General features: G+C 40.2%; 1 protein-coding gene across 1 annotated transcript; it reads left to right on the plus strand.

Annotated features, from left to right (window-relative positions):
• Positions 1 to 9,942: 9,942 nt before the first annotated feature.
• LOC124552449 (putative GTP-binding protein 6) lies at positions 9,943 to 48,432 on the plus strand. Its single transcript, XM_047126727.1, has 6 exons — positions 9,943 to 10,692; positions 17,897 to 18,058; positions 22,168 to 22,329; positions 35,133 to 35,228; positions 44,561 to 44,794; positions 47,344 to 48,432. Exons 1-6 carry the CDS (start codon positions 9,967 to 9,969, stop codon positions 47,644 to 47,646), a joined length of 1,683 nt encoding a protein of 560 aa, XP_046982683.1. The 5' UTR covers positions 9,943 to 9,966; the 3' UTR covers positions 47,647 to 48,432.
• Positions 48,433 to 72,089: the final 23,657 nt, after the last annotated feature.

Consider the following 72,089-nt stretch of genomic DNA (forward strand, 5'->3'; position numbering starts at 1 on the left):
ATTGATGTAGCTGATTCCGTGTATATAGAGTGTATAGGGACCTCAAGATGGCATAATGAGATGACAAAACTGTCTGTAAATAAAATAAATTCTGAAAACATATGGCTGTTTGGTGGTTTTTCTTTGGTAAATAAACAAGTAAACTATTGTGTTAACACAATTTGCAACCAGAGTCAAATTTACTCTCCTGCTAACTCAAAGCTGGGCTAAAAACACATAGTGCACGTTACTACAAAGGTGTTGACTGGATGAATCTGAGCAGCAGATCTCGCGGAGATGTCATGTAAGAACTCACCTGAGATTGAAGATTTTGGAGTGGGTTGGCCTTAGAGTGACTGGTGTATGAACATTTTAGTTTTTTGGAAACAACATAATGGTTTGAAAAACAACTAGGTTAAAGTTTACTAATTTGACTGAGTTGTATGTTCGAGTAATAATTTGATTTACAAAATAAACAGTTAGTAATGTACAAAAGGTTGCAGAATTATGAAGTAGTGTTGCAAAAACTCTAAAAACTTTTTATATAAAACAAACGTTATTAATGTGTTGCTTGCTTATTCTCCATTTCTACATATTTATCTCTCAACATAATCACTCAGGTGACAAACACACACAAACAAGAGATCAGTTTGTTGATACTATCACTGTAGAACGTTTGACTTTGTGGCGGAGCTACAACCGCACCTGTGCTTGCACTGCTTCATTACTATCAAAGTGAAGTCCTCCAAAGTGTTCTTTAATTTTTGGAAACAGATGAAAATCAGATGGTACCAAGTCAGAACTTTACAGAGGTATTGCCCTTCCAAAGGAGGTGATACTCCACGTATCAACGGTTAGAAATTTAATTACAACGTGCTGTTTCTCATGCACTGACATAGTGACGTTACACACAACCGTGTTACATGCTGCAATTCAGAGTTCTTTAGTGGCAGGGGACTGCAACTTGCGTCAGTGAAGTGGGAAAGTCAGCTGAGTAATACACATGACATGTAACGCCTCAACCACTAGCGAGAACAGAATAAAAAATTTAGAAGCATTGATTTTCAGCAGACTCCCATATTTTGTGTGTGTACATTGTGATTTCCCCCTTTACAAGTATGACAGCCATATTTAGACTTAACTCATTTATGTTAATTTTGGCAAATTCTTAATTAATGACTTGATTGATTAATGAGGGGTGTCATTGGATCCAGAAAAACTAAAGCTACATATGTATAGTGTCAAACTTGGGAATATAACAGAAATAATGGCATGCAAGGCAACAGTAGTTTAGGGTGTTCCCATCTTCAACATCAGTTATCTTTTAAGTTAATTATTTTCAGGAAAATTATAATAGGTTGCTGTAAAGTCTGGAGTCCTACCTGTCTACCAGTAGGTGGAGAAGCTTACGGGCACTCAATGCTGAGGTTATCAGTGCACTAGAAGGTGCCAGTAAGTCTAATACGTTTGATTAGCTCAGTTACATTTTATTCTTACACATCATTATGAGAAGCTCCATTCTAAATAGCTTTAACAGTGTTGTTAATCTTTCCACCAAAAATCTCAGCCCTATCTAAATGCCTCTCCATCAGCCCCACTCCTAAATTTAACCATGCTGGCCTTGTCAAAAACCTGCTCTCCTTCTCTCAATAGCTCTAGTGGGAACACTTCACCACCAATACCTCCAACCAATGCCAAACTAATCCTAACAGTGAACCTTACTTCTTCCAGTTCATACCACCACCCAATGATGATACTCCCCCACCTAGTTACCCCATAGTCACCTCCAACTTGACCTTACCATCCTTTCCCCAGGTCCTTCCCTAAGAGCACTAACCTTTCAGCTGAAGAAAAGATACCCATATGCAACCTGAAAACAGATCATGACATAACCATCCTCCCTGCAGCAAAGGCTCCACCACTAGTGTTAAGTTACAGTGACAACCTGACAGTAGTCCTCTGCCAACTGTCTGACTCCTCCACCTTTTACATCTGCCATATTGATCCCATCCCAGAAGTCCAACATAACCAACAATCCATACTGAAATCCATAGGTCCCCCAGGTCCATGTCCCTCCTAACCCCACACAACGAGCTTCTATGTCCTCCCCAAAATCCAGGAACTCAATAACCCTGGATGCCCCATTGTAGTTGGTTATTGTGTCTCCATTGATGAATTTCACCCCTCATTGACCAACACGTCCAACCAACTGCCCAAAATCCAGCTTCCCACATCAAAGATATCAACTATTTCCTTCACTGACTCTCCACCATCTTCATCGTTTTATCTTCTGGATCCCTGTATGTCAAGTCAGGTCACTATCACTGTCCTCACCCATCCTGCCCATCCCTGTTCCCATTCCAGCACTAACAGCTGTCATTCCACCACCACACCCAGTCTTTTCATTTCTCTCCTTTTCCACCACTCCACCCTCCCCACCTCTCCCCTGCCCTCTGTCTAACCTGCAGCACTTCACTGTCCACCACCCCACCATACTGTCTCTCTCCGTCCCTGCCCCAGCCTCTTCCTTATCCCCGCCCAGTCGACACTCCCATCACACACTGGTGCTGCTGCTCGCAGTGTGCTTTCAGTTGCCTGAGACTGCAGCCGTGTGTGTGAGTTGCGTTTGCTTGCGTGTGTGTGTGTGTGTGTGTGTGTGTGTGTGTGTTGACTATTGTTGACAAAGGCCAATGGCTGAAAGCTTTAATTGCGAGAACCTTTTTGTTATGCCTACCTGAGACTCAGCATCTCCACTATATGGTGAGTAGCAGCTTTCCTTCTCATAATATTGAATCATAACAATTGAAAACATCTTCATCTACAAGACTGAAAAAAGCTTGACAAGTGGTTCTTCAGTTTCTCCCGGCGTATTTGTTGCTCGAACAGTCCACGGGTATACTGCGGTTCATAGTGTCCAACGGGCACAATATTTCGGCGATCAGACATGTCACCATCGTCAGGTGCGCTGATGAACTGAGCTCCTGAGGGCGGGCGGCTGATTTAAATCCCCTCCCCCCGCGGGCCGCTCTCTTAGCCGTCCGCGTCTGCACGCCGGCAGTCGCAAAGACGTGGGTGTCGGAATCTGTCGTAACGTCAATGTGCTTGCTACGTCTGCCCTGGTCACCAGTTCTTACTTCTTGCTGAGAGTCTTCTTAATTACATTCAATGCCGGGTCCGAAGCCTTGCTGAGATTGTAGCCGCAAACTCGGTTGGTAAGATCTTCCCTGGTACGAATTTCGATACCCTCCCTTATAACGCTGGCCCAATATTTAGAGGTCTGAGCTAGGATCTTGGTATGCTCATAATCCATCTCGTGTTTCTCGGACAAACAGTGCTCTGCCACCGCCGACTTATTTGGATATTTCAATCGAATGTGCCTTTGATGTTCTCGGCAACGATCTTCGATGGTGTGTACTGTTCGTCCGATATAAGTCATCCCACACTCACAGGGAATTTGGTATATGCCGGCCTTCCTCAAACCGAGGTCATCTTTCACACTTCCCAGTAATGCCCGTGTTTTATTGGGCAGGCAAAAGACAGTTTTAACTCAGAGTTTCTTTAGTATACGGCCGATTTTCCCCAATAGTGCACCATTGTATGGAATAAAGGCAGTGGCTACCTCTTCTTCCGTGGCTTCGTCTGTCTCCACAGGTTGTGCTGTGGTGGTTGGACGGAGAGCGCGTCTAATCTGCCATTCCGAGTACTCGTTTTTTCAGAACACGGTTTTGAGGCATTCCAATGCCTGGGGCAGATTCTCTGCGTCTGAGATGCTGCACCCTGTGTGCTAGTGTTACTCCATTCCTCTGAGAAGGGTGGTGGCAGCTGTCTGTATGCAGGTACAGGTCAGTGTGCATTTTCTTCCTGTACACACCGTGGCTCAGGGTACCATCAGCTCTTCTCTTGACCATGACGTCCAGGAATGGTAATCTTCCTTCTGCTTCGGTCTCCATTGTGAATTTGACGTTTATATGTATGGAGTTTAGGTGTGTGAGGAAATCCAGGAACTTGTCCCTACCATGAGGCCAGATGATAAATGTGTCATCGACATAACAGAAGAAACAAGTAGGTTTCCAATTGGATGACGCCAAGGCTTCCTCCTCGAAGTACTCCATGTACAAATTCGAGACAATCAGTGACAGTGGGCTGCCCATTGCGACTCCATCCGTTTGCTCATAGTATTTCCCATTAAACAGAAAATACGTTGAGGTCAAGACATGCCTAAAGAGTTCGGTGGTCTTCTCGTCAAATTTCTGACCAATAAGCTCGACTGACTCTCGTAGAGGCACCCTGGTGAATAGTGAAACCACGTCAAAGCTCACTAGGATATCAGTGTCTTGCAGTCTGAAGTTGTCAAGACGTTTCACGAGATCCACGGAATTATGGATATAGTGAGGGTATTTACCTACATAGGGGCTAAGTAATTCAGCCAGATATTTTGCCAGCAAGTAAGCAGGTGAGTGCTCTTGCATTCCTGAAGAGATGTCGTACTGAGCAGCTTGTGCCGAACTTTGCTAAGGTCACGCATCACATCGATTCTGCAGCAGCCAAGAGAATTAAGAGATGGGCCAGCCTTGCCTTGGTACGCGAGAGGGTGCACTTTACTCGCTGCATCCTTGAATACAACTCCCAGGAACTATTTAAACTTCATCTTAAACGGGCCAATCAATTTAATTCGTGGACCTGGGACTGGGTGGATGGTGTGACCTGGACGACAGCCGATTCTGCACATAAAAAGGCTACTGGACGTCAGATCTCAAAATTCTCACTTCTCTCAGATAAACCATCACTGGAGGCAGCATGCAAGACGATCATCAATCTCACTGACATGGAGCTGTCTCATGAGGCGGTTTCGGTTCTGCAAAAGGGACTCAACTTTGCTCCCACCCCTAGGTTCACGCCGGTCGCGGACATCGTCAGTGCAGTGGAACAGGTTGCAGCGCGATTACCGCCTGAAGCAGCAGAAGAAGTGCGTCGGGAAACCTTCCGGGCTCTGACCAGAACTAAACCTATGAAGACTAACATTACCAGTAGAGAGAGGGCAGCCATTCAGGACCTAAGAGAGTGCTCTGAGATTGTTATCTTACCTGCTGACAAAGGCAATGCCACTGTTGTTTTTTGCCGTAAGGACTACATTGAGAAGATGCAGCACCTGCTAGATAACGACTCCTGTAGGAAGATCAACGCTGACCCCACGAAGAAGGTGGAGAACAAGACCAGGACTCTGCTCAAGGATGCGGAACTACCAGAGGGGGACGCCAAGAAATTATCACCTCAAGGACCTGTACCACCAAGACTCTGTGGACTGCCTAAGGTCCACAAAGAGGGGGTACCTATGCACCCGATTGTCAGCAACATTAGGGCACCTACTTATTTGCTTGCAACATATCTGGCTGAATTACTTAGCCCCTATGTAGGTAAATGCTCTCACCATATCCATAATTCCATGGATTTTGTCCCAGAGTTACATATATGGACTATACATAAAAAAATTGTTATTGTCATACTTAGATTAAGGAATCTACAGTTTGTGACACAGTATTCATATCTTACATTCAAATATTTACAGTTTGTGACACAGTCTAAGAACTGAGATTACGTATATTTTTAGATAGATGGTCTTCCATCATATGAGTGTACTAAATCTAGAAACTCATCTATTGAATATACAGGATTGTTTAGGAGCCATAATTTTAATTTCGTTTTTAGTTTTGTAATGGGCAATTTGGAGATATTTTGATGGAAGCAATTCAATAGTTTTATGCCTGCATAGTGAGGGCTTTTCTCATAAAGTGTTGTTCTATGGGAGATGATGTGGGGTCTCTCTCTACCTCTAGTGTTGTGATTGTGTATTTCTTTATTAAGTGTTTTGTTACTGTTTACTGCCATAATGATTATCTTCAGCACATACAGGTTATGAACAGTTAGTATTTTAAATTCTTTACACAAATTTCTGCAGGACTCCCTGGCACATTTCTTTTCCATAATTCTAAGTGCCTTCTGTTGTAAGATAAGTACACTTTTCATATTACCTTTACTGCTGGATCCCCATACCTCTATCCCATGGCTTAGATGGGATTCAAGTAGTGCAACATATATTTGCCTTAGAGTGGTGATGTTACAAAAAGGTGTCAGTTTTCTTAGGACATATATGTAGTACATAGCTTTTTGCAAATATCATTCACATGATCAGACCAATTTAACTCCGCATCAAGTGTCAGGCCAAGAAATTTGGTCGAGTATTGTTTTTTAATGTATTCATCACCCATTAAGATTTGGTTTTCATGAGTTTTTTGCCTCCCAAGATCAAATTCAATATAGACAGATTTATTTGTGTTTAATTTTAGTGTGTTTTCATTAAAATATTGCAGAATTAAGCCTGCTGCAGTATTGGATTCCACTTCGAGCTGCGAATAGCTTGGATTGCAGCATATTAATGTGGTATCATCTGCATATAAGATAGTTGTTGCATGGTTTGTTATGGACTGAATATCATTAACATAAATAACAAAAAGAAGTGGTCCTAATATTGACCCCTGTGGAATACCAAAATTTATGTCAGTGGTGTTTGATTTGTATGCTCCCTCTGTAGTGCTAATAGACACAAACTGCTTCCTATTTGTCAAGTAAGACCTCATCAGATTATGGGCTGTGCCTCGAATGCCATAGTTCCACAGTTTGTCCAGCAATACGGTCGTATCAACACAGTCAAATGCTTTTTGTAAGTCCAGAAAGATGACACATACATGTTCTTTATTATCTATTGCTTGAGTGACACCTTCGATTAAGTTGGATGCTGCTGTAATGGTGGACGACCCCTTGACAAACCCATACTGCCCCTTAGAAATCACTTTTTTGCATACCAGTAAGTTCCAGATTCTTATGTATATTACTTTCTCAAAGATTTTGGATATTATTGGAAGAACAGAAATGGGTCGACAGTTTTCTACTAGATTCCTGTTTCCTTTTTTAAAAATAGGCACAACTCGGGCAATTTTCAACTCATCTGGAAATAGACCATCTTCCATATGAGAGTTGATAACTGTTGATAAAGGTGATGCAATTTTATGTATACATTTCTTAAGAGTGTCCAGACTAAGACCATCATATCTTGCTGCATGGGAATTCTTTAAGCTACTCACTATGTTAATTATTTCTTCTTTACTTGTTGGCATCAAAAATATACTTCCTGACACTCGCGTTCCTCTGAATTTGTATTTATGATTTTTAAGCTGATTGTTTATGCTGGAGCCAACAGAAGCAAAGTAATTGTTAAATAGATCTGCTATCTTATTCTGATCAGTTTCTATTGTGCCGTTTATCAGCAAGTTATTTTCAGTTGTATGTTTCCCAGATTTACCTATTTCTCTATTTTTAGCGACCATGATGTTTTGGAGATTTATTTGAGTTCTGAATGACACTTTCAAAATGTTTCTGTTTTTCCGAAATTAGGAGGTCTACATAGTATTTCTGATACGTTTTGAACTCTTCTTTTAATTTTTTATTGCTCAAGTCATTTAACATAGCATACTCATACCATCTTAGTTTTTCTCTAGCCCCAGTGACTGAACTCGATATCCAGTTTCGGGTTACAGCATGTGACTGAATTCTCTTTTTTATTAATGGGCAGGCTTGGTTAAGAATGTAGGATAGTTCACCTGAGAATTTGCCATAACTATTGAGTGTCGTTATATTATTTAAATGAGTTATATTTTGGTCTGTATTCATCCTAATATATCTATAGCAACTGTGTATGTGCACACTTAGTTCTACTGCATGGTGGTCTGACAAAGCACTTATAATAACACAAGATGTAAGATCGTAAAGACGAATACCAGTGATTATGTTATCTATTGCAGACTGGCATGTTTCAGTCTCCCTGGTTGCAGTGTTTATCAAGTATCATTATATTCAAGCAGAGTATTCTTGAATAGTCTAGTGTGTAACTTATCTGCTAGTACATTTATATTGAAATCTCCTATAATTACTATCTTGTTCAGGTGTGATATAAAAACATTCTCTATCATGTCACAAAACTTTGTTAAGAAAACTTCGAAGTTTCCACCTGGCAGTATATATAAACATATAACATAAATTCCATCATTTGGTATCTTTATATGTGCTGCACATAATTCAATTGTTCCTTCTAATGAATATTTACTTACATTTACAGAATTAAAATCAAATGTGCTTTTTACATACATTGACACACCCCCACCTCTGATAGTAGATCTGCAGAACTTATTAGCCAGTACCATGTTCAGAGGTTTAAAAAGTTCTAATTTGGCATCAGATAGCCAAGTATTGGAGCAAGTCACAACAAAGATTTTCCATCAATGTTTGGGCCGGCATTTTTGGCGACTGTCTGGTAGGGCCTCACGTTCTTCGACCAAGGCTCAACAGCCAAAGTTATCGTAAATTTGCAGAGAAAGTTCGACGTGATTGGTTAGCAGATGTGCCTTTAGGTGTGCGACAGAACACGTATTACACTCCATGCACGATGGCGCACCTCGTTTCAGTGTTAATGTCCGTTGGCTTCTAAATAACAGATTCTGTGACAGATTAGATTAGATTAGATTATTTTTTCTGTGAAGTTAATATTCTTGTCAAATTGCTAACATTTCCCCAAAAGACAATACCGTATCTCACTATTGCCTCAAAGCAATATATGGTACACTGCCTTTTTCATGTCTGTGGCAGTGACACTGGCCAAGATTGACATAGCAAATGCCAGGATGTTCCGTTCATATTTTAAATAGTCTATATGGGCGGAGATGGACCAACTGCCTGGCCTCCACGCTCTTCGGACCTAAACCCACTGGATTTTATTTGTGGGGGCATTTGAAAGTTCTTGTGGATGGAACCTCAGTACAAGATGCACATTGTCTCCGTACCCGTATTATGGAAGGCAGTGAAGTGTGAAACCATACGCAGTACTCCAGGGATACGTCAGCGCATTCTAGATTCAGTACGATGTCGGGTCGATGCATGCTTCAATGCCCACGGAGAGCAATTGAACATCTCCTGTGAGAAAAAGTTGTACGTTGTATGCTGGTGCGCTCTGTTCGTGTGTGTTTCCCATTATTATTGAGTTGGAGGAAATGAGTTGTAACATGGAAACAAAGCATTTCCACACCCATTTTCATATTACACATTTCTTCGACAATGTGTAAGGAATGTATCGTGCAATTTATGCCGCACATTTTTGTTACAACGTGTGTAGTGTTATTCATCAAAATTAAAAGGGAAATTTTTTGTAAATATGGTTACTCGTTTGGCCTAGCGACACACAATTAGAATTGGGAAAAACAGTACGGGATCTGTTTTTACCCGTCTGTTTTGACGCAGTGCGGAAGTCGCTGGTTTGTAAATTACCCTCTGTTTTGCAAGGCGTCGGTGTTAGATCTCTGACGTTGTTACCAACGTTGGCAAAGTGACGATGCATTTATAGTTATGTTTAAAGGTTCATTTTCATTCTCATTGACTTTTTCAAGTGACTTAAGGAGAGTTAAATTGTAGTGGCTTAATTAATTTGATCTTGGAGCTGCGTGTAAGTTTATATATTTATCAGTCAAAATATCAGCGTTGCACTGTTGGCGGCTATGGTTCAGTATGTCAACTTGTATCTGTGAGTTACTTGTGGAGTGTGTACCATCATAATGAACGATATCAAGAAATTGAAAGAGCAGCAGAAGGAAAAACATCCGGGTTTCTCGTCCTATATGGACTGTATGTCACGAGCGCTGCTAACAGGGCTGGCTGGATTTGCATTGACATTCTCGGCTTCGTATATCGGCCAGACGCTTCTACAGAAACGTTTGCCCTATAGCAGAAACGCTGTCATACTTGTATCCAGCGTACTGGCTACCGGCGTCTCCTATAAAGTCACGAGTGATAGGACCAAAGCTTGCCAGGCGGCCTGGATGGCCGCCGAAGATAAACACACGTATCTGAAAGCTGCAGAACTGTAAATCGTTTCTGAAACATTGGATGAAGATCAAAAGAAAAATGGCAGTGTCTTGGGTGCAGCGAACACTGGGTGCAGCCTCAGGTTGTGGTAGTCGCCTTCTTGTCGATAATTTCAGCTTAAGGTTGCTCACTAGAAACGTTTATCACTCGAATAGTGCCTTATGTTATTTTAACAAACATAATGAAGCTTTACGGTGTGTGGATGATAAATGTAGTAAGGCCTTTTGCGTATCGAGGTTTGCGATTTTCGGAGGTGTCGCATTACCGTCGTGTAATAGATTTGCTGGGATGCATTTTTCTTCAAAGAATAGATTGGGTGACAGACTCACATTCGATTCAGATTTCGAGGATGATGCCAGGGAAGAAGAATATCAGGAATTATATAATAGGTTTATGCGCACAGCAGAAATGGGGCACCAGCTACTTGTTATTCAACCATATATTAAATGGGGTCCATCGAAGAAATTAATTACGACTCCAGAACTGCAGTTGGAAGAGGCTGTAGCACTGGTCAGAACCCTACGCAGATGGACAGTTGTGGACACAGAGATTATTTCGTTGAAAAATTTCGATAAGAAAACCTTTTTTGGAAAAGGCAATTTGGAGAGGCTGCAACAACGAATTCGGAAGGATAAGAAGGTAACAGGTGTCTTCATCAGTACAAACATATTGAAAGGCATTCAGCACAAAGAACTTGAAGACCACTTCGGCGTTCCAGTTTTTGATAGGTACACAGTTGTTATCCAGGTTAGTATGAGAATGCACTTGGGCATATATTACCAATCAGATTTCAAGAAACAGGGTCTGAAAGTATCTTTACATCATTGCTGTGTTTTGAACAGCGTTACATGGATATTTCCTAACTGAACATTAAATAACTCTTTAGTCTCAATGCTTTCCCTGTGGTGTCTTGAAATTTTAAAATTCTGTTACATGTGTAATGATGTTAGGCAGAACCTTCTAATGCCATTAACCAGTTACTCCATTATGAGAGAGAGATTTGAAAGTGATGGATTTATCCAATCTGTCAATAACTAGGCCTCTACTATACAGTTACATATGTAGGAACTTTATCTGTATCACTTTATATTGTTTTTAAGAAACCATTTTTGCTTATCCTGTACAATTTAACAAAAAGGAGTTACGAAGTTTTCATTGCCTACCATAAATATATGAGACATTGTCAAATCTGTAATGCCAAACGATTTTATTGTACAGCGTGTGTTGCAGAAACACTATACAACCTAAAGTCAGTTATATGATGTAAACAATTTAAGAATTTGCAAACAATATATTTGTCCTGACGGGGGAAAGTACTGTAGCTTGGCATTGATGTAAAATTCTTTTCTGAAGTAGCCTCAAAAAGTTTATTTTATTTTATTTTGATGTTGGTACTTTTCTATGTTGAGCATGTTTTGCTGTGTATGACGTCTGTGGTTTCATTACAGGAATTTGAGTGTATGTATTATTTTTCTTCATTTTTTTTGTTTCATCGTGCTTTGGGGTACTTTAGATCAATCAATTTTTAAATGTTACATGCCTTTCTATGAGCGCAGTATATTATTTCATTCATCCTGATCTTGCTTTTCTTTCTTCTTTGGAGATTTGGACTGTTGTTTGGTTTTAATTTTGACTGGGAACCCTCTTTCTTGTTTTTAATTGTTTTAAATCGTATATTTTCTGTGATTTGGAGTTAAGTGCTTCTCTTTTTCCTTAAACTGATTTGTTGGTTTTTTCATGTGGAAATAGCTTTTATTGTTAACCTGTTTGAGTTCATTCTGATGATGTGTCTTTAAAAAAAGAATTTTTTTTTTCATCATTAGGTCTGAGAGTTTTTCTGTAGGCCTTCATTTTTTAAGTGAATTAGTTTGTTGTTGTGGATTTTTCTTGGTATCTTATTTTCTTTGATCTCTGGCCTTTCAATTCTACCAATTGGGCCATGGTTGGTGATGGAGAATGTTTTGGCTGCATACAGGGCCTCTGGTTTTGTTCAAAATTAATGTACTGGCATCCTGGACTTTCATTTATCAGTACTTGTAGTGAGTAGTGATTTACTGATTTCGTAACATACGGGTCCTAGTCACTTTATTTTGGTACAGAAGAAATGAGAAAAATCTTGTCAGGTTATTGTCCACCAAAATTAGAGTGGACTTTAGGCCTAAAGTTGGTTTTCCTTGCTTCTGTTACAGTTTGTGATAATATTGAAACATACCAGGAAAGGACTTAAAGGATGTGAAAGAAGTCAACATTATGTATTACTATGTAGATGCAGTTGTGCACTTCTTTTGCAGGCTAATACTGCCTAGCTGTCAAGATTTAGGTTCTCCTTGGTTCTCTAAATCGCGTAATGCAAATATGAGGGTGATTCCTTTCCAAAGGACAATAGCAATTTGTGTCCCTAATCTGCGTTGGTGATCCATCTCTTATGACCATTACTAAGGCAACAACCAATTTCATTTCCAGCCCTGAGCTTGCTCTCCATCCCTGTTGTTGTTGTGGTCTTCAGTTCTGAGACTGGTTTGATGCAGCTCTCCATGCTACTCTATCCTGTGCAAGCTTCTTCATCTCCCATTACCTACTGCAACCTACATCCTTCTGAATCTGCTTGGTGTATTCATCTCTTGGTCTCCCTCTACGATTTTTACGCTCCACGCTGCCCTCCAATACTAAATTGGTGATCCCTTGATGCCTCAGAACATGTCCTACCAATCGATCCCTTCTTCCAGTCAAGTTGTGCCACAGACTTCTATTCTCCCCAATCGTATTCAATACCTCCTCATTAGTTATGTGATCTACCCATCTAATCTTCAGCATTCTTCTGTAGCACCACATTTCGAAAGCTTCTATTCTCTTCTTGTCCAAACTATTTATTGTCCATGTTTCACTTCCATACATGGCTACACTCCATACGTCCAAACTATTTATTGTCCATGTTTCACTTCCATACATGGCTACACTCCATACAAATACTTTCAGAAATAACTTCCTGACACTTAAATTGATACTCGATGTTAACAAATTTATCTTTTTCAGAAACGCTTTCCTTGCCATTGCCAGTCTACATTTTATATCCTCTCTACTTTGACCATCATCAGTTATTTTGCTCCCCAAATACCAAAACTCCTTTACTACTTTAAGTGTCTCAGTTCCTAATCTAATACCCTCAGCATCTCCCGACTTAATTCGACTACATTCCATTATCCTCGTTTTGCTTCTGATGACGTTCATCTTATATCCTCCTTTCAAGACGCTATCCATTCCGTTCAACTGCTCTTCCAAGTCCTTTGCTGTCTCTGACAGAATTACAATGTCATCGGCGAACCTCAAGGTTTTTGTTTCTTCTCTATGGATTTTAATACCTACTCCGAATTTTAATTTTGTTTCCTTCACTGCTTGCTCAATATACGGATTGAATAACATCGGGGAGAGGCTACAACCCTGTCTCACTCCCTTGCCAACCACTGGTTCCCTTTCATGCCCCTCAACTCTTATAACTGCCGTTTGGTTTCCGTACAAATTGTAAATAGCCTTTCGTTCCCTGTATTTTACCCCTGCCACCTTCAGAATCTGAAAGAGATTATTCCAGTCAGCATTGTCAAAAGCTTTCTCTATGTCTACAAATGCTAGAAACGTAGGTTTGCCTTTCCTTAATCTAGCTTCCAAGATAAGTTGTAGGGTCAGTATTGCCTCACGTGTTCCAATATTTCTACGGAATCCAAACTGATCTTCACCGAAGTCGGCTTCTACTAGTTTTTCCATTCGTCTGTAAAGAATTCGTGTTAGTATTTTGCAGCTGTGACTTATTAAACTGATAGTTCGGTAATTTTCACATCTGTCGACACCTGCTTTCTTTGGGATTGGAATTATTATATTCTTCTTGAAGTCTGAGGGTATTTCGCCTGTCTCATACATCTTGCTCACCAGATGGTCGAGTGTTGTTAGGACTCGCTCTCCCAAGGCTTTCAGTAGTTCTAATGGGATGTTATCTACTCCCGGGGCCTTGTTTCGGCTCAGGTCTTTCAGTGCTCTGTCAAACTCTTCACGCAGTATCATATCTCCCATTTCATCTTCATCCTCTTCCATTTCCATAATATTGTCCTCAAATACATCACCCTTGTATAGACCCTCTATATACTCCTTCAACTTTACTGCTTTCCTTTCTTTGCTTAGAACTGGGTTTCCAGCTGAGCTCTTGATATTCATACAAGTGGTTCTCTTTTCTCCAAAGGTCTCTTTAATTTTCCTGTAGGCAGTATCTACCTTACCCCTAGTGAGATAAGACTCTACATCCTTACATTTGTCCTCTAGCCATCCCTGCTTAGCCATTTTGCACTTCCTGTCAATCTCATTTTTGAGACGTCTGTATTCCTTTTTGCCTGCTTCATTTGCTGCATTTTTATATTTTCTCCTTTCATCAATTAAATTCAATATTTCTTCTGTTACCTAAGGATTTCTACTAACCCTCATCTTTTTACCTTCTTGATCCTCTGCTGCCTTCACTACTTCATCCCTCAAAGCTACCCATTATTCTTCTGCTGTATTTCTTTCTCGCATTCCTGTCAATTGTTGCCTTATGCTCTCCCTGAAACTCTGTACAACCTCTGGTTTAGCCAGGTTATCCAGGTCCCATCTCCTTAAATTCCCACCTTTTTGCAGTTTCTTCAGTTTTAATCTACAGTTCATAACCAATAGATTGTGGTCAGAGTCCACATCTGCCCCTGGAAATGTCTTACAATTTAAAACCTGATTCCTAAATCTCTGTCTTACCATTATATAATCTATCTGAAACCTGTCAGTATCTCAGGGATTCTTCCATGTATACAACCTTCTTTTATGATTCTTGAACCAAGTGTTGGCTATGATTAAGTTGTGCTCTGTGCAAAATTCTACCAGGCGGCTTCCTCTTTCATTTCTTACCCCCAATCCATATTCACCTACTACATTTCCTTCTCTCCCTTTTCCTACTGCCGAATTCCAGTCACCCGTGACTATTAAATTTTCGTCTCCCTTCACTATCTGAATAATTTCTTTTATTTCATCATACATTTCTTCAATTTCTTTGTCATCTGCAGAGCTAGTTGGCATATAAACTTGTACTACTGTAGTAGGTGTGGGCTTCGTGTCTATCTTGGCCACAATAATGCATTCACTATGGTGTTTGTAGTAGCTTACCCGCATTCCTATTTTTTTATTCATTATTAAACCTACTCCTGCATTACCCCTATTTGACTTTGTATTTATAACCCTGTATTCGCCTGACCAAAAGTCTTGTTCCTCCTGCCAACGAACTTCACTAATTCCCACTATATCTAACTTTAACCTATCCATTTCCCTTTTTAAATTTTCCAACCTACCTGCCCGATTAAGGGATCTGACATTCCACGCTCCAATCCGTAGATTGCCAGTTTTCTTTCTCCTGATAACGACATCCTCTTGAGTAGTCCCCCGCCCGGAGATCCGAATGGGGGACTATTTTACCTCCGGAATATTTTACCCAAGAGGATGCCATCATCATTTTTTCGCAGTATCAGCACAGCAAGGCCGTTTTGGTTAGTGTTACAAGGCCAGATCAGTCAATCATCCAGACTGTTGCCCCTGCAACTACTGAAAAGGCTGCTGCCCCTCTTCATGAACCACACGTTTGTCTGGCCTCTCAACAGATACCCCTCCGTTGTGGTTGCACCTAAGGTACGGCTATCTGTATCGCTGAGGCACGCAAGCCTCCCCACCAATGGCAGGGTCCATAGTTCCATCCCTAATGACCTCATTGTCGACGAGACATTAATCTCTAATATGGGTTTTTCATGGTGAATAAATCTGCTTCAGTGTTACTTTCTTTTATTGTTAGCCCTATATGAGTCCTATCTCAGTTAATGCCATTCACATATTAATATGGTTTTAGCATTATTAATATGGGATGACATTTGGGAGAAAATGTGGGGCTGCAGCAATGTTGTTAGCTTTGGTTTCTTTGGATGTCCCTCATGACCTCAGCCTTAGTTCTGGCAGTGGCCACTCTGAGGTGTGTACTGAGGTGTCTTACTGCGTGGCAGTCTGTTCCCCAGTCATGCTGGATGTACACAATGTTTTGCAGGCTGGGCAATCATATGGTTAGCCAATTTTGAGATCCACAAATTGGCATTCAATGGCATTTATGCCTTCATTTTACTGTCTTCAGCCTATGCCACATGTCTGGTCATCCACAGTTGGTTCCTAAGTTACATTAGGCTGGCAGTCAGTATTTATTTGCTGATATATACAGTTTGTTTTTAGGCCCAATTTACCTGATGTGGTACTGGTTGACTCAGAGAACTTTTTCACGCTTTACCCACCTGGGATCTCACATGCTATTTTATAAATTTCCTAGATTTTTTATATGACTGGTACAATTTTCCGCACACGATAAAGATATGACATGATATTCACATTTGTATTTATCCTCTTAATGTGAATTAATTATCTATGGTATTCCTCTTAGTTTCCCTTATTTTTTTCAGTACCTGAACATGGTATTTCCATCTTGATATCCGGGTCATGTGAATGATTTTACTCAAATAAAGGAATTGTCAGCTACAACTGGAGCAAATTTATTCAGCATGAAAAATTTTAGCAACGATTATGGATCTTCCCCAAAGAGTGTCTCTAATCTTTCTTCCTTGTTGTTGCCTTCCACAGAGATGTCCCATTATGATTAACATTGGTCAACAAGGAAACCAGTAGATTTTGATATCAAGTAAAGAGGTAATAATGATGAAACTTCCTGGCAGATTAAAACTGTGTGCCAGACCGAGACTCGAACTCAGGACCTTTGCCTTTCGCCGGCAAGTGCTCTACCAACTGAGCTACCCAAGCATGACTCACGCCCTGTCCTCACAGCTTTACTTCTGCCAGTACCTCGTCTCCTACCTTCCAAACTTAACACAGTTTTAATCTGTCAGGAAGTTTCATATCAGCACACACTCCACTGCAGAGTGAAAATCTCATTCTGGAGGTAATAATGATGTTGATTGGGCAGTCTACGGGTGTGCTGCAGATTAATAATATTCAGTGAGCACAATATTTTGGTGATCAGGCATATTACCACCATCAGGTGCTCTGGTGAACAGACTTCCTGGGGCCAAGTGGCTGACATGTATCCCCTGCTTCCCCCAACTGCAACCCTCTTCCCGGGGGGCCGCACTGGATGTTGTGTCTGCCCAATAAAACATTTGCATTATTGGGCAGTGTAAAAGATTATTTTGGTTAATGGAAGGCTGGGGTGTACCAGATTTCATGCAACTGTGGCACCACATAGTGGACAAACAATGCGACCATCGAAGATCACTGCTGAGAACACCAGCAACACATTTGACTAATATGTCGTAACAAGTCGGTGGTTGCAGGCAGTGGGACAACATTGTTAGAAGGGCCAAGAAAATGTGCATCAAAGACAGTCTTATTGACCAGGAATGCAGCTATAGGCCCAGAAATAGTTGGGGATCAGCATGAGCTCTGTTAAAGAGAAGACAGCAAACAGTGACAAAGTGCACAGATTGCTTACATCCATACTCCCACAGGCAAGGTATCCTGTCGGGTGTCTCTGGTGCATCACCTCTTTGGCCTCTGACACACATTTTTGGGTCCGTACATTATGTGGAGCAGACCATGAAGATAGGGGGTATACATTGGATATGTGCCCACAGGAGGTCAGTTTGCAAATGCAGCTGATGATGGTGACGTGCCTAATTGTCAAAGTGTTAGGCATGCTGGAGATTGTGGACTGACAGTATACTCGTGGACTGTTTGATCAACTAATACACAGAGAGAAACTGCAGAACAAAATAATATTGTTGCTACCTGATACCTCTTATGAAGAGTAGTAAAGTAATAACTTCATATAAAATTGCCCTTATTAGCTGCAACATATTTTATAGAGGCTGTACATAATACTGTAATTTTGAAAATGTTTCAGATATTCCGTGAACACGCTCGTACGAAGGAGGCAAAGCTGCAGGTTGCAATGGCGGAGGTCCCGTACCTGTGGTCACGCCTGAGAGGCATCCACGAGACGGCTGCCTCTCGGCCCCAAGGGGCGTCAGCATCTGTTGGTGGACCAGGCGAAACTTACCTAGAAGTAAGCAAAGTGGCCACAATAATAGTTCGTGCATGCTCTTTGTAGGTTAAGTAGCAAACCCATCAATGCTTCACAACTGCTAAATATTTCTGGGAATTGGATATATACCCTAAACTCTTTCCCTTCCCCCTCCCCTGTCCCTCCCACTCTCACCTACCTCCTTGTCCCCCTCTCTTTGTCCCTCTCATCCTCCTCGCCCTCTCTGTGCCTCACATCATTTCCCCTCTCTGTCTATCTCATCCCCACTGCTCTCAGTCCACTTATCCCTCTCCCTGAGATTAAGGGTTGTTCATTGTTATTGCAAACAAAATTGTGATTGGGAACTGAAGTCACTTAAAATTAATGGTAAATTGATTGAGATTATTGGTGTACAAGGTTTGAGAGAGACTTCTCCAGCTGATTCCTCCATGAGGATAGTAAGAGAGTGATCCAAGTTTTTTAAAAAATATAAAGAAATGTTTATTTGCAATAAATTGCACATAATTTTGAAGCTTGACAATTTTTTCTGTTTGTCCGCATAATCACCATTTTGATTGATGCGTTCCTGTAGCAGTTCCTGTAGCAGTTTCTGTATGCCCATGTCATACCAGCCTGCCGTCTTGCTGTTGAAGTAGCATTGCACCTCATATTTCACCTCCTCATCGTCACTGAAGTGGCTTCCAGCCACGTATTCTTTCCACTTGGGAAACAAATGGTAGTCACTGGATGCTAAGTCCAGACTCCAGGGTGGATGCCTGATGATGATCGGTCCAAGCTGTTGCAGAAGCCCACAGTTTCACGGGTGATGTGGGGGGAGCATTGTCATCTGATAATACCTGTCTGAATTTATTGTTGTCCTAGGAACCAATAAGCTGACCAACAATAATGCCTTTTGATACCAAAACAGAGTTGCCACGACTTGACCTGCAACCATTCACGAGACTGTTGTTTGGTCTCAAGTGTGAAGGTGAAAGCCCAGGTTTCATAACCCGTGACTATTGAATCGAAAGCGTTGTCTCAGAGTTGAAGAAATTGGTGGGAAGTTTCAACACGTTGTCGTGTGTGGTCTTCTGTCAGCATTCTTGGGACCCATCGTGCACACATCTTCTGAAATTTCAGAACTTCAGTCAAAGTCCAGGGAGAGGTACATTGAGAAACCTCAAGAACAAAATTGTGGAGCTAGCTCGTTGATAGTGATGCACTGATCTCGGAGCACGATTTGTTCAACTCTTGCGATTGTCTCTTCGTGAATTGGCAGTCTCCTGCATCTTCCCTTGTCATGAATTTCAGTACAACCATGTGCAAACTCCCTACACCACTTGTGGACATTGTTGACATACATACACAACTCTCTGTACACTTCCGTAAACTGTTGATCAGTTTAACGCCTTTTGCACTCAAAAACCACATAACTGCATGAACTTCCCACTTGTTGGTAGTAGCTGACAGGAGCTCTTTTGCAGCTACCTGCCAAGCCGAGACTGAAAGCTCCAGCGGATGTGCAGTGGTTTCTGTCAAGAGTCGAGATGCACCAGAATAAACCAAAGACTTGGTGTGTCATCACGAGTAAAGTCATGTGGTTTGGAATCAGTTGTTAAAGACAGGCTTCACAAGCTGTGTCCACCAATTATGTTAGCTGTGTTCCCATTGAAAACTTAACTCGTGGCTCATTGTGCCTCAGCCAGTAGTTCAGAATTGGTCAAAATGCAAATGTCATCGCAGCTACCAAAGTTTGTAACTAATGTTCCTCTACATGTTATGCTTTCCTTTTTAACATGTAACAACACAGTCTTTAACCTGACTAGTGAATAGATTAGCTAACGTCAATAAAGCCAACTTAACAGCATCTGATTTTCTATTAGGTCTTATGCTAGACCTGTGGGGATAATGTTGCCAGAGACTTTGGTCATTTGTGTGTGTGTGTGTGTGTGTGTGTGTGTGTGTGTATACACACATTGTCTATTTTTGACAAAGACCTTGTTGGCCAAAAGCTAACTTTTCTGACAGTCTTTTTGTTGTCCCTTTCTATGGCTCAGCTTCTGTGCTACATGGTGATACACCTTCATATGCGCAATAGCAATGGTCACAAAACTTTATTGCCCAAGAGCCCATGCTGACATTGTGGCCGAGTGGTTCTAGCGCTTCAGTCTGGAACTGCGCGATCGCTTCTGCAGTTCCATTTCCATCTAGTTTATTTTCGAGGCTAATAATATGTTTGTAGACAGGCATGTGGTGGCGGTGTTGATGATACAGACGTCGACGAGGCATAGTGCTTCAATGCTGTTGCAGATAGAGCTCACAGCAGAATGGTTCCGCAGGTGTGCACTGCCCGCTTATATAGAAGACGAGTGACCTTGATGATGTAACGTGCTGATAACGGACTTAGATTTTGCAGGCACCAGCAGGAGTGGTTTATCCCGGACGCGCACTGTAGTCTTACTAGAAGCGTGCGTCTGCTGGTGCGCCGGCCTGGCGCCAAGCCAAGTCGGGCGGGTTGCATCACTGACTCGCTAGGTACTCGGCGGGTAGTGCGTCACTATGTTCTCGAATTTTTATCCATTTGTTGCATCTTTGAGCCCATGGTTCTAAGTGTACATTTAGCGGTTGATGACATCAGCAGTCTGAGATTAAGGCAGCAAAGTTAAAGTTCTTATACATTGAGCTATAGGACAAGCAATGTTTACAATGCTATAAAATAATAGTAAATACTATTTGCAATGCAAAAAAGTTGTTCATCTTCAAAAAACACTAAAAAAAAGGGACACGCCAATCTTAGTTTTTAAAAATTTGGAAATTTATTTTTCGTCAAAATGGCTTATCCCGGACTCGCGCCTACTAGTCTTACAATACAAAAATTTTCATTGGGTGATATTTTTTTGAGACTCTTCAGGGTGGACTGTTTGCATTGTCATGTCATTCAAATTGTTTAAAAGTGAATCACTGTCATCATTAAACTCAGGGTCACTCTCATTTTCAGTTAGACATTGCTCTAAAACCTCTTCAGTCTCTTCCTTAGAATAAACTGTGCGTGAAGAACTAGCCATTTTTCGCCTATGAACTTGAATGCCATAATTACAACTTTTCTCTCAACACCACTGCTACTGTTCAACACCACATGGCATTGCTATGCAGCATTGGTGCCTAGTAAAGTCATATTTGAGAATGGAGCATGTGAGAGCTATGAAAAATCATGTCAAATGAGGCTCGGCATCAGAGTCGACTGCCACTTTCCATTGGAGTGGAAAAGGTTCACATCTCCAGTTGGAATTGTCTCTGAACCCGGGTATGCTTGCCATTGGCCATGGTACCAATATCTACAGTGTTATAAAATAAACAGTTAACTAGGGCTCTCAAATACAAGGGCTAGCCAGAAAGTAACAGACATTTTGAGGCACTTTTCATACTTTGGCACAAGCTTTTCAATACCATCTTTATAGAAATCTGCCATCTGTAAAAATTGCAACCACTGGTTTATACCAGCAAGCGGGTTGACATCAGTATCAAAGTGTTGTGTAGTGAGCCCTGTCTTTAGTGGTGGGAAGAGGTGGTAGTCACTCATTGTATAGTGTATGATCAAACACCTCCCATCCAAAACCGCATAGGAGCTCCTGGATACAAATGGCCGTGGGTGCATGGGCATTGTCATGGAAAAAAAAAAAAAAAAAAACTTTTACGATAACTTTTTTTCTGCGATGCTTGTTTTGTATCACCTGCCTTAACTTTGTCAGTGTTTGACAAATTTCAATTGGTTTGCAGTTTTTTGCCAACAGAAACCTAATCACAGAACACACCTCACAAGTGGTGGGATTGTCTATTGCGGTATAATATTAATACATCAAACAAAACAAAGTAGCAGAAACACCACTGGTTGCATACTGAGTGTAGGCACGTTATAGCACCAAAATGGTGGCTGTTGCTCCGTCCACTGCCACACTAGACCAAAATGTCTATTACTTTCTAGATAGCTCTCGCACATAATTCATCATGCATGTTTTTAAAGAAATCATATTGCTATAGGTGGAATGTTGCTTCTGAAATGGAAGCATTCCAAAATGTTACATGTTACAGACAAGCAAAATTTTCAAAACGTGTATGGAGAATTAGTGAACACTTTGTACTGGTTGTTACAGCTGAGACGGCGGATCCTGTCTGGTCGGGAACGTAAGCTTCAGCGCGCCCTGGAGAGCCTCCGCTCGCAGAGGCAGCTGCTGCGCAGCAACCGGCAGAAGCACGGCATACCCGTGGTCGCCGTTGTGGGCTACACGAATGCTGGCAAAACATCTCTCATAAAGGTAGGCTAGCTGCAGGTTACACATTCATGACATCTGGTATTACATCTCATTTAATTCTCAGTTTTGCACCGTACTCCACATGGAGAATTTTTTGCCTTGCTCTTCTTGCCATTCACAAAACTTGTAGAGACAGATTTTTGCAAACGGTTACTGTACTCCACCCATGTGCCAAAAGGTTACATTGTCACCGCCAAATTTTTCTCTAAACCTAGTTTGCGTTCCCTGATTTTTTAATTGGATCCTGTACTATCACTTATTGTGAACATTTTCTACCAACATACCGTATACCTTCAAGGCTGATTCTTTTCGTGAGAGTGTTAATTCTTTCTGGGAAATCGTCGTACTGTTGACCTTAGCTGGTAACGTCTCTTGTCAGCTGACCATGGTCATTATTGCTACAGTCAAATTATTTTATTTACCTGTTCGATCATCTTACTTATTTTTTATGTCAAAACCATATGTTTCATTTACTCACCTCACACACAAAAGAATTCAGTTTCGCTGTTTATTATATTATTACAATTCTACAAATTAATACATTAACTGATATTAGCAGAACTGCAATTCAGTAATTTCTGCTGTTGCATTCGCTCACAATATCTTCCTCAGTTCTGTGCCCAACATTATCTGAAATACATTGTTTGGCTACACCATTTCAGTCATTGAAGAGTACAAATTCCCACTGCAATTACTTCTACAGTTATATTCAGTTTGATTCTAAAGTAAATTAAAATATGTAAGTTGTGTATTTTTATGCTCCCCATTGGACATATCTTTGTTGTGACTTTCTTATTTATTTCTCGGCCTTTTTATTACTGATTTATATGTTAAACAATGGAAACTCTAGAATGGAATGTAACAATATTATGAAAAGGAAAGCTGCTACCCACCATATAGCGGAAATGCTGAGTCGCAGATAGGCAGATGTGCCTAGTTGCGACTAAGCATCTCAGCTATGTGGTGAGTAGCAGCTTTCCTTTTCATAATATTATTTATTTATGTGTAGTATTTTTGGCTATTAGCTTCATGAAATAAAATGTTTTGATGATCCAGTAGTGGAATATGTGGGTTGGAATATCAGTATGAAATAGGATAGATTGTTACTACATAGAGGAGGTACTGAGTAACAAACTTAATTCCCCATAAATTCACTGTCATTATATTCAAAATTTAATTTTAGTTGCTAATATTTTGTCAATCTATGTGAAGTTGCAAAGCTCGGAACATCCTTTAAACATTTTCCAATCTAATATTATAACCTCTTTTGAATCTTCTTCTTTTCTTTTCTGCTACTGTACTGGCTATGGGCAAATTGTGTTGGACTGAGAGAGTGCTATATGGTATCTCAAAATAATGTAGGTAACATAACCATTTTAAGAACACACCAAGCAGTGAATAAAAAACTTGTAAAAATCGTGAGTGTACTTCTCAATTCACATCCACCTCGATAAGACTGCAGTCAGTCATTTTCTGTTTCTCTTCTTTCATTTGTTAAAAGTGAAAATGGGCTCTAAATGCGTTAAGAGCCTCGATCACTTGTTCCTCTCTGCGTGTGTGAAAACTATCTCTCTACTGAACAAGTGCTCATAGTTCTTGAGGTGTTCATTTTAGATCCCATGTTTACCAGACTTTTTTTCCCTTGTTTTGGCTCACACTACCCCTCCCAAAATATTGAAATCAGAGAATCTGTGGTAGAAGAGATTTGTTTCATAGTGTTGAAGGTGAGGAAGTGCTAATAGCTCATAAGGTATGCATTTTAGAGCCCATGTTTACTAGATTTTTTTGCCTCTGATGACTGTTCCTGTCATATCCCTCAATAGTGACCATTCCTCAGGGACACCCTTTGCATATAAAATTCTATTTTTAAAACCATTAAACTAAACAAACTGCATTATCTGACATCCAGGGGAGGTACGATATTACAGACACAACAATTGATGTTGCAGAAGAATGGTGGAGTACTATCTATCCTGTTTGTGCAGATTGCAGCAGCAGTAACTCCAACATTTTGTGGCAATAAAAATAAGAGTGTGGCAAAACATTCACAATTTTCATTAAGGTATAATAACGAATTGCTGTGGCTTATTACTTGAGCAGAAGTTTTCATCAACTGTAATATTGAGAAATATGAGGGCAAGTCAATAAGTAAAGGCAAAAACACTGGCTCAGTAATGACACTTCTTAAGCTTATTGTTGTTTTCACACTCTGTGAGAGTTCAGTAATTAGCCCTATCCGTGTTGATTTTAGAGCATTTTATTTTTAGTGCCCCATTCTCTGAGTGAACTGGGGAGGAAATGGAGGGAGTAATTCATTTTCTGTACTTTGAAGCGACGCAGCATGTCATTCTCAATGGAGAGAAGTCTTCTGAAGTAAGAGTGATTTCAGGTGTGCCACAGGGGAGTGTCGTAGGACCGTTGCTATTCACAATATACATAAATGACCTTGTGGATGACATCGGAAGTTCACTGAGGCTTTTTGCGGATGATGCTGTGGTATATCGAGAGGTTGTACCAATGGAAAATTGTACTGAAATGCAGGAGGATCTGCAGCAAATTGACGCATGATGCAGGGAATGGCAATTGAATCTCAATGTAGACAAGTGTAATGTGCTGCGAATACATAGAAAGAAATATCCTTTATCATTTAGCTACAATATAGCAGGTCACCAACTGGAAGCAGTTAATTCCATAAATTATCTGGGAGTAGGCATTAGGAGTGATTTAAAATGGAATGACCATATAAAGTTGATCGTCGGTAAAGCAGATGCCAGACTGAGATTCATTGAAAGAATCCTAAGGAAATGCAATCCGAAAACAAAGGAAGTAGGTTACAGTACGGTTGTTTGCCCAGTGCTTGAATACTGCTCAGCAGTGTGGGATCCGTACCAGATATGGTTGATAGAAGAGATAGAGGAGATCCAACGGAGAGCAGGATCATTTAGTAATCGCGAAAGCGTTATGGAGATGATAGATAAACTCCAGTGGAAGACTCTGCAAGAGAGACGCTCAGTAGCTCGGTACGGGCTTCTGTTGAAGGAATTTTGAACAGGAAAGAGAAGACTTTCTTAGTGAATACAGTGTGTATATGCTCTGGGACAACTGGGAAATGTTAGAAAAACCTGGGAATTTTTTCATCCGGGAAAAACCACAGAAATTTTTTAGGCTTCTGGGAATTTATCATTGTTTTAATTTTGAGTTAAATATTGTAATTTTGACTGGTAATAATTTTACTATAGCCTGTTACTGCAGAATAATACTGCAGCAATAAATCATAATTGAGAGAAAAACACCAATATAAAACTTAGGTCGCAAAGAAAATGTGCCATTTACAGCAGTGAGACACAGTGCATACACAAGCAGCCAGTGACAGAAAAATGTGGCAAAGGCTTTAGAATTAAGACTAAGCAATACTGTGTAACAACAAACTGATGTTGATGAGTGTGGCATCACAACTGTTTGAATTAGGTTCATTTGAGCAGTTGCCAGTGGGCTCTTGTATGCACGGAGCTGAAGCCGCATGTGAGTATCACTTTCTCCTGCTTCTCACTACTTGGCAGTGTGGCTGTTAGATGTATATGGAGTAGGTGCAAGCAACTAGATGCTACCTGGAAAAAAATTTTCTGGTGCACCCATGCTGTCAGATTTGTGCATTCGCAGAGCAGACAGGTTGCAGTGGGAGTAGTCTCCACATGACCCTCGTTTATGTTTCATGGTTTTGATGTTCTTTCTTTGTTTACAACTGTCACGTTAAATGAAAAGAAGATGGTTTTCTGTGACTGGGAGCTATCAAATAAATTAAATACACTCACATAATTAAGGAAGACTAAAATATGTTAGTAGTTTGTTTTCTGATGATATTTTATTTCCTTGCTATTGGCAATCGAGCATTAATCACTTTGCAGAACAATGAAGCTATTTTTGTTGGTTTACTAAAGAAATTTGGCTTTTGTTGATCTTTTCTGCATAGGCAGTCAATTTATTTGAAACAAAGTGTTTCATTCCACAAAATTAGCTGGTGTCAGCTGTTTGTGAATTTCAAGTGCACCATTTCAGCTTGTGGCATGGATATGCTGTCATTTGCTGGTGAGATAACATAATGTGATGTGAGCTATGATTGACAAAAGTGCTGTGTTTGGTGTTGTTTCATAATATGAAAATATGCAGCATATGTGTTGCTGTGCATCGAAGATCATTCCAAAGCACATTATCTTTTTGCTGAGTTTTGTTTCCTGAAGTGCCAGGAAATTCTATGCCTGTGTATAAAATCTTTACCAGTCAAAGGATTGATAAGTTTTACAGTTCCTACGAAAATTATACTGCCATTCTACATGAAGAAAGTGTATTTTCACCTGGAAAAAATCCAGGGAATTTTTTTCCTTGTCTGTGTATACACCCTGATATAGTAACTGTTCAGACGTGGGTCCATTACTGTAAACCAGTGCCAGAGCATCATATGGAAATGCTAGTCTTTGCTTACAGGAAAATAATAATAATTAATAATAATAATAATAAAAATAAATTTCAAAAGCCATGCTTCCCCAGAGAAACTGATGACAACATTGTTTTGAGGTAAGAAAGGCCCATTAGTGAGTCTGCACACTTGTAAAGGTCAAATAGTGTGAGTCCTTTCTGGTTCTGCCTTGCTCTGAACCCACTATCCAACATGCTAAATAATACAAATTATGGAAATAATATTACTGGAACATACCAACACAAAATCACACATTTGCTATACATGGATGATCTAAAACTACTGGCAGCAACAAATCAACAACTCAACCAATTACTAAAGATAACAGAAGTATTCAGCAATGATATAAATATGGCTTTTGGAACAGACAAATGTAAGAAAAATAGCATAGTCAAGGGAAAACACACTAAACAAGAAGATTACATATTGGATAACCACAGCGGCTCCATAGAAGCGATGGAAAAAACAGATGCCTATAAATATCTAGGCTACAGACAAAAAATAGGAGTAGATAATACAAATATTAAAGAAGAACTAAAAGAAAAATATAGACAAAGACTAACAAAAATACTGAAAACAGAATTGACAGCAAGAAACAAGACAAAAGCTATAAATACTTATGCTATACCAATATTGACCTACTCATTTGGAGTAGTGAAATGGAGTAACACAGACCTAGAAGCACTCAATACACTTACACGATCACAATGCCACAAATATAGAATACATCACATATATTCAGCGCAACAGAAAGATTCACATTAAGCAGAAAGGAAGGAGGAAGGAAGGGGATTTATCGCCATAAAAAACCTACATTATGAACAGGTAGACAATTTAAGAAAATTCTTTCTAGAACGAGCAGAAACTAGCAAAATACACAAAGCAATCACTCATATAAGTACATCGGCTACACCATTGCAATTTCATAACCACTTCTACAACCCTTTAGATCACGTAACATCAACAGATATGAAGAAAGTAAATTGGAAAAGAAAACACTACATGGCAAGCACCCGTATCATCTAACACAGCCACACATCGATCAAGACGCAGCCAACACATGGCTAAGAAAAGGCAATATGTACAGTGAGACGGAAGGATTCATGATTGCAATACAGGATCAAACAATAAACACCAGATATTACAGCAAGCATATTATTAAAGATCCCAATACCACAACAGATAAATGCAGACTTTGCAAACAACAAATAGAAACAGTAGATCACATCACAAGCAGATGTACAATACTAGCAAACACAGAATACCCCAGAAGACATGACAATGTAGCAAAAATAATACATCAACAACTTGCCATACAACATAAACTAATAAAACAATACATTCCCACATACAAGTATGCACCACAAAATGTACTGGAGAATGATGAATACAAATTATACTGGAACAGAACCATTATAACAGATAAAACAACACCACATAACAAACTTGACATCATACTCACCAATAAAAAGAAGAAATTAACACAACTAATCTAAATATCCATACCCAATACAACAGATATACAGAAGAAAACAGGAGAAAAAACTGAAAAATACATCCAACTGGTTGAGGAAGTCAAGGGCATGTGGCATCAGGATAAAGTTGACATTATACCAATTATACTATAAACTACAGGAGTCATACCACACAATATCCACCAATACATCAACGCAATACAGCTACATCCAAACGTACATATACAACTACAGAAATCTGTAATTATTGATACATGTTCAATTACCCGAAAGTTCCTAAATGCAATGTAACATATACCGTACAGTTCAAAGGAAGTCACGCTTGATCAAGGTCCGCATCACGTTCCATTTTTAACCCGACCTAAGGTCTGAAGAAGGAAAGAAGATAATAATAATAAATTTCAAAAGCCATGCTTCTCCAGAGAAACTGATGACAACATTGTTTTGAGGTAAGAAAGGCCCACTAGTGAGTCGGTACACTTGTAAAGGTCAAATAGTGTGAGTAGCAACATCTGATGTGGAAGTTTGAACCCAAAATAAAAACATAGAGGAAAGGGTAGCTTTCAAATGGTGCATTTTTGCTTCAGGATAGTAGCTACCCTCATACAGCTGGGAAAACAGTCTGACTCATTCAGAATCTGGGTTCTAAGCGGCTGGAACACTCATCATTTTTGGTCCAGTGAAGGAGCATCTGTGTGAATCGAAGCTATTCGTCAGATGATGAGGGGGGTCTAGGATGTTCAAGGATAGATGTGCCCAAGTTCAAGACTAAAGTAAGAATCTTATCAAGATACAGATCAAGTGCACAGAGAATGAGGGAGGCTGTGTAGAGAGATATTTCTTGCAGTGCTGTTTTCAGAATAAAACATTTTAAAATAATTGTCCTTAGTTTTATACTTATTATATAATACTGGAGTAAGAAATGACTTGGACTATCACTGGGACATAGCTTGGCATAGAAATGAGGCAACTAAAATTACAGGGAGCAGAATTGGTCATCAGCACTTACCCTGACAGTGCACAATTGAAAGTACGTGATACAGAAAGGTGTTAAATGTTCAGCCATAAAAATCTTTGACCATTAACTCAGTGAAGTGAAGAACCTAAATTACAGTAGAATTAACTGGAAACACAGTCATCGTACGATGTAGCAAGAGACCGTTATAATCAAACATGCAAACAACAAAACTTATTCACTTAAGTGGTGGCTATTATTTATGACATGTCTTTTTTGTTGTTTTCATTTTTAAAAATTATATGCTTTTTTTTTGTGTGTGTGTGTGTGTGTGTGTGTGTGTGTGTGTGTGTGTGTGTAAATAAATAAAAATTTGGTATACGATGGGACTGTGCTCTTGAAATTCACACATGTCTGTTGAACAATGGAAAATCCAGGGTGGAATGTAACAATACCAGAGAAGGAAAGTTACTACTTGCCATATAGCGGAGATGCTGAGTCGCGATAGGCACAATAAACAATAAAAAGATTCACACACTCATAGCTTTCGGCTATGAAGCCTTTGTCAGCAGTAGACACGCATATACACACACACAAACGCGCGTGCGCACGCACTCACACTCACACACACACACACACACACACACACACACACACACACACACACACACACTCACTCTTACGCAAATGCAACTTGCACACACGTCTGCAGCCTCAGAGAGCTGAAACTACACTATGAGCAGCAGCTCCAGGGCATGATGGGAGTGGCGACTGGGTGGGGGTAAGGATGAGCCTGAGGCGGGGAGGGGGTGGGATAGTATGGTGGGAGTGAAATGTTGCAGTTTAGTCGGAGGGCAGGAGAGAAGGTGTGGAGGGGGGAGGTGGTAAGCAGCAGAAAGGAGAGAAATAAAAATAAAAATAAATTAGAAGATGGGGTGTGGCGGTGAAATGACGGCTGTGTAGTGCTGGAATGGGAACAGGGAGGGGGCTGGCTGGGGTGAGGACAGTGACTAACGAAGGTTGAGGCCAGGAGGGTTACGGGAACATAGGATATATTGCAGGGAAAGTTCCCACCTGCGCCATTCATAAAAGCTGGTGTTGGTGGGAGGGATCCGTATGGCTCAGGCTGTGTAGCAGTCATTGAAATGAGGGGTATCATGTTTGGCAGTGTGTTCAGCAACAGGGTGGTCCACTTGTTTTTTGGCCACAGTTTGTTGGTGGCCAGACTGGAGTAGGTGGTGGTAGGAGGATGTGTGGGACAGGTCTTGCACCTAGGTCTATTACATGGGTATGAGCCATGCGGTAAGGGATTGGGAGCAGGGGTTGTGTAAGGATGGACCCCCACCCAGTCACCACTCCCGTTATGCACTGGTGCTGCTGCTTGCAGTGTAGTTTCAGCTCCCTGAGACTGCAGATGTGTGTGCAAATTGCGTTTGCATGAGTGTGCGTGTGTGTGTGTGTGTGTGCATGCATGTCTACTGCTGACAAAGGCTTAACAGCCAAAAGCTGCGTGTGTGAATCTTTTTATTGTGACTATCGCGACTCAGCATCTCCGCTATATGGTGAGTAGCAACTTTGTTTCTCTGGCATTGACACATGTCTGTTGTTCAGCCCTGCAGTAGTCCAACGTACAATATGTGAATTTGGGTTGTGAAGCTAGTACATTATCAAGGAACAGGCAGTAACAATTTCAGTGGACAGCTATGTTACTTACATTTTGGAATTAGCGAGTAATAAGCAGTGTCTTATGTGGAAAAAGGTCTAAAGCTGTACTAATGTAATTTGTCTGATGTATCTATAAAATTTATTGTATAATATAATTGGGTAGTTAAAAAATCTGCTCACCAAGTGGTGACAGGCGTAAACATATACTAAGCTAAAAAAAAAGTGTAAGATTTGGAGCCAGCGGCTCCTCCTCCTGGTGGAAGGGTTGAAGGGGAAAGGGGAGGAATCAAGAAAAGGACTGGTGAGGTTTAGGAAAAGGGGAAAGTCCGACGTGGCATAACTCTACAGCATTACAAAAAAATGTTTGTCTATGAGAATAGCAAATTATTGTGGGAAAAGCAGGCACTACACACAGATGAGTCACTTACTATTAGTTAACATATGACATAAAAACACGGTGCTTTCAGTTGGTGAAAGTGGAATTGGGATTTAGTGGCCTGAAATGGGAATGGAAGATACAGGCAATATGCGATAACATTGTCCATTTCTGGTGAAACTGCTGATTTCGAAGGTCGGTCACAAAATTTTGTAGTGGGACGGTTTAAGGTTCTACTGTGCCTGGCTCACGTACAGTTTTTCCTTCACCTAGCTGCTATTATGTGACTCTGCCCCTGTGAAGTGAACTACAACTGCTGCCAGTGTTTACTTGGACTTGAGTTTGTGTAGTCACTGCTGTGCTTTCCAATATATTGCATGACTAGCGATGGGTATACCATCTGCACTCCTCGAACTGTTATTAACATTTCCTCATCTGTATTAATGGAATGATGTTTTGGAACCTGGTACAAGGGCAGTGTAGGGGCAACAGAAGTTCAGTTTTCTATATTTCACGTAATTATTGACCCAATTTAAAAATTTTATTTGCTGTCTTGATCTACTCATTAAGAGGTATGATCTTAATGTTAAATAACGCAATAAGACAAGTATCACAGTTAGAAAATATGTGTTTGTTTTGAAGCAGTGTAATTGATGCCATGTGAATACAGATACTTTATTCATCTAGTATTTTGGAATGGCTGCACTTGGCAACTAGCAACAAAGTTTACACATTTTTAAACTTTTACAAAACCTTTTCTTGCTGACGCTCTCCACGAAATGATGAAAGGAAAAAAGTTCCTCAGTTGCTACATTTTCGCTGTTTGCACAGTCAAACTTCAGCCTCGGACATAGTGTTTTAATTTATTACTCCTTTACTAACAACTGTATTCATAACACGGTTTGCAGGCTGTATCCACATATACCACTTAATGCACCTGCAAAATTATATCATTGTACAAAACACAGTTCAGGAGATATGGCATCGTGAACATTCAGACCTGTGAAAAACTTGCCTTTGCTGGAAATATTCAATTTGTATTCATCCAGTGTTTCACAGTGAGAGTGCTTTGCAATTTCGAACAAACTTTAAGTGTAATTTCAAATCTTACCTAAACTTTTTCTCCCTTGCATGCTTAAAAGCAAATATTTAACACATTAACTGATTTTAGAAAGTAATGAGATGTGTGAGGATGTTTTATACATGGGAATTTGATTCTTTAAAGAATCAGAGGTTTACTGGTAGTGTTTCTGTTTGATGAGTGGGTAGTATTCACAAGGGTAATATTTCTTTGGAACTGTGCTTAATAGACCTGTTGTAATACCACTATGCATACACACTGAGGAAGTCACACTTGGACTTACATTAATTTCAGTTGGGAACTGTTGTTATTTGTTTTTGTAGACTGATAGACTATTTAACCTGTTGTTACATTATTCTAATTTTGTGTTCAGTAAATGCTTATTGGCCTAATGTGACGGTTACAATAAAAGGAACTTGCTGTTATCTGAAGAACATCTTTCTTATGGCAATCAGTGAGTGTCTATTGATTGATGAGGAGTTTGGTTTATAAGTTTCCATGTTTGCAGTTGAGTCACAATTTTGTGTTTACACGATATTTTGACAACTTTCCTATCATTTCGGTAAGGTGTTGCTCACTGTGTGCGCTCCGATCACACTGACCGGGACACAATGTGCGCTTCTATTGCATTTGTTTCTCATCTCTGTTCGACAGATATTAAAAACCAACGGAAAGGCTATATCAAAACAAAAAGTTATAGATAAGGAGAATGCTTTATGATGATACTCGGTATGTGTTTATCTGCCTCCTGTCTGTGAGTAGCGAGAAGGTGTTGAGGATTTCTCCAATATGGTTTAAGCAAACTGAGTGCCAGAGTATACAGTTTAGTTAAGTAAGCACGTAATTGATCCTGCACAAAAACTAGCAGTAAGAATAACATGTGGTGTTCATTTGCAGTCATCTTGTAGGTATGGTTTCCTGTAGAGGAGTTACATATTACAACTGAACATTCACAATTTATATATGCACTAATGAAATTTGTCATTATTAATTTCTCACAATTTGAGAAGGATAGTGATGCCTGAACCCACAACACTAGAAGAAAAATGACTTTCATTGCCTATTAGTAAAACTGTCAGTGGTTCAGAAAGGAGTTGAGTATGCACCAGCAAAAATTTTTAATCATTGGCCAGTAATATGAAATGTCAGAGAGGCTGCAAAACAAGTTTTAAATACAGGGTAAACATACAGTGATATAAAATGCAATAACTTGAGAAGTAATTGAAATATACATTGATAGTATGTTTCTAAAAGTATGGTAACTCAAAATGTTTTTTTACATACCTAATACACGCCGAAATGGGCACCATTAGTGGCACAACAGACAGCTGTATGTATTTCACTTTTCTTAAAGTGTTTTGCGGCATTGCAGGCGTAACATTTGCAATAGCTGCACAAATGAGATGGCGGAAATTTGGTAGATCACAAACTGGTATCCGATGCACTTGGTTCTTGATAAACCCGTACAGAAAAAAATAAAAGTGTAATGTCTGAGCTTCTTGCGGGCCAAGCAATCGACAGACTGCCTCTCCAAATCCAGTGATCTGGAAACTTGTCATCCAAGAAATTCTTCACAGCGTTCGCAAAATGTCATGATGCGCCATCTTGTTGAAAGATCACATCATGAGGAAATTGTGGCACAGCATACAGCTCCAATATGTCTACATATGTTATTAAATTAACTGCATGCTCTGTGAAGAAGAATGGGCCTATAACCCTGTTCCTCAAGAATCTACCCCACACGTTCACTTTTTTCAGGTTCACTGTGTGTGTGTGTGTGTGTGTGTGTGTAGGGGGGGGGGGGGGATTTCAATTCTACATATGCAGCAATTCTGTCTGTTTATCATGCTGGAAGTGTGAAATTTAGCCTCATCTGAGAAGCAGATAAAATAGAGGAATGCTTCGTTTTCATCCTTTTTTGTCTGAATTGTCTTTGAGAGTGCCTTCCATCATGGCCTGTCCCCAGGCTGGCTTTTGTGATCAAACTGTGGTTTGTACAGCCGTAGGCGCAACCTTTTATGGACTGTATCGTGTACTGTTGAATGAGGAACCGTAACTGTCCATTTGCCTGTTGTATAGACTTATGGGGGCTCTGCTGGAAGGACAACAATAGCCACTGGAACTGCACACTTGTTGTGGTGACCTATGGCCTGACATCAAAATCAAATTCCCATTTTCCCTAAGCCATTTGTCCGATTTCATGATTGTTATGTAACTGGAAACATCGTTAGTTGGTCACAGTCCATACTCGTGCTGAAAACAACGTACCAGTGCAACAGACTTTGGCTCCACAAAAGAAAGCATGCACAACATGTTACGCTGTGGAGTCCACATGGCTACTGACGTGCATCTATGTGTACAAAGCAGTTATGCATGTGTGTATGTACTACCAACTGCTACAAGAAAACACAGAAAATATTTTGTGGTGCCATACTTTTACAAGCAAACTGACAATAAATATCTCAATTCCATCTCAAGCTATCACAATTTATGTTATATGTTTAACTTGGACATCCAATATAATCTAAAACTATTTCTTTTGCGTAACTCCTTGTATTCAATAGGTGAATTTTTATTTAAAAACTGGTAACCTATAAAAAAAAAAAGAAAACGTACGTTTGTGTAGTTGTGTGAGTAGCACTGAAAAAATAATGTGTTCATAAATATTATACATACTCTGGAAACTGATTTGTTGTGCATAATTTTGATAAAGAAATCATTAAGATGATTTGGAGAACATGTAATTAACTAATCAACCTGTTTTCTCACCCTCGTTGCAGGCCCTGACAGGCGATGACCGGCTGGAGGCTCGTGACGAGCTGTTCGCCACACTGGATGTGACGGTGCATGCTGGATTCTTACCGTGCCGTCTCCAGGTCTGTCAGCTGCTCACCTCCTGTGTTGGGGAATCTGTCAGTTTCAACTGTGTTTCACAGCTGTTACCTCTCAGTCTAAAATTTGTTACGTGTGGGGTTCAGTCCTTGTCCAGTCTCGAATTTGTTCTGTCCCTTGTTGCTTCTTCACCTCTGGCAATAATCTGTGTATGAGAAAAATGCAGTGTTGCACCAGTCCAGGCAATATTAATAGTATAATCAGGCTTTTTGCAGATGATGCAGTTATCTATAATGAAGTACTATCTGAAAGAAGATGCATAAATGTACAGTCAGATCTCTATAAGATTTCAACATGGTGCAGAGATTGGCAACTTCCTCTAAATGGTCAGAAATGTAAAATTTTGCACGTTACAAAAAAAAAAAAAAAAAAAAACTTACAGTGTGTCCAGAAAAGAACTCCCTGATTTCAAAATTAAATATCTCGAAAACAAAGATCGATAGAGGAATGCAGTAAACGGTATGTTTACTGTGAAAGCTGTAAGAAGTTTATACAGCCGTTTGAAATAATAGTTATAAAAGCTGGTAACAGATGGCACTGTAATCGCCATACGTAATGCCTAGTATAAAAAGCCCAGAGCGATCAGTTCTACTATTGAAACGTGAAAGGAGTGTAGCGTACCAAGGAAGAGATTAAAACCATGTACTCCATTGAACAATGCGTTTTTCTGGTGCTAGAGTACCACAGGTTAGAAGAGAATCCTACGGCAACAAGGCGAAGTTTTCAAGCACGATTTAATGTTCGAAAAGGACCCAAACAGGCGTCGTAACTGATGATCTAGTGGGGCATGTTGGCCGCAAGCAAACCGCAGTTACGCCTGAAAATATTGCCACAGTTTCTGGAATTATTCAGCGAAATCCAATGTTATCCGTCCGTAGTATTGCATCTGAGACTGGTTTGAAGCATTCCAGCACACAGAAAATACTGAGAAAGAGCCTACACATGTTTCCATTCAAAATTCAAACGCACCAGGCCATACCCGTACGATCTGTGCAACAAAGGGTTGCTTTGCTAATCAGTTGCTCACAATGATTCATAGTGAAGGATTTGATGTTGGCTGTATCTGGTTTACAGATGAAGCACACTTCCACCTGAATGGATATGTGAATAAGCAGAACTGGCGATTTTCTTGTTCCGAAAAGCCATATTGGTGTGAAGCAAAACCCCTGTATTCTCCTAAAGTTACTGTGTGAGCTGCAGTATGCAGCAGAGGGATTATTGGCCCTTTTTCCATTCGAGAAACGGTCACTGGTGCACGTTACGTTGCAATTTTGGAACAATTTGTTGCCACACAGCTAGCGTTGGAGGATCGACCAGGTACTGAATGGTTTATGCAAGATGGAGCCTGACCACATCGGACTGAACAAGTGTTTCGCTTTCTTGAGGAATACTTCGGGAATCGAGTCATTGCTTTGGAATATCCCAAATTTACTGGTGCAGGCGTGGATTGGCCTCCATATTCGCCAGATTTGACTTCCTGTGACTTTTTTTTGTGGGGCACAGTGAAAGACATGGTCTACCCGAAGCATCCCGCCATGCTGGACGAGCTTGAATCGGCAATCTCTGTGGCATGTGAATCCATTTCGGTTGAGACACTACGAAATGTGATGGCGAATTTCATTCTTTGTTTGCGCCACCTCTGTAGTGCCAATGGTGAACATTTTGAAAACATTGTGATGTGATTGTTTGCAAAGATTGTTTTCATACGATTATTTCACTTATGTATGATGATATGAGCTGTACAGCGTACAGCTCCATCTGTTAGCAGCTTTTGTAACTATTACTTCAAACTGCTCTATAAACTTCTTACAGCTTTCACAATAAACATACCGTTTACTGCATTCCTCTGTCGATCTTTGTTTTCGAGATATTTAATTTTGAAATCAGGGAGCCCTTTTCTGGACACCCTGTAGTATACTATAAATATTATATCAATGAGTTACTGTTGGAATCGACCAACTCGTACAAATACCTGAGTGTAACATTTTAAAGGGATATGAAATGGAATGATCACATAGGTTTAGGAATGGGTAAAGCAGATGGTAGACTTGGGTTTATTGGTAGAATGTTGGGGTAGTGCAATCAGTCTACAGAAGAGATTGCTTACAAATCACTTGTTGGAACGGTTCTAGAATATTGCTCAAGTTCGTGCAATCTATACCACATAGGACTAACGGAGAAGGGTAGCATGAATGATAAGGTCTGTTTAATCCATGGGGGAGTGCCACAGAGATACTGAAGAAAATGAACTAGCAGAATCATGAAGACAGGTGTAAACTATCCCGAGAAAGTCTATTAACAATGTTTCAAGAACAAGCTTTAAATGATTACTCTAGGCGTATACTCCAACCGCCAATGTATCACTCACATAGGGATCGTGAGGATAAGATTAGAATAATTGAATGCACAGAGGCACTCAATCGTTCTTCCTGTGCTCCATATGTGAATGGGACAGAAAAGAAACCATAATAACTGCTACAGTGGAATGTACCCTCTACTATGCTCGTTATGGTGGTTTGTATAGTATAGATGTAGATGTTTTGGAGTCCACATTAAATATTAGGTCACCCAGGGGAAGTCTGTTCAGGTGCCAGAGTAAAGTGAGTGTGGCACCTCCAGTATGACCTGGTGAAGCATTGCAGTGTTCAGACAAGTCTTTTGGTTTAGGGGTGCTTATATTGCCAGAGTATGTATTCAGAATGATTTTTTTCACTCTGCAGTGGAGTGCACAGTGATATGAAACTTCGTGGCAGATTAAAGTGTACGCTGGACTGAGATTCGAACTCAGGACTATTGCCTTTAGCAGGCAAGTGCTCTACCGACTGAGCTACCCGAGCACGACTCACAACCCATCCTCTCTGCTTTACTTCCACCAGTACCTCACCTCATACCTTCTGAACTTGACGGAAGCTCTCCTGCGAAACTTTCAGGACTAGCACTCCTGGAAGAGATGATATTGTGGAGACGTGGCTTAGCCACAGCTTGGGGTATTTTTCTAGAGTGAATTTTTCATTCTACAGTGAAGTGTGAGCTGATAAGAATCTCTGTGTGCCGGACAGACTCATGAACTTGGGACCTTTGCCTTTGCTGAGGAAAGTGCTGTACCAACTGAGCTATCTAAGCACAATCCACAATCGGTCCTCACAGTTTTACTACCACCAGTACCTCATCTCCTTCCTTCTGAGTTAACAGAAGTGTGAAAGGCAAATTTCCTGAGTTTGAGTCTCAGTCTGGTACACAGTTGTGATCTGTCAGGAAGTTTCATATAAGTGCTCACTCTGCTGCAGAGTGAAAATTTCATGGTGGAAGCTTCCCCAGGCTGTGGCTAAGCTATGTCTCTGCAGTATCCTTTATTGCAGGATTGCTAGCAACAGAAGAATTTTTGTGATGTTTGGAAGGTACAAGATTAGGTGCTGGCAAAAGCAAAGCTGTGACGATCGGTCGTGGAGCGTGCTGGTATAGCTCAGTTGGTAGAGCACTTGTGCAGTCATTTTAGAAGCTGTGGCCCTTCCCTAACTTCTGCTTTTGCAAAGTGGTCTCTGAGCCAAAACTATTGCCCACCCCTGGCCTAGAGACAAAAAGTTGATCACGGGGAAATGCTTGCAAATTGTCTGGGTTGACACAGCAGTTATAGTTGCCTCCAAACACAGTCTACAGTTGTATTGCATCCTGAAACTGTGTGGTAGACTTTAAACTGTGTGGCAGAACAGGACTCATGCCCTGGGACTTTTGCCTTTTGCGGGAAAGTGCTCTATTGACTAAGCTTCCCAAGCACAACTCATGATCCGTCCTCAGGGGGAGGACAAACACTTCTGTGAAGGCAAAGGTCCCAGGTTCAATCCCCTGTCTGGTAGACAGTTTTAATCTGCCAGGAAGTTTCAAACCACTGCACACTCTGTTGAAGTGTGCAAATTTGTTCTAGATGTTACACTTTCTTCAGGGTAGCTATGTGTCATAATTTGTACACAACAATCATCAACTGGTGTTGTTACTATGAAGCAAAGTTAAATGTTTTGTGTCCCGAGACAACATTTGAATTTTTTAATGATGCCGCAATGGTGTGTCCTGATTAAGTGATGACATTTTGTGCGGACAATCCTTATTGCCACAAACTTTTTGACTTGTAGACCATGAGCAAAATTCTTGCTTTGGGCAGACCACTGCCTTTCATAAATTGGGTCTTCACGAATTCATCAATTTCAAAAGTGATTTTGAGGCTAAGTGCTACTTACTATGATAGGTTTAACTATAGAAATGTAGAATAAAGAAAAATAATAAAAAATGTTGAGTTTCATACATTTATGAAATGACACAAAATGCAAATCTAGTAAAATTAATGCATAAATGCCTTTAGTGGAAGAGATGAGTCAGGAGCTTTATTAGCAAATTTTCAATTTTTATCTTCAGTTTAGTTTGGTTTAACCCAAAATCTCCTACGTCAGTGAGTCCCAATTTGTTTGTTTATATTTTGCTGTTTAAGGAGATAGGCATGTGCACTGAAACCCCTTTCTGTAAGGTTTGAAAGTGGAAAAGCTATCAGACTTTCTCATGATAGTCTACAATACAGGATAAGTAACAGCTATGTCTCTCTGAACCCAGAATATTTAGTCATGTATTTTCATAGTAAAAATATCCTCAAGCTTAGTTTCCAAACTTGTGTGAAGGAGAATTAAATGTTGAGTGTAGGTCAATATGACATCACTCAGGCAGTATGTCTGTTACAGACTGGGAAACTGAAAAAAAAATTATGCCAACCAACGTTTTGCTTCTTCATTGGTATAATCCTGGCGAGAAAAGGTGAAAGATGGATTTTGTTTTTCTTAAATTTAGATTGTTAACTTATAACTGCAAGTTAACCTCATTAAATTTGGCAAACAGGTGTGTTAAATAAACAGTGTCTGGTTTCTACATCATTAAATTTTCTTTTAACATTGGATCTTTAACATCCTGAAATTCTAAAACAGTCACAAAATTATGGTAAACCCAAGTCTTTTGACATCCAGCCTACATCGGTGAGGAGGAGTAACCAATCAAACTCTTAGTTGTTTTCTTTGTGTAACTGTGCAAATAAAGCAGAGTTAATCATGTTGCTTTGGATTTTGTTTACTGTGTTAATGACATATCTATCACTCAAATTTTTAACAAATAAATATTATTCATTGATGATGCAGTGTATTGCAAACACCCAAGGTACACGGTTTTAAATCCCCTATAATTCCACGATAGCACCCAAATATGGCAGGTGCTCCAGTTGCTGTTGCTGATACTCTATATTGGTACAATGATTTTTCAATGTCAGATCATACATCTGATCTGTATGAACCTTGATATGTATAATTAGAAAATCAGGAGCAGAGAAATTATTTCCATTTGGACTCTGCGTGCTTGTTTCTGGTACAAAGTGGATTTCTTCATTGCGATGCTAAAATTTTTATAACAAGACATGAGATAGTATTAGCCACTTTCGCAAATTTTTGGAAAGAATGATGTTCTCTCTGTGTAAAAGAAACCTTCGTCCAGTTTCAGCAATTTGTTGGTCGTCTTCAAAAACTGAAAGGTTCAGAGAGGATATGGTGAACAGAGTGCACACAGAATGCGTTGTTGTAGTACGTTTATCCAAAACCAGTCACAGTTAAAATCATCCTCACTCCTACAAATTACATGAATGCAAGACTGCAGGGTTTCCAGTTATGTATCACATTTTTGTCTAAATCTCACCAAAAAAGTGTTGTCTAGCAATTAGAGATTTTATGAAAAGAAGACACAGATTGTATAGCATAGCTTAATAGTTTCTTCATCCTGTTTCATCTTTTTATCTCCACAGGTACGGGACAAGTCAAGTGATATCATAACATTACTGCCTGTAATTACACGAAATTTGCTTTATATTCTGAATCTGATAATCGGGAGCGTTAAATGTTTTTTGAAATTATTTATTGGAACTGTCTTTGGGGGTAACATTATAAGAAAACTGGGGCCTATTTTTATTTTTGTTTTAATCTCACTTCTTTTGTGAAAATCAACAGTGATAATTATACTATTAATTATCATTTACTTTAAAACGGCAGAATAGCTCCAACCCAAAGTTAGCTTGGAAACAGCTGGTTTGGTATTTTATTGAGCAGTAAAAGAAATGAAGTTTACTTTCATAATAATTGCATTCAGAAAAATTATTGGACTTGGAGGAAAATAAATGACTGCAGGTTCTAATGAATGTAATATGCAAATAGTAGTTACACAAAATGGCTTTTGAAGAAATCGTAAACAAAACAAAAAGCATCCATATTTAATTTCCTTACTTTCCATGAATGAAATCTATTTTCTCTTTTTATCCAAACTGAAAGAGGATCTTCGAATAACATGGTCATAATAAGGAATTTACTTTCTATGCTTTAATGAACATGTAATCTACACATATAAATAAAACTCACTGTTATTAGTACAGCTCAGCAACAAAGACCTAATTCCATCAAAGATCTGATAACAAGAGTGTAAAGGAAAAAATAATGGGAGGGCAGATAAAGAATGAGAGGACTTTTCACATTTATACATGTCCTTTTATAATGTTCTAAAAGTGTTATCTTAACGTAATTTTTATCTCAGTACTATTTACAAAGTTTATGTATCACTGCATTACATAGATGTTTAAATAAAAAAATAAATATTGTTTCAGATAAGCATACCAGGCATTGTCATTTAATAATTGTTTCTCTTGGTATTGGGAAAAGTTCATTAAAGTCTGGCTGTGATGCTACAGTATGATGTGATAAGCACAAGCAAATTTCCTGACAACTTGTGGACACACTTTTACAGTAGTGAATAGTGAGAGTCAGACATCTTTACAAATATTATACAATATAGTATGTTAACAGTTTTAGTACTAACAGTAAATTTTGTTAATTGCATAGGCACAAAAATGTTTCCACTTCTCAGTTTACACACCACAGGACAAACAATGTACTTTGGCTAACAACAAAACAAATGAAACTTTCGGACAGAGTCCTGGTCCAGCGCACAGTTTTAATCTGTAAAGAAGCTTCATGTTGGCTCACTCTCCACTGCAGAGTGAAAATTCATTCTGAAATAAAACAAATATTTACAATGTATCTAAAGTATCAGCATCAAGTTCACCAACACACAATACCTTGTCATTAAAAAATTCACCTACAATGTGGTGATACTTGTTTGGAAGCCACAGTTTGAGTTATGAGAGGTGTTTGGAAATGATTTACAATTGCACTGTTTTATGAATCTGTGGGACGATGAACTGATTGTAGCAGGCTGTGAAGATGCTATGTGACAATTGTGAACACTGTGTATAATGGAAGGACAGCACTTGTTTGCTGTTAAGAAGGGAAAGCTGAGGACAAGATGGAAGGCAACTAGCATGGGACAGAGACAGACTGCATGAGTTTTGTGAAAGGAAGGATTCAAAACAACAGATATTCCTAAAAGTTTAACTTTGATGTCTGTTCAAGAATCTCCTGTTTATGGGACAGAGCTTTGCCATCAACAGTGGAATGATAAATAAAGTTGACATCACTGGGCTTCATTGTTGTGCCTCACTCACTATAATGTATCATTTAAAAATACAACACCTGCTGGAATTCGTCCTAAAAGATGCTGAAAATCCCAAATGAGAAACAAAACCAAATAAGACTATTTCAACTTTTACTTTTATAGAATATAAAATTTTCTGTGCCCTGCACATAAATGTTCCATGCCTAAGAATCGTTGTGGAGATAATGCATTACTGTATATTACATTGTAGAGACTTAGACTTTAAAAAGACATGTTCTTAGATGAAGTCTTAAGAGTTCTATATTAGAGTATTTGAGCTGTTTTTGCGAGCATTAGTGTAGTTGCTACACCAAAAGTCATTTCTGAATGATCAACAAAAGTTATTGTATGATGGAAATGGTATAGGAGACTGTAATATATTGCATCTATACTTATAGCAAGAATATGGTGGAAAATGAAACAAAGTTAGTTTTGCTCCTTCTCATTAACCAGTGCTTAGAATGAAAGTTCAGTATTTCAAATTCTAGGCTACACAGTCAAGGAAGAAGAGATACAACATTGTGGCTATAAAAGGATGTCGGTCGAATTTTCTTTGTGCGTGAAAGTAAAATCACTATGTAAGGCCTTGATATGAGAATACAAGAAACTTTATGCCTTTTTAATGGAATACATGGGTACCAAAATTGACTCAAGAATCCTAACTTTTTTAAGTTTGTCACATCATTATCTTTTTTAAGTTAGTCACATCATTATCTATACAGAATAATTATAGTATACCATTATATTCATCTGATCTTATTCTATTTGATTATGCTTTATTCAGTAACATGAACGGTGCAATGTGAGGTAAAAGATTGGGCAACAGCAAAGAATTTTAGGCAGCTTTCGACTAGTGAGTGCATAGTATCCCAAAACAATGATTCCGTGGTGCTGTAATGAAGTTTGTAGGTAGGTGGTGGTAGTATATTCATATCTGTGGGGAATATATTGAGAGATTCAATGTATGATGACTCATGTTCATTGATAAATAAGATAAAAAGTGCTATAATGCTATTATAATCATTTCCAAACGCCCCTCGTGTTTTGAAGTGAAGTGTGTAATGTTTTATATTGTCTCAGTGGCCAGATAATGTGTGAAGCTTTATTAGAGCTTGGTGTGGTAAATTCTTCTTTGTTTATGTGTATGAATATTCTGTATACAGTTGCAGTTTTTATTTTTGGTATTGTATGTATGAACATCCTGGTCAAACTGGAGTCCATACTCTGTAATTTTCATGAAAAAGATATGATATTTAACACATAGGCAAGTCAATGTAATGCGGTGAGGTGGTGGTGGTGGTGGTGGTTAAATAGTGGCCTGCTTGAGATTTTACGAGTTATGTTTCCAATGATTCTAATCTTTTTTTGAGTTATAATGCACTTACAACTTGCAGGAGGGTTTTCACAAAAAATAATTCTGTATCTGTGTAAGATGTAGCAACCATAATTTGTCAGTCTAGATCACAAAAATTTTTGTGAAGAGTAGAATCCAAAAATATTCATGGTCTAGATCGAACACTGTAATAAAATAGAGAATTGCTGATGTACAGTAAATTCATTAGCTTGCAAAGACAAAATGTCCTTCAGAATTAGTCCCCCCCCCCTACTTGCATCCCTGCCCCTTAAGTTTCTGACACTACTTCCTGACTCGGAATCCTCTTTCCTTTGTCACTCTAATATTTCCATATTTGATTTTCCTTGAAATGTTGAGTTTTGAGGGAATGTTGTGAAGCACATGTCGCATGACTTGTTGCAGGTGCTGTACGTTGATACAGTAGGCTTCATTTCGGACATCCCGACACAGCTGCTGGAGTCGTTCCGAGCGACACTGGAGGATGCGATGTTGGCAGATGTCGTCGTCCACGTCAGAGATGTCAGCCATCCGGACTCGGAAGCACAGGCTGTCAATGTGGACCAGACACTAAAGTCGTTTGATCTCAGTCCAGAGCTGCTCGAAAATGTCATAGTAGTGGGGAATAAGATTGACTTGGTAAGGAAATCCTCTGTCTGCTGCTGTGGTTAAGTTGTATGAGTACTTACCAAGCTCCTTCTGTGAGACGACATTAATTTGTGTTATTTCCTGACATTAGGATCAAAGTAGACTAACCACTTTGCTTTATAGTAAAGCATTCAGAGAAACGCAACATTGATATGCAGTATTGAATTCTCTGGCAATGCATTGTGGAGTAGCTAAATTGTAGCTGTAAAGGGGATATGTGACAGATCTCTAAATTTGCTTCATCTTGTTAGTTCTTTCTCAATTTTTTAAAATTACAGTTTCATTGATCATTCTTTTAAAAAAATGCAGCTAATTTATAAAAATTTAATTTTGCCTTTTTTATCAATGCAATGTAAAATGCTCCCCTCTTTACTTTTGCTGATATTTCGACATAATTTTCTTAAGCAGTATTATATTCTGCTCAACAGAGATAACTATCTGAACATTCCCTTTTCTGCAAACATTTGTTAATGAAACCAAAAAGTTAATGAAATGTGGTTTTAAGAATCAAAGAACAACAGCTCAGCACATGGAGGAGGCACTGAATTTCAGACACACAAAATGAAAAGAACACTAGAAAAATTTAAGCTTTCAGACAAAGCCGTTTATCAGAAATAGAACTCGCACACACATTTGCACGATGATGGCAGAACAACCCACCATCCGCCTCCCCCCCCCCCCCCCCCCCCCCCCCCCACACACACACACACACACACACACATACACACTCACACACTCACACACAGCTACTGTCTCCGACCAACAAGGGCCGTAGTGGCCGGGGCTGTTGTTGTTGGTGTGTGAATTTGTGAGAGTCCTGTTTCTTGTGAAAACTCGGTGCAAAAGCTTAAATATTTCTATATTCTTTCCATTGTGCCTATCTGTGAGTCAATGTCTTCTTTATGTGCCGAGTACCAATCTGTCCTTTCCATAACGTTGTTGTTCCACTCTAGATTTTCCATTGTTTGAAACATCAGTAGCTGTGTGACAGTGCAGTCACATGGTGTCATGGTGTGGGGGAGGATAGCTGGTTGCTAGGTGCAGTAGGAGAGGGGGGGGGGTGTATGGAGGAGACGGGGTAGTTTTAGTATTCAGGAATGATGAGAGATTTCTTGACATGGTGTTTACAGTTATATTCTGTGCTGACCGTCCTTTGGTGGTATAGTCTGATTAAAATGACTTCAGTTAGTTGCCTCTACAGTGTTGCCACAGTCGCTGCCACTCAGTTAAAGGTGACATGCACACACACCGGGTCACTCTTCATGTGGTGTGGAGCAGTGTTGGAAATGGCTGTTGTCTGATATGGCGGGAACGTAAGATGCTCTGTCCACATCTAATTTCATATGAACAGTGAACTGTGGCAGGCCATACATTGTGTAGCCCTGAATTTACACTATGGTCCTAACTTAACCACAACCTTATGATGTACAGTGTATCCGAGAAAACAGCGGTCAGCAGCTTCTAAAAGAACTATTAATCACACTCACTTTGTTCGTGGCAATTACAGTTGAACTCTACGAGCAAATTCAAGACACAAAAATTTTAGTTACAGCACTAAAAGCAAACTGCGACTTCTCCTTTTTTCATTAGTTGTCTGATCTAGCTTCACAGTGACTATGCGAGCTGACACGATACGAATCGATGGGCAGTCTTCGTTGGCACTTGGTCACAGGTTATAGATGAAATAAGAAGAAAAAAAGAGAGCAAATAAAAAAGTCATTATGATGATGAAAATGAAATAACAAAAGGTTAAAAATAAAAAAAAAATGAATACATTTAAACTAGTCAGTTGAAGATGACGAGATCAGCAATTTCGATGAAGATAGATAAATAAAAAAATTATATCGCTTGACAAGACTCATACCCACAACTTTTTACATGTCAGGTATCTACCTTACCTAATGTGCAGCATCACTTCCTATTACGGTGTATACTACCAGTCACAATGATGATTTGTTTCCTTCAAAAAGCTCAGGCTGGTGCAATTTCTTATGAAGCTTATCTACTGTAGGCTAACCTCTGTGTTGGTGGTAACTGAAAATGTGAAGCTGAACCACATTTTGTACTAAGGGATCCAGTAGTGTTTGGCTAGTACTGTGTATGATACCTGTATATTTAGTTGCCATCATTATGTGTGTGTTATTTTTGGTGTGAGTAGCGTGTCTGCTGAAACTTGAAATAAGACCCAGACCTAGGATTCAGGACTCGAAACACATTAAGGAAGGAAGCCAGATGAGGAATTAGAAATGAACTGACAATTTGCTATGGCACTATGGTAACAGTGAACAGTTTGGGCGTGAAATTGTGTGCTGTGATGGGAGGAAGGCATGTCCGACATGTTATGTGTCAGTTGTCAAATAATTTTAATCAAACCATAGTTATTGGTGTTCTTCACATGGATTTTGGTGGCTCTGTGCTTTTTTGATTTGATGAGGTGTTTTCCTCCCTTTTTAAATTGCTTGTGTCCTACCAGGATTTTCCATTGCCATTTCAGTATCTTACCAATATACGATTAGTTACCCGGTTCGTCCTGTCACCAGTTGCCCGCAGAAGTGGCCAGTGCGCACCAGAGTGACTGGTTGCCAGTTTCCGCCACACGCAGTATCGGGCTGGACGCCCTCCGCGAGAAGATAGAGGGAGCGGTTCTGCGCGCGACGGGCAGGACGTCGATGGCCGTCCGCGTGCCCTCAGGAGGGGAGGAGTCTCGCTGGCTGTACAAGGAGGCAGCCGTCGTCGGTGTGAGTGTCGACCCGCAGGACGAGCAGTACGTCTACGTCAAGGTCGTCATCTCCGACAAGCAGCTCGGCCAGTTCAAGCGGAGGTTCCTGCGCGGGAGGTCGTAGTGCTTCGAGCGACCGGTGTGTGAGAGACTGCTGTGCTGCAGGTACCAAAATGTGACACCTGACATTTGCCGTAGTATCTTTTGTATTTATTATAAATGTACTATATGGTGGGTTGTTTTTTTGAAATTGTACCTGTCACTTGCAATGTTGCAAAATAGATACTTAGCTGTTACTAAGTTAAAATTGTTGCATGTATTGTACACTTTGAAAAGTTATATTTTGTACTGGGTGCGAAAATGATTTGGATTGTTTCTGTCGTGACATTAATATTTGTCAAACATTGCTTGAATTGTATTAAGGTATGTTTATAACAAGCTTTACTCTTACAATAGGCAACTTGGCAACAAGTTCAGAGCACGTAGTTTGACACTGGTAACACACAAATGTGACAATTGCAATGAGAATTACTTTGTGAGTGTGTCATTTTGACTATGAAGCTGACGTTTTTGGCAGTCTTCCATACTCTTGTCGTGCTCTTTCATATTTTTGTTGAGATGCAATTTGTAGCATTTGTTATGTGGTTAGTATCACGTTCAGTTTCCTGATTTTGCACTGAAACACCATGTTGCAATGATTGTAACTGTTGTAGTGTAACTTCAGTAAATGTTGCTGTTGTAGACACACTAGGTTTGTTTGCAGGTACTTTTGAATATTTGAAATACCTTCAGGTATGCTACACTATTAATGTTGTTGAATTATCAATCTTCAGTTGCTAGTAATGATGTATTGATGTTGAGAATACATCTCTGTGTGACTTGAATAAATGCAATTTGTATTTGGCAAAAAGTGTTGGAGATTCAGAAAATACTTTTTGTCCCCAAAGTGCACATTAATGTTTTGCGCCACGTGTGACACAGCAGTGTACCCCTTTTTTCTCACCACATTGAACCAGTGGTCTCGAGCATCAGCGCATGTTGCATTAAGGGCTTTGCTTCACTTTGATTTCTTTTAGACACCCAAATGACTGCTCTCTGTCCTTCCCCCCGACTCTAAATTTCAGTTTCCATAGTTTGTGTAAACACTATTCAGAATTGTTTCAGATTTAACCTGTTAGGACCCACAAAAATTAATATTTATTGCACCCTTGTTAGTAGAGTATTGTGTACAGTCACCTATGATTAGAGGACGAATGAAAAAAATGACATTTTCTTTCAACTGACACAAGCTTAGCTGCAAATTGTTTTATTTGTCTTGGGTTGATGACATTGATTCAGAATAAGCTCGTTTGAGCAGAACTGCCATATTCAAGTGTTTGTCTAGGTGGAACGACATCCATAATGCATCTTGAGCAAGTTCTCTGTCTGGTGATATGTCATTATTTTCAATCACATAGTTTAATTTGTATTGGACTTTCAGTAATTTTATATAGTGCTTTCAAAAAGCCCAATACAAAAGACACACACACACACACACACACACACACTCTCTCTCTCTCTCTCTCTCTCTCTCTCTCTCTCTCTCCCTCCCTCCCTCTCTCTCTGACTAAAGCACAGAATTTCCATAGTTGCAGGTGGTATAAACACACAAGATTTTTCCCCATTTTCTCAGTGGTATTTCAAGAAAAGAATGTTGCCTTCCCTCCAGGGATGCTCATTTCAGTTCAGTAGAGGAGATGGAACCTTTATTTGCAAGTACTTCAGCAGATAACCCTTCCTTCCGTAAGTAATCTTTATGCCAGTTTTTATCTTTGGCTTCTGTGCTGTCACCGCCAGACACCACGCTTGCTAGGTGGTAGCCTTTAAATCGGCTGCGGACCGTTAGTATACGTCGGACCCGCGTGTCGCCACTATCAGTGATTGCAGACCGAGTGCCGCCACACGGCAGGTCTAGTCTAGAGAGACTCCCTAACACTCGCCCCAGTTGTACAGCCGGCTTTGCTATCGATGGTTCACTGTCTACATATGCTCTCATTTGCAGAGACGACAGTTTAGCATAGCCTTTGAGAAGGAAAGCAAATACTGTTTATTGCTATTACAAAAGCCGTTTCTGCAATCAATTTCGTGTTTCTTGCCACACATATGGAACAAAAATTCAGGTATAGTGTGAAAGACTTGGTCAAGCAAGGTTTTCAGACTCTTATTAAACATAGTCCGTGACTTCCTGGTCTCTCTCTCTTGTTTTTATGGTGAATTTTAAGGCAGATGTTACACATTGCTTTGGTTAAATGATGAATTTTTAAAGGCAGATTTTATGTGCTCTTTGGGCATTATATTCCCTTTGTCTGGAAAGTTCAGGACCAATTTTTTTTTTTTAATAGAAAATTCGACTTACCAGGCAATGATCCCAGCTCATGTTGAAGTAGTCCCCTTGGCTGTGCCACCATTTCTGGAGGTCTTGGAAGCAAGCAGGGAAATTTTCATCTGCGACGATTGTAAGCTCATTTTCACAGCTCATTGTCTTTAAAGGAATAAGACATTTGCACACATCACTAGGTTACTAATGGCATTTTCACACAATTCAGTTCCTAAGGCGGGTACTGCATCTCTTCGATTTTCAAGTTTGAGAAATTCTGATTCATATGTGCTGCTAACCAGAACTTGAAAACGTTTATATATATTACAAGATAAGGAAATCATAATGGGAAAAGCACATTTTAATCTCCACGATTCAGTTGGTTGAAATAGGAAAGGAGTTCCAGAATGAGATTTTCACTCTGCAGCGGAGTGTGCGTGAATATATGAAACTTCCGGGCGTGAGTCGTGCTTCGGTAGCTCAGATGGTAGAGCACTTGCCCGCGAAAGGCAAAGGTCCCGAGTTCGAGTCTCGGTCGGGCACACAGTTTTAATCTGCCAGGAAGTTTCATATCAGCGCACGCTCCGCTGCAGAGTGAAAATCTCATTCTGGAAACATCCCCCAGGCTGTGGCTAAGCCATGTCTCCGCAATATCCTTTCTTTCTGGAGTGCTAGTTCTGCAAGGTTCGCAGGAGAGCTTCTGTAAAGTTTGGAAGGTAGGAGACGAGGTACTGGCAGAAGTAAAGCTGTGAGTACCGGGCGTGAGTCGTGCTTCGGTAGCTCAGATGGTAGAGCACTTGCCCGTGAAAGGCAAAGGTCCCGAGTTCGAGTCTCGGTCGGGCACACAGTTTTAATCTGCCACGAAGTTTCAGGAAAGGAGTTCTTTGGTTTCACACTGCAACAAAATTTCATCCTCTGTCTGTAACATTTCTTCACAGTCTGAACATTTCCCACCTTTTCTCAGCTTTTCAAGTACTGTTTTGCTAGTGCAGCTAGCAATACAAACCAAGACTTTCAAATCTTCATCCATCACGGGAATGTTTGGTAGTTGCTCTAGAGCAAGTTCTAATTTATCTAAATTTTCATATGTTTCATGTTTTGTGCTGTAATTTACTATTGCTGCAAAATCATTTAAACTAAATTCACCATGTTTAGTAGATCTGAGTTTCAGTAGATTTATTACTTTGAGTTTCCTCTCAGATTCCAAGATTTGCTCGACTGAAACATTACATGTGCAGCCACTTATAAGCTCCAAATCTTGCTTCTAAAGCATCAGTGTGTAATTTTCCTGTAAGAATGTAGGACCAGTTGTATGTGTTAGAAATATATCTGCATAATCGAACTGTTGTTGCAAGTGTACGAGAGAAAGCAGTATATGTTTGATTGATTGGTTTTCTGTGAGTATGAAATGCATGCCAGATATCAACATATGTTTTCAAATTTCCGAGAAACAGAAGTGTAAAGTAAGTGGGTCCAGTGATTGGGCTAGCATTGGCATCTGATGTGTATTTACCTTTCATGGGATGCGATGGTGCACATTAGAAACTGTCCACAGTTTAATGAATACTTTTAAAAACTGAATAGTGCCATCAGAAATATCAATCCCTTGACTTTCCAAAATTTCTAGTGCTGCCACATTTTTAGAATCAAAAACACTGAGTGCAAGTGAAACACTGTGTCTCGTAATAGAAGTTGGATATACTGCCTTTTCTCAGTAGCTTTGAGGCAAATTTCAACAGTTCATTTTTCTCAGAATGAAACAGGTTCCTCAAATCTGAAAATTTTGCTTCACTGATATTATATTCACATGCAGCATTCCCTTCATCAATGTGTAGAAAGGCAATAATGAAAGCAGATGTGTCCTCAATATTTGGCATTATGAATGATTCATTTTTCCATACAACCTGTTATTTCTGATACACTTTAGCAAGTGCACACTGTCAAACAGAAGAGAGATTTGGTTGGAGCAGTTGGATTTGTAATACATGGCTGTAAAGCCACCACACATAAGCACATACATTTTCCTATTGGTGCTATGATTCTCTGTTACCAGATATATTACATCATATCCAAGCTCATGCATTATCTTTAATATGTCGATTGTCATTTTCAGTAGTATATCAGAATGAACATTTTTTACAGGAAAGAGTGACGTTTCTTCCTTATAATCAGAATGTAAAGATGATGCCATGAAAACCTGCATTGTTCCTGGTCTTGTATTATCTGGAGTATTCTCAGCACCACCAAGTATCTTTCCTGCCTTATAAGAGAGTATAAGGGAGTGGAGCTCGGGAGATGACAGCCATCGGTTCCTGCAGTTGCCTCGAGGGTTGAAGATGCAGCGACCCGAGGTGGAGAACTGCAGCCCTAGGTACCGGAAGGTCTCACCCAATCGTAGGGCCAACACGATAGTGTTGCCAGCCTCGAAGGTGACGTGATAGTGTTGCCAGCCTCGAAGGTGATGTCGCTGTCCACCTTCACCTTCTTCTCCTGGCCATATGCGACCAAGGCGAGGGTGAAACACTTCCAGGCGTTGATGTTGCACCCATCCGGTAGACCATCCTCGGCAGCACAGGGTGGAGGGCGACACGATCCACCGAGTCGAACACTTTAGAAACATCGATCGATGCGACAAAGACAGAGTGGCAGGAGAAGAGGAAGGTGATCTCCAACATCCCGTCCCGAGGGACGAATGCCCACCAACGATGGGAGTGAGGCCGTCAGGACCCGCTGGCGAGCCTCTGTGCGGCGAGGCAGCCGCAACCTCCTCACTGGTGACTGCCCCCCACAGGTGCTCGAAAGCGACAGGCTCGGAGTGCGGCAGTAGGCGGTCACGAATGAAGCCCGCGGTGGCGGTAGGCTTTTCGGTGAAGAGGTCCGCCCAGAAGTCCAGCAGACAGCGGATGTCGGGGGGCAGCTGCAGCAAGGTGCCATCCATGAGGCCACGCATGCGGCGTGTGCGCGACCGTTGGAAGGCATCCTGTGTCTTTGCCTATTCCCATTGGCACTGTTTGCATCTCTGCTGCGGCATCCCTGCAGGTGGCCGCTGAGGTGCCTTGCGTGGTTTCTGCTTTTTCTCCTTCTCCTCTCTGGACCCGACCGACGGAAGGGCATCCGGGAGCGTGCAGAGATGATGTCGGGCTGCGTCCCCGGCCCCAGACCGACGATACGATCAAGGGGCAAGAATCGCCGGGCAGAGGCAGGTAGCCCTGCCAGGTGCTGCCAGATGGCGGCATCGGTCAGCCCCACTGACGGCAGCACAGTATCGTCAGCTGCGAAGTCACCTGCCGTGTCATCGGCTGGCACAGCGTTGTCGCCCGTGTCGGGCAGTGACCTCTCCGCTCCCCGGCGGGATGCCGGCTCTCCCCCTGACCGCTTTCAAGTACCTCCGTGAAATCCCGGACGAGCTGCTTGTGGGCAGGCTTTCGGCGTTGGCACGTGATCGCCTCGAGCGTTCGGTCGGGGAACATCTGTAGAAGTTCTCGATTTACGAAGAAGAACCGGACGTCCCTCTCGAGGAACAGTTCAGCCTCTGCTTTGGGGAGTGACAGGACCTGTTCTTCTGTCCACCTCGCACGGTGCCTCTCTATGACAATCTCGGCATTGGCGGCCACTGGGTGTTGTTGGCGGTGGCGGTGGACCTCGAGGCCAGTTTTTCGTGGTGAAACTGCAGTGGCACTCACTGCAGCCAAAGAGTTCTGCAACAGGAACAGAATCTTAGACACTGCTGTTTGGCAGGGCAGGTGCTGGGGAAGTTTGGGTGGTACCGTCAGCGAAAAGGCCACCACTCATGCTTTCTTGAATGCTGCCCCCAACTGAAACCAAGGGGATAGTGCAAGGGGGGCTGGTAACCCCCCCCCCCCCTCCCCTAGGCCCCAGTGCGGTCTTCCACTCGGTGAAATCAGCGGGATCCCGTGAAGGGGGGAATACCGCAGGAGAGGAGAGGGTAGGAGAGGCTAAGAAGGGTAGGCCCATGTATTGCACATCACTCTCCCTGTAGCTACAACCCGAAGAAGGAGCCTCACAGCAGTGGCCTGGTCACAGCAGAATCTCGCTTCGAAAAGCTAAGTCCGGCTGCAACCGATATGCCACTAAGTCTGACTGCAACCGATATGCCGCTATGGTACCAATAGAGCTATCTGTGAAACCATTTAGGTGACTCACCAGATTGTCAAATTTTGTCCATTTGTCACATTCCAAGTTCTCTTGCTTCCCAGACTTTAATATCCATTTCACGGTTTCTTATGGCAAACACACATTTTTGTGAAACACTTTTACTTCCAAGGTACTTGATATCTCGCAGCACACTGAAACTAATGGCACATCACTGAATGAATCATCCTTTAATTTAATAAGACACATAGTCATCGTTTACTAAAAGTGTAAGTGGATAAACATTCCTTTTCCGGACTTCGCTTTTAAAATGCTGAAAGTCAGGTATATTATCGTTTTCTCACCAATTACTGAAACTACATTCATCATGTTCCAGTAGCTATTAAACATGTTCTTCAGTATTCTTCCTTTCCTTAGGAGCTGGAACTGTGTGTTAAGAAGGTTGATTAGGAATGATAGTTGGAATTGCGTCATTTGTTAGTATTGCTATTTCTCGTGGCACACGTATGGGTCCACTGCTTTCCCACAGGAAAAATATCTACCCTAACCACAAACTTGGTTCAAAATGTTTAATGCGTACCACAGTTTTATTGTTCACTTCAAAATTACCTAATGTAGGTTAATTCTTACAAAGAAGAAGACAGCAACCAGCCACTATTAATACTGCTATCTATTTAGGTAAATAGCGCCATAACCGGTTTCGAACTGGCAAGTTCATCATCAGACGGCTGTTCACACGATTTGCAAGATACACTTTACATAATCGTCAGTTTTCGATTGATATTCTTCCACTGTGGCGAAATATTCTTGGTGTGTTGGTGCCCTACAGTAGAAAACATTGTTAGAAGTGCTCTATGTGAAAATAACTAACCTCCAAATGATGAAATACAGAATAAATAAATATGTGAGATTAAGGGGTTATGGTACTTACGTCGAAAATTCTGTGCGATTTTGTTGCGAAGTTGCAGGATTGTATCCAGCACTTATGTAATTTGTACATTACCGTATTGTGCAAAGCACCACACACACACACACACACACACACATACACACACCAAAAAGAATTTGCCACATGTGAAGTTATAACAAAGATTGCAGATTTACAAATACAGCAGTGTCAGAGATGTTCTCTTTCAGAGACATTACAATATACAAATTGCTTTGATTTCACAGTATGACTGTTTTTAAAGAATGACATAACATAATGAAAATTAAAACACAAAGATAAACCTTACATTATGAGCATATAATATTACAGATGAAGTTGACAGATGTAGTAACCAGCTTGTGTGAATGCTACTTATGTGGTATTATGTAAATACTGTGCTATACACAAGGAGCAACAGAGAGGTGAGATAAAATGAATAATATGACTGTAACAATTATATTAACATCTATGGCACACTGAAATTTTGAATCCAGTATAGTTGTAGTAAAGTTTTTTTTTTCCTGAGGAATCAAGGTAGCATTAAAAGTATTTATATTACAAAGAATAAACGTTACATTGTGAGCATACCATATTCAGTGAATATTAATTACAAATAAATTGGGAAAATGTGGTGGCCAGTTGTATGAATGTTACTTATATGGTATTGTGTAAATACAATGCAATAAACAGGTGACAACATACACATGAGATGCATGAATAATGTGACAGTAGTTATTATATTAATGTAGTATGGCACGCCACTTTTATTTTTAAATCAGATTTACAGTTGCAGTAACGTGTGAGTGAGCAGGCAGCCATATTATGATGTAATACTTTATTTGGATTATTGATTGCATGTTGTTGTTAAAAGGAGTAGTGTTTATTTATGTTCTAAACTGGATAATGGGTGAGTGAAGTTTTGCAGAAAGGTTGCATTGGCTAGCTCTGTCTCTTCATTGAGAATATGATGTGGTGATTTGCTTTTATGTGTATATATTCCTATCTCTTCAAGCACATTCATGAGGCTACCTTTCTCAACATGATGCAATATTTGGATGTGGTGTTCAGAATTTTTTTTTTTTTTTACTCCATGTTTACTGAGAGTTGTGTGCATTGCAAATGCAGATTTTGAAGGATTGTTCAGACGTATGGCATCTAAATGTTCTTTGAATCGAATCTCAAAGTTTCTCCCAGTCTGTCCAATATAGGAGGGGGGGCAATTTTGGCATCTGAGTTTATATATACCTGATCTTTTGTATGAGGGGTTGTTATTCTGTATGTTATGAATGGTTAGCTGCTGAAGTTTATGGTTTGTGTGGAAGCTTATATTTATGTTTGTATTTTTGAAAAGATTACCTATTTTATGGGATATGCTCCCTAGAAAAGGCAGTGAGACATATTTTCTGTTGCTTTCTGCAGACTTTTGTGTTGACTGCATAGGTGTCTGGTGTGGGGCTTTGTTGTTTGATGTTTTTTGGATTTTTTGTGATAATTTATCAATCATGTGTGGGTTATATCCATTGTTTAGAGGTATGGCTTTGATGATATTGGTTTCTTTGTTGTTCAACTGGTTCCAGTGGAATTTTATGCAGGCGATTAAGCATGGACCTGAAGTATGCCATCTTATGTTGGTTTGGATGCCAAGGTGAGCTGTTGATGCACCCATCTGTGGCTGTTTGCTTTCTGTAAATTTCAAAGTGATGTTTCTGGTTTTTGCTGGAAATTTTTAAATCTAAGTGATTGATGTTGTTATTGGATTCCTGTTCAACAGTGAATTTGATGTTATTGTGCATGCTGCTCAGCTTGGTTGCTAATGTGCCAATTTCTTCATTAGTGCCATCAAAAAGAATAATTGTATCATCTACATACCTTCTATAGTAGATGATTTTGCTGTTGATTTGAGTGTTTGTTTTGGAAAATGTGTGTTCTAGGTGGTTAATGTAAATGTCTTCTAACTTCCCAGCTAGGTCGCTGTCTTCTTCTTTGTAAGAATTAACCTACATTAATTGTACATAGCCATGGTCTCGCCGTGTCAGTTTTAGACAAAATAGCATCAAAATTATCTCTATGAATTCGTTTCATCCATTTGTTCCTCAATGCTGTTTCTTTGAGAAACTTAAATGTTGAAGTATCGTATGTTTTGCCGTAATTGGATTTACATCCTGGCACACAACAGCTACGACCCATTGCAAGAACAGTTTACACTTAAAATTATGACGAACTTACTAGAGAATCTAGAAAATAAATACTAGTGTAGCACTTGTGACGACATTCACAGCATATAGCAGAAATAATAGGTAGTAATAAATGCTTTAGCTAATAATCTCTTGAATGTCACGTATACAATGTTACACACACATTACGAAAACACAAGCACACTGGTTTGTTTTCCACCACGATACCCGCCATATTGTCAACTGTCGATATCTGCCTTAAGATGTGATTTATTGTAGGCGGCCTTGCATGTTGCCTTGGACATATTTGGAAAGCAGCACAGTGTTGGATCACTGAGGTTGACAGCGACAGACACAAAACCTGAGCAAACCAAAGTTGACTGACTTCAGCCGAGCAGAACTAGGCAGGCCTCATTGATTCTTTGTTAATAGACTGCACACAATGCACTTCTGCATCTGACATCTCATCCATCTCACACTGTCTCAAGTGCCATCAGATGTGTGCTCTAGCATGTAAAACATAATCTGCATCGTAGAATTTGGTACTGTAAGACTGAACAATATAAGTCATTATGCACCATGTTCAAAATTGGAACATTTGGTGTTTGGTTAAAGGTTTTCACCATACCTGGAACAAAACAGGAAAATTCTGTACTGTTCCAGCTGAAAACGTACATTACCCAAAGTTAACACCGTACTGCGCGTGGTTTTCTGTGAAGCCAAACAGTGCAACAGGAAGCACTGTGTTTAGCCTCATATCTTACGTTAAGACAACTCCAACGGAGAAGTTAATTCCATTGAAATTGGGATACGCCTCGCAGCTGACTTGCGAACAGTGCTTCAAAGAAGCCATTAAAGGGAGCTAACAAGTCTCACAGGAGTGGCTTTTTTTCCACCTTCGTGCCCATTGTTGTGGAAGGGAGAACGATTCGCAAAGGAATGAAGCCCACATTCCATAAGTGTGTCATGTTCGTCGTCAGTTTTCTGCTATATTAGCAGGTCCTCTGCCTCTCCATTTTCTGTGATCCATTGCTTCCTTCTTCAGGCTGCTGTATGTTGTACCGTCCATCACATCATCAAGTATCTGAAATCTCTTCCTTCCTCGCTCCCTTTTCTCTTCTACATAACCTTCAAAAACTGTTTTTATCAGTCCATCATTCTTTCTTAATATATGCCCAATCCAATTTCTTTTTCTTCTTTTTATTACATCTAGTAACTTGCTTTTCTCTCCCACTCTCCTCAGTAACTCTTCATTTTTTACTCTGTCCATCCAACTTATTCTTTCCATCGTTCGCCATGTCTACGTCTCAAAAGTCTCCTGCCTTTCTCTGTCTTTCTTCCTCAAAGTCCACGTTTCAGTGCCATACAGAAGAACACTCCATGCATAACATTTTATAAGTATTTTCCTCGCTACTCTGTCCAGACTGCTGCAGGAAATTATCCTGTTCGTATAAAATGCCTCTTTTGCCATTGTTATCCTTGTTTTAATTTCTGTGCTGCACTTCCAGTCAGTGTCTACCCTGCTTCAGAGATACTTAAAATTTTGCACCTGTTCTAATATTTCTCCATTCTGCATAATTTTTTTCTTTATTTCCTCCTAGTGCCAATACTTTTGTTTTCTTTGTGTTAATTTTCTTTCCATAATTTTTTTCTGTTAGCTTCAATGGTGTCCACTAAATCCTGTAATTCTTTTTACCCCTGTGGCTAGAAGGACCATGTCATCAGCAAACTTAAACACTCTACTCTTCTTCCTCCAATTTCTACTCCTTTGTCGTATAATGATCATTGGTCAATCATATTTTCCAAGTAGAGGTTGAAAAGGGTAGGTGACAGACAGCATCCTTGTCTTACTCCTTTTCCTAGTATGATCCAGTTTGTACTTTCTCCTCTCATGTTAACTGAGGCTTTTTGATTCAGATATAATGAGTTTACAAGTCTTCTGGTTTTCCAGTCCACTCTCTTTCCCCTCATTATAGTCTCCAGCTTGTCCAAAGCCACATTGTTAAATGCCTTTTCTAGATCGATGAAGCGCATATAGAGGTCTCTTCCTTTTTCAATAAACCTTTCTCCCAAGATTCGTAGGAGCCCTATTGCATCTCTGGTGCCCATATTCTGTCTAAAGCTAAACTGCTCCTTGCCGAGATTCTCCTCCATTACTTTTTCAAGTCTCTTATTAATAATTCTTAACATCACTTTGGCTGCATGTGAAATGAGGCTAATTGTCCTGTGCTCACTGCATTTCTTGGTTCCTTGTTTTTCCAGTAATAAAATACTTACTGTTCTCAGAAAGTCCTCAGGCTATTCACCACTGTCGTATATTTTATTACATAACCTCAATATTTCTCTTATTCCATCTTGGTTCAAGCATTTTAATATTTGTCCCGGTATCGTATCTGTACCCACTGCTTTGCCATTTTTCACTGCAGCTATGGCAGACTTTACTACTTCGATTATGACAGTTGGTCCTTTCTTGTCATCACTTACGCTGGTGAGTGATTAGAGTTCCAGAGTTTCTGGTTTGCATTCTGTGTCACGTAGCTCTTTTAGATATTCTTCCCATCTCTGGAGGACATTGTCACGATCTTTGTACACTTCCTCTTCGTCTTTACTCAAAATTTCCATATTAGCACTTCCTGCTCTGTTTTGATCCCATGTCACAGTCTTTACTCTCTTGTATAGTAAGTCGTATCTTCCCTTCCTGTCCAGTTCTTAATTGCATCACATTCCTTTTTTAGCCATTTATTCCTAGCCTGCTCTGTTTCTCTTCGCGGTTCATTATTTAACCTTTGGTACATCTTTCTTCCATCTTCAGTGTTCTTGTTTTTAAATTTTCTTCTCTCCATCTTGGAAATCATTTCTTGTGTGACCCATGGTTTTTTTGCCCTTTCCCCTTTTACATATCCTATATTTCGCTGTCCTGCTATAATGATTCCTTCTTTCAGCATATTCCAGTACTCGTTGACATTATCGGGTGGTTCTTTGTCTCGTAATGTGTTTAGAAACTCAAGTGACAGCATTTCTGTAATTTGTTCTTTGTTGGACCTTATCTTCTCCAGATCCCGCTTCTTCACCATGGTCACCTTCTTCAGTTTTTTCATTCTTTTTCTATTTCTGCCACAAGTCAGTTGTGGTCGCTATTAATATCTGCACCTTCTTGATTCCATTCCTGTGTCTTTCCCTGGTGATTTCCAAGAGTAGAGCCTCCTCTTGTTGTTCTTGAACCATGTATTCGCCTCTATCAGCAGCCTCTCAGTGCAGAAGTCAATTAACCATTCACCTTTATCATTTGTCTTTTCAAGGCCATGACTGCCTACTATGTTTCCCTCTTCCCAAAATGGCATTCCAGTCTCCCATTACTATTTTGCAGCATTTTTTATTTTTGTTCATTATTCTCTCTATTACATTGCACATTTCCTCCCCAATTTGGTCATCATGTTCTGAAGTTGGCATATACACCTGGACAATCAGTAAATCTTTTTGTGCTCCTTTCAGCCCTACACCAATAACCCGGGCATTTGCATAGTCCATATGAGGCGGTCTGTTCTAAAATTTGCCTTATCCATGATGAGAAATTTTACAGGAGACACAAAAAACTAAAAACTTCTTAATGCCGACAGAAACTGAATTCTTTTTCCTGGTAGGAAAGCATAATTTTAATAAATAAAGTCATTGTTAATTGGGAATATAATTATTCCCATCGAGAAATTGGTTATGTTGCTTTATATCCAGGACTAGACAAGTTTTGTCGTAGCACATTGCAAGTGCGTAGTTCATGTACTCAGGAATATACTTTTTTTTGTGCATTTGTGATAGTGCTGATGCATTCAGTTTATACTCATTTATTAGAACTTAAAAAACACAGTTCATAGTAAACAATAATGATTCTACACAATTATTCATAGAACAGAATTCAAATAACTAAGTCTGTCAAATCCTCATGAGTTTCACAATATTCGTTGATTGTCTCTTCAGGGGAGTAATTTGTTTCTCCAGTATTGGACGCTAACAAATTCTTGTAGAAAGCCAGTTCTTCATTCACCTTCCACTCCAATCCAAAATGTTTTTGTAGCAAATGCTCTATGTACTTAATCTTGGCTGGGTTCAAGGGCACTCCTGAGGACACAACTTGTGGAACATCCATATTCATCAAACGTTTACCTTTCTTCATCACAGACCTTCCTGAACCACAGTCTACATTGTAATTCGGTTCTCCTTGTACTGTCACGTTTCCTTCAGACGTTTTACACAAAATGAACCACTTTGCTGAAGAAAATTTGAAATGCCAGCTACTTGGTTTTTTCATCATATTGTCAGCAGCCTTCTTCCAGTCTCTCACTGTGCAATCCACACCCAATTTAGAAACCTGAGCATGCGATGCGAAAATATCTTCATACTCTTTTGGGTTGCAAATTACTGGCCTGGTCCTGATGTCCTTCTCTATTTGTCCAAAGACTCTGTCCGATGGCAGAAAGGAGTGTCCTGGAATGGGAAATATCAGTTCAATACGCCTCACATTTGGGGGACTCACTTTTGACGGAAAATAGCAGCACATCATTATCACTGTAGAGTTTCTATTCTGTCCTCCACAGCCATCAGCACAAAGTCGCAAACTTGAGTAGTTCGATAAATCACATTTAGAAAGTCTGTCAAATATTGCAGAGGATATCTCATATGATCCCTTTTTGTATTCATGTTCCATCCACGTATATGCGAAAACATTTTGTACTGTCAATTCAGTATGTGAATGGCCCATCACAACTGTAAAATTATAGGTGTATATCTGACGACTGTAGTAGACAATTTTTTTAACTTATGAATCCTAAACTGAATAATCATAAAATTCTTTTCTGACGTATCCTTTGCATGTTCAATTTTTCCCTTACGTTTAGTGCACGTAGAACATGCATCTTTTACAGGTGAACCAAAACCGATGTTGTAATATGTTGTGAAAATGTTGCGAAAGAACCATCGCTTCACGCTCATACCATTACAAACCTCTGCATTATACATCCTGTGTAACTTTGCAATGCTTAAGTTTCCGGGAAGATATTTTCTTTGCAACGATTTTCCTCGACAATAGTGACTTTCACAGCACTTCAAACGTTCAATAAAAGACTTTACAGATTGTGTCTTTACATCGTACTGTGGCCTGTCTCTAGCACCCCCTCTTTTCTCTTTAGGAATTTCATCAGTTTGGTAGTGATTGCTGGCAATTCTCTGAATTCTATCTTTACTGTCATGTAAAATATTGAAATTTATCGGTATTAGCAAGTTTAACAAAATACTCAATAGCAACACTCTTCCTACTGCTACCTTCTTTTGCGCGTCTGCTCTCAGATATTTCAGTATAAAAGTGTCGTGCTCAATTTTATTGGGAGAGCTGTAGAAGTTCTTATGGAACTGTTGAATGTCTAACATCCTTAATTTCCTGCATTTGTACGTTGGTCCATTATGACTGCATTGTGGATATTGTGGTTGTTCCATTGGCCCATGCCTGTAATGATAAAAATAATGGCCTGAAAATAGCTCCTGATGTAAATGGGACATGAAGAGGACACCAATAATAAAAGCCCAACGTGGTGTTTGATTAAATCAGAGGAATAGAATATTGTTACATTCCTGTTTTGCAGTGGCAGGTGCTGCGTAAGAGCACAAGAGCATGTGAACACCCAAAGTTTTGACACCTTGTGGATGTAGTAGTTATTAAATTCTTTGAATACTGTTAAACGTAACACAGACTTTACGTCAATGCCACTTGGTGGCAGCACATTACAACAGACGTTTGCAAGATGTAAGTCCCCATTTGATTGACATAAATCCCGCTAGCTGGTAGCACACTCCTCAAATATGCCAATAATTATTTTTACTACCATTATTACTACAATTATTATTCTCAGTGGTTGTAGCTGTATAAATTTGTTCAGACTGTCGTCATAACTGTTACAGAAAATGCTATTTCACACTTTGAGGTTTATCTGAATCAAAAAATTTGTATGGAGTAAATGTTGGGGCGATCTACTACAGATGATAAAGCCCTGAGAGTTTTGAATCTGCTCGTCTCCATAAATAAAAAAAAATTATCTGCGCAAACAATCTATTGTATTACTAAAAATTTGTGAACACCTAAAATTTATTTTCAGCAGCCACCACCGCCATTTTGTTAACCTTTACACGTTTACTGTTCATTGACACCAGAGCCTAAACCAGTCGTGTAAACACACTGCACAAATTTGACGTCTTTCTTACCTTTTATATTTTTCCTTGGTTTTCTTCCATAAAGCAGGATCACTTTTAGGTATCTTGCTTTGCCTTTTGGAGCTGGAGTAATTTATTCTTCCATCGTAATCCTATTTTGTCACAAAACTGCACACGTCATCAGACTTTACTGACGACAGCTGTAAAAACGTGGGAAAAATATTGTGCATTTCTTTTGACTGGAATATGAAGAATTTCATTGGCTGGTAGGATAAGGTGACTATTGGAACGACACTTGGAGTAAATAAGGCAAGTTGTGGAATGATGACCGATTTTTAGCTAATGACTTCTACAGTAACAGGGTGTATACGACCCGGGACAACCAGGAGATCCAGGAAAAACCTGGGAATTTTTTTACAATTCCGGGAAATTTTCATTGCTTTAGTTTTCAGCTAAACTTTTGTGATTTTGACTGGTAAGAACCAATACTCTAACAAAGGATATTACTGTATCCCGCTATTGCTTAAGTTGCTAAGGAAATGCGCCGTACAGAACAACAAAACACAGTGTTCATACAAGCGTCTGCCAACAGCAAAGTGTGTCAAAGGCTTTAGGAAGACTATGCAATGCTTCCTAACAACAAATTGCCTCCGATGACTGTGATGCGACAACTGTTTAAATTAGATTCGTTTCAGCAGTGGCGGGCGGGCTCTTCCGCATACATAGTTGATTCGCATATGAGTAGTACCTTCTTTCGCTTCTGGTTACAGAAGTATTGCTGGGCGCCACTACTTAATATTGCCACGGTTCGGAAATATAGTAAATCTGGCACTGATGTCCAGAAACGTCTGAGTTGTGGTAGGGAGATGGATCATCTCCACGTGACCTGTGTTTACGTTCAGTGATTTTGTTGTTTCCTCTTAGTTTATTGCTCTCACGTTAAAAGATAACAAACAGATTTTTGTGGCCGAGAGTTATCAAATGAATTAAAATACTTTCGCATGATTACGGAAGGCAAAAATATGTTTTTAGTTTTAGATTTTATTTCCACCTTCCTGACAGTCAAGCATTAATCGCCTTGCAGAACAATGAAGTTATTTTGTCTGTTTGCTAAAGAGATTTGGCTTTCATTAATCTTTTCTGTTTTATTTGAAACGAAGTGTTTACTTTCACACTATTGGCTAGTTTCAACTGTTCGCTGCGTTTCAAGTGCACGTATGGCATTATGCTGTAATAAAGAACCAAACATGATATAATACAGTACTGGTACTTCAAGAAAATTTACATACGAATCTGGACATATGAATGTGCATTTTATGCCGAATTATGCATTTTAACATGGTTCACGAAATTACGATGCTCTTGAAGTATCCTCTGATGTAAGATCTTTTAATGTTTCACAAGTATGGACATATGGGCTTCCTGCGTCATATTCAAACCAAATTTCCTTTTACGCAATATGAACTATGTGCGAGAATGTACGATGAATTACTTAAATCACAAAACGTTTGACTCTCATTTAAAAATCAGCTCTTTGAGGACGACCATTTAGAAGAATTTCGAGCCTACAAGATCAAACATTTACGTCGTTATTAAAAATTTTACTGGCACATTTATGTGATGTATCTTAAAATGTAACACATGCAAAAAGATCAACATTATATGTGGAAGCTTAGCTTCTCTTCCAGCTTATTACTCTTAGAGACCAATATTATAAGTCAATGCTATGTATATTAATTTAAACCATTAACTTTTCTTATTTGTGTGTTCACGCTACTTAAGAGTGATCTTACTATTGGCCGACTACATCACATGTCCTATGCTGTCATCAGCTGGCGAGATCACGTGACAATGAGCTATGACTTGCTTACAAAAGTGCCTCGCAATCTCGAGTTCAATGCTTCGGAAAGTGACATGCGGTGTTTGGTAGAATTCAACTTTATGCCTTCGTAATACGGTAATTTGCAGCGTACACGTTGCTGCACATCAAAGGTCTTTCAAAACGTCGGTATATAAAAACATAAACATTCAAAGAATTGATGAGTTTTACAGTGCCGAGAAAGAGTATATTGTCACTTAACACGGAAAAAGTGTATTTTCACCCGGGAGAAAGTGTATTTTTAACCAGGAAATCCGGGAATGTTTTTTCCTTGTCCACGTATACACCCTGAGTAAAGAACAACTTTTGAGTGAATATAGACTAATCAGTCAATGCACCGGGTTCTGAAGAAAATCGGAGTAGGCTTCACTCATTTCGTAAAAAAAATTGGATAAGACCAGTTTTGGAATGGACCGCCTCATATATTCCACACGTTTAGTCAATTCCTTTGTCATAATTATTCCTACTACATTCATTCCTTTTACTTCTCCTCCTTAGTAGTACAATACATTTTACTTGACTATAACTCTCCACATCCATTCCACTTTACCTCAGCAACTCTTACGAGGTCCATATGATTAATTTACATCTCTCTCTTAAGATTTTCTAGCAGAGTTCTAACATTCCAAGTACCAATTCCCTGGTTTCCGTGCATTCTGCTCCCGATGTGCACGTTGAAGCTGGTGATGTCAGCCGAAGCGGGTGAGGTCAGTTCTGCTTGAAGCAGTTGCGTAAAGTTGCTAAAGCACCATGCCTCTGTTATCAGCAACGAATTGTGCACAGAAAAGGGGAAAAAACACTTATTACCCTATCTTTTAAAATTAGAGAGAAACGCCTACATACCGACATTTGGCATCATAAAAAATGTTATAGTCATTGACCCTGAAGTAAATCCTTTAAAAATGTTCATAAGTCAGTCTGTATATAGCCAAATATAAATTTCAAAACTTCGTCTTCTTGTGGTACTTCATTTCAAGTGACCAAACAGCTGATTTCGACATTCTTCAGGATAAGAAGACTATACCCCAAAGTGCTAACATTTCCTAGCAACTTTTTGGCATGCATATGCATACACTCAGATACAAATACACAAAGTAACAGGCTACCTACAAAACTTGTAAATGAAACAAACAAGTGGCAGAAAGCCTTTTACCTACATGTTGCCAACCTAACAACGTATATGGCATTTTAAGAATACGTTGTGTAAAATTGTTCAGTTATTTGACTCATTTTCATTCCCTTTCGCTTATTGGGTCTCCAGTTCACTTACGATCTGAAAAACTGTATTTTTGCCTCTTTTTTGCCACAATGATGAAAACACTGCTGCAGTCTCTGCCATGCTCAAGGAAAAATGGTTTACTCTGCCTGTATCACCTTATTTTTTTCCAGCAAGTATTGTACAAGCAAACTTAAGGCACTTTGTTGTTCATCTTGTATGCCCATTTCTTTCTCACCCGTGGGAGTCCCCAGATCTGTTTCTGAAGTTTTGCATGTAGGGCTATTTAAATCTACTACACAGCAGTCGCCATCACCTTCGAATGTCTCCTTGCACAGCAGGGCTTCACAACATACGTGCTCGCGGAGCAAGCTGTGAGCAGCAAGGCGGGAGCACGGAGCAGCGCGAGCACGCTACCCCCACTACCGGACCAGAGCGGAGAGTGGGGAGAGTCACGTGGGGCACACAACAGCTGCCAACAGTCAATGTAAATCCGCGGCCACCTGCAGGGATATCACTCACGAATTATTACTGTGACAAATGAAACAAATAAAGGAGAATGTACACGTGCCACATAATTCTATTAGCTTAGCGTATGCCTCTACATTCATATTAATTTGTGAACTTTTACACAATAAAAGGTTTCACTGAAGTGTGGGATTCTCGGTTATCTTGTACTTTTTGACCTTTACAATTGCGTCTATGTTCGGAGTAATTGTTCTTGTGCATTGTAGGTGCAGCATGCAGTTTAAATTTTGATCAGACAATGCATTTCTCAGACGCGTCTTGTTACATTTCATTGCAGAGAACAGTTGTTCACAAACATACGTGGAACCGAACATTGATATTATTGTAGCCGCCAGTTTGTGCAAACGAGGAAATCTATCCTGAGGGAAGTGTCTGTAGAATTCCAAAATGTTTTTCTTGTTCTGAAATTTCTCTCTGTGTTCTCTGTCACACTGCAGCTCAATAATTTCTAGTTGCAGCTCAGGATGAATCTCTTCAATATTCGCTGAATATGGAGAGGAGAACAGATCAAAATCACTGTCTAGTGCTGTTAGATCTTGAAAGCGTTGATCAAATTCTTCCTTACGGCCAACTAAACTATGTGAATAACATTCAGTCTTTGTGAACATCTTCATGGATGATAATTTAGGAAAATGAGCTAGATTTCCTGTTTCCATCTGACTCACCCAGTGTCAATTTCATTTTAAAAGGTCGTATTCGATCTATGAAATGAGTAATTAGCAGATCTTTACCTTGTAGTGAAATGTTCAAAGCATTCAGATGGCTAGTTAAATCTGCTAAGAACGCGAGATCACATTTCCATGAAGGCTCTTTCAATTCAGGAACACACATGTTATTTATTTCCATGAACATATTTATCTCATCTAATAGGCAAAAAAATCGATTTAACAATTTGCCACGACTAAGCCAACGGACCTCGCTTTAATAAGGCAGGCTACCATACTGGATTTCTACATCCTCAAGAAAGCTTTTAAATTGCCTGTGTTGTAGCCCATGCTTCCTTATATAATTGGCTATGCGAACAACAACACTCATAACTTTTTTTAGAGTGATACTCTTTGCACATAAGTTTTCCTGGTGGACCACACAGTGAACGCCCCTTATTTCATTTGGCATGGTCAGTTTTTGCATTTTCTCCTTCAACAGCGCAACAAAACCTGATTTTTTCCCCCCTGTCATTGCTGGTGCACTGTCTGTAGACACTGAAACTAAAGAATTCCACGACAATCCTATATTTTCGACACTTTCTTCAACACTACTTAAAATATCACCCCCAGTTGTGTTCTTCATGGCTACTACATCGAGGAGCTCCTCCCTCACCTGAAGATCTCTATTAACACCTCTAATAAATATGGCAAGCTGTGCTGTTCCAGTGATATCAACACTTTCGTCCAGAGCTAGAGAATATGCCATAAAATCTTTACAGATATTTGCAAGCTGGCTCTGGACGTCGTCTGCCATGTCCTGTATGCGACGCATAATGGTCATGTAAGATAATGGCACAATCCGAAACTGTTCAACTTGAGATGGGCAAAAATGTTCCGCGGCAACTACCAAACATTCTTTTATTAAATCGCCATCAGAGAAGGGGCGCAGGGATTTGCTAAAAGCAAAGCAATTTTGTAACTTGCTCTGAGAGCTGCCTCAGTTGATTTTTCTTCGTCATTCTAAATCTTCTTCGGATAGCTTCTTTTTAAGTTTAATAAATTCCTGTGCACAATCTGGTCCATCACATTTTCCACTTCCGTAGTCTTTCGTGTGGTACGACATATAATGTCACTGCAAATTAAATGTCCTAAAAAAATTCAGCGTTTTGTGACATACTAAACGTTTTTCAACACCATCTTTTTCCGTAAACAGATACAATTCCTCCCAATGGGGGTTGAACTGCGAAAGCATGGGTTGGGGTTACACAACGGCGACTTGACATGATTCTTAACCAGCTAAGTGACTGTTAGAGCTGATCGTAGTACTTTAAACGTTACACAGTCGGCACGAATTCAATAGGCACGCTGCGGCCCTATTCAAACATGCGCGCGCATTTCCCCTCCCTCCCTACTCCGTGACCTTGCACCTGCTCGCGAGCACGTGCCTGAGCAGACGCAGTACTCGTGCTCAAAACCGGCCAGTTGTTAAGCCCTGCTATAAAAGTAGGTTTGCTATTCTTTAATCTATCTTCTAAGATAAGTCGTAGGGTCAGTATTGCCTCATGTGTTCCTACATTTCTATGGAATCCAAAGTGATCTTCCCTGAGGTTGGCTTCTACCAATTTTTCCATTCGTCTGCAAAGAATTCATGTTAGTCTTTTGCAGCCGTGACTTATTAACCTGATAGTTCGGTAATTCTCACACCTGTCAGCACCTGCTTTAACTACAGTACAGCTTTTTAATTGATGAACAAATAGCAGACACTCACTGTTCAGTTTGTTATGTACTAGAAAGAATTCACCCTATATAAAAGTTATGTAGTGGATTCCCTTGCATTTTTTGTAGTTTATTTACAATATACAAGGGTCGTTTTTAAAGTAAGAACCAATTTGTAGTTGAGTAAGAAAAAGTTTATTTATAAACGTAAATTGTATCACAGAGTACAATATGCACATTTTTTCACTTTTCAGCATAGTCACCATGAACATTTTAGACACTTGTCAAGTTGTGTCACCAACTTTTGGGTCCCAACATCGAAAAACTCTGCTGCCTGGCCATTAAATCAGTTAGTTTCTTTTCACATGTGATGAGTTTTCAAGCGCTTTCCACCAAGAAATTAATTTAGTTTTGGAAACATATGAAAGTCTGATGGTGTGAAGTCAAAGCTGTGCAGTGGATGGTCCAGTAATTTTTTTCCAATTGTGTCTTTGTTCGTGCTGTCAAAGTTGTTGGACCAGGATACCAGATCCCTCCCCTTCCAAAATGGGTGTGTAGGGCCTGGATCACCCTGGATGATGATTGGGGAGATGAACAGGTGGTGTCCCATCAGTGGAGGCTGTCAGTGGGTAGAAGAATGTGGGACTTCAGGCATTGCGCTGGGGAACTGCAGATGTGGGATGACTATGGAGCAGACAGAGGTTGTGGTGATGTCTCAACCTTCGTACTCATGCCCATAGGAGCTGCCAACAGTGTCCTGGAGCTCAAATGGTATTCGTTTGGTGGAGGGACGTGTGAGGTCAGGGACTCCAACCCAGAGCGAACCATCGCTGGAGGCATAGGCTGGAGGCAGGAAAGGAGTTGGTACACGTGCTAATGGACTAAACCTCTCGGGGTATCAACTGTCGTAAGGTGCCATCTATTAGTGGCCACTATTGAAGTCAGTACCCACGAGGTTTTTGCACCGTAGAAGCATGGGAAAACAGCTGAACCTGGAAGTTATTGTCCAGCATGTCAGGTCTAGAGTTCCTTGGGTTGGGGTGCCAGGAAATGGAGGAGACACGGCTGTCGACCATGGAGTAGTTCTGCTGGGCTACAGTCATGGACAGGGGTGGACCTGTAGATGCTCAGAAACATCATGAGTGCTGCTGTTGTGGCAGATGCACTCATGGCCTTCAACATTTGTTGTCTAAATGTGCGCACCCTCTGCTCCGCTTCGCCATTGGAGGAGGGGTGAAACGGAGGCTACACAGGTGTTTGATGCTATTGGCAGTGCAGAACTGTTCAAAGGCTGTAGCTGTGAATTGGGGCCAATTGTCAGTTACGACGGTGTAGGGAAGCCCTTCAAGTGCGAGAATCTGCAGAAGGGCATTGAGTGTGACAGCTGTGATAATGGATGCCATGTTTACCACATTGGGGTAGTTCATATAACATCCACAGCAATGAGCAACATAGGGCCAAGGAAGGGGCCAGCAAAATTGAAACAAATGTGACCCAAGGACGACATGGAGTAAGCCAGTGGGTGATAGACTGAGGTGGGGCAGCCTGAAGGTAAGCACAAGCAGAACAGTGGTGCACCATAGCCTCCATCTCCATGTTCAGTCCCAGCTAGCAGACATGCAACTTGCAAGAGCTTTCATCTGTGACATACCCCAATGCCTGTGATGGAGGAGTTCCAAGATGTGAGTGCACAATGTAGTCAGGATGACAACACGGTAGGTACCCACCTTTGCATCCAGCAAGAGCACATTGGAGACGATGGACAGACGATGAGAGAGGCGAGCGAAGGCCCGGAGCTTGGGATCAGCAGACTTTGAAAAATAAGTGGGCCATCCGTGGGGTACATAGTGTAGGACACTGCAGGGTAGAGTCGCAGCATGCGTCTGTCACAAAGTGAGCAATGGTAATGAGAAACCCATACAAGGTGTGTTGTCGTTCCACATTCATGTGAATATAGGAGATCTCAAGTTGCTCAAATGCAGGTCTGGTCCTGAGAGGGCATTTGTGTTTGCATGTTGTGCAAGGCTTTTACTCTGTGGTGTAATTATAGGTGCTAAGGAAAAGAGCCCAATGCTGGAGCCTTTGGGCTGGCTGTTCTGGAAGCTGAGTGTGTAGCCCAGTTTATGGTCTGTAAAGAGGATAAACCAGATCCCAATTAGGTACACATGGAATTTCTTCATGGCCAACATGATCACCAAACCCTCTTTCTCAATCTTGGAATAATTGAGTTGGGCAGGTGTGAGCATTTTGGATGCATAAGCAATCGGTTGCTCCATACTGTCATCAAAACGGTGTGCCAGCACTGCGCCAATCCCATAAGGAGGAGCATCTGCAGGTAAAACAAGATGGTGTGACAGGGAAGAATGGCAGGATGCAGAATGTAACATGCATATTTGAGCTGTGTGTAGGCCTGCTCATAGGCCGCTGACCACTGAAATGGAACACCTTTCTTCCACAACTGGTTGAGGGGATGCAAAATGTGTCTGCCTGCGGAAGGTAGTTAGAATAATAATTCACTTTCCCTAAAAAAGCCTGCAACTCCTGGAGATTTTAGGAATGCGGGAGAAAGTTGATAGCAGAAACTTCGTGGTCAGTGGGCTAAATCCAGTCTTTGGTGAGCAAGTGGCCAAGTTAGTCCAATTGTGCCTGAAAAAAACTGGCATTTTTGGAGACGGCACTTGAGCCCTATGTCATGCAACATAGTAAAGAGGGTACATAGGTGGTCTTGTTGTGTAGTACCTCTAAAAATTAAGTCATCAAGGTAATTAATACAAGCTGGTATGGGCATGGTTAACTGTTCCAGGTATCTCTGGAA

The sequence above is a fragment of the Schistocerca americana genome, chromosome 10 (genome assembly GCF_021461395.2).
Source record: "Schistocerca americana isolate TAMUIC-IGC-003095 chromosome 10, iqSchAmer2.1, whole genome shotgun sequence".
Lineage (NCBI taxonomy): Eukaryota > Metazoa > Arthropoda > Insecta > Orthoptera > Acrididae > Schistocerca > Schistocerca americana.

Coding starts and splice junctions, on each gene's coding strand:
- LOC124552449 (XM_047126727.1), top strand. CDS start 9,967: ATGAAGATCAAAAGAAAAATGGCAGTGTCTTGGGTGCAGCGAACACTG. Junction 10,693..17,896: donor GGTACACAGTTGTTATCCAG/GTTAGTATGAGA, acceptor AAAATGTTTCAG/ATATTCCGTGAACACGCTCG. Junction 22,330..35,132: donor GCAAAACATCTCTCATAAAG/GTAGGCTAGCTG, acceptor CCCTCGTTGCAG/GCCCTGACAGGCGATGACCG.